Here is a 72,089-nt window from a genome sequence, read left to right on the forward strand (position 1 = left end):
GTGAGGGTTGAAATCGTAGGACGTAAGTCAACCATTCCCGTCCTACATCATAATTTGTTTATGTTTGTATTTGTTTGTTTTGATTTCATATTGACATATATAGTTTGCTTTAGTTGGATAATGGCACGAGTTTTGATAGGCGTGTATTGGTTTTTGATGCTTGGGTTGGTTTTGATAGGTTATTTGTGATTCTATGTGTCTTGTTTGTAATTACGGTATTCTTTCGCCACAAGTGAGGGTTATTAATAAAGTTGGGGGTTTTCGTTAAAAAAGAAAAAAAAAACCATGACAGATGGCGAATAATCCATAATTCACATTCCTAATATAAAATTTTTTACTATCCGATGAATAATTTATTTTGTGACATAATAACTGAAGTTATTTTTTAAAATATAATTTGATAATTATTAAACACTTAACAACCAATCATAAAATTATTTATAAATTTTTATTTTTCAAATCATTAATATAGGGACATTTGTTTTGATTATGAGAAAATTAAGTACTTAGATTTGAGTTTGAATGCGAGGATGCACTAAACTCAAAGTGCATACTGTAGTACAAAAGTTGGAAGTGTGATACTAAGTCTTAACCAACAGAATATATACTAATTGAATTAATGCCTAATAAATGATATATGATGATCAATGAACTTACACATTAGTTGTTATAAACGAAAACAAAATTTTAAATTTGTTAATGGACTTATTTTAATGCAGATAAAAGCAATTCAAATCATTCATCTCATTCAATGTATAAATGGACTCAAGCAAATTGAATTTTCAAGTTCCTAAGAAATGATCCCATTTTTTTCATCCCGTCTACGCCTAGAGAACAAAGATCTAAAGGATGGATATTTATTTTATTTTTATTTATTATATTTCTAATTTATTCCATTTGCTTTCAACACATCTTCTATTTAAATTTATTCTGTATACGTACTCGAAGCCTGTACCAGCAAATTCCATTTCAAAGTGAACTCCAAACAAGCAAACATGTGGATTAGGATTTAGGAACGAATACAAAGCAGCCGCATTTCAGCCTTATCCCTCTCTTTCTCTCTCTCTCTCTCTCTCTCTCTCTCTTTCGCTTGGAAGCAGCGCCGACTGCCGACGTCGGCGGAGAGGCGTGCCGCGTCTGCGAAGAGGTATGCCCCATCTGTCTTTTTTCTCATTTTCTCTCTGGTTTCTCTGGTTCTTTCCACGACCCCTCCCTCTCTCTCACGCGTATCTGCCAAATAGATGAGTGAATGTTAAAAGCGGGCGCTGGGCCGTGCTGCTGAAGCGCGGGCACCGGCGTTCGGCGAATGTGGCCTCGCACAGGTCGCTTTACTTTGGTTGAAACCTGGAGACTCAGACGGCCGTGATACATATATAAATGAAGCCAGTTATACTTCATGTTTTTTGGTTGAAATCTACTCTGTTTTTTAAAGTTAAATGCTGACTATATATTTCCCTGTTCTTCTCCTGATTCGGAAGTCGTTGTCATCTCGATAAAATAAATTGCAGCTGATTGTGCTCAACCGGAAATTCATAACTGTGAAATCTCTTTATTGTTGAGTTAAATTTTGTCAATTTTCTTGAATTTTAATTGCATTTGAAATTGTTTTGAAGTGATATAATTGCTCAGGTGTTTTCCTGGCTTATTAGTAATTGCAGTCTCTCAAGAAGCAGTCCATCTCTCTCTCTCTCTCTCTCTCTCTCTCTCTCTCTCTCTCAGAGGAAGCTTGTTCATCGTATCCACCGTTCAGGTATGGTATCCCTCTTTCCCTCTAAGCTTTTTAATACTTTGCTTAAGCGCCCCAACATATACTCTGTATACATGCATTTTATTTTTCCTTTTTTGTTCTGTATTTTCGATTTCACTTGCTCCGCACACGTGCATTTTCTTTGCTACTTTTTCAGTTTATATAGCATCATTATTATTCTTTATAAATCTGCTATTTGCTAATTCGACTTCCTGATTGACCGCTAGGAGAACAGTAATCTGTTTTTTTTTTGTTTTTAATTTGGTTTGTTAATATCCTACTTAGCTATTTTGTGCCATAGAATATTGTTTTATTTATTTTTAATCTGATTTGCTTAGATGTGTCTTATTTTGCCACGGGCCCCAATTTCTAGCCTTGAAAAATGTCTTGGACTTGCTGCTATTGCCCAGCTTCATCTTCTTTTGATTCTGTTGGTTAAACCAAAAAAAAAATGTTAATGATACTGGCCCCCATTTATTTTGTTCAAGGGATAAGTTTCAAGTTTGATCCAAGTTTCTTAAGGTGAAATTTACGTTCACTTTTAATCTTCATTATGGAATATTGATATTCCAATGTATGGCCTTCAGATTGATGGGATACCACTGGCCATTTATATCTATAAGACTAGGGACCTTAATTAATTATGCATGGGAAACTTAAAAGATTTCTTCTCATTGAAGAAGCCTATTTTTTTTTGGTTAAAATTTTAAAGAAAGCAGAATAATTTATAAGCTCAAAAGGGGAGTACAATCAGAAAAAGAGAGTTAAAAGAATTTTCAAAGCCTTTAACATCTTTACATTTGGCTTTGATGTCAGTAAGAATAGTTTGTACAATAGAATCAGTCTTGAAAGGAGTTTGCTCGAGTATCATGGAATTTTGGGCCCTCTAAACTTGATATGCAGCAGCCCTCAGAGAACTTTTCTTAGTGGCTGAAGAATTCCTGCCAACGTAGAAAATCTGGAGACTTCATCATCCTGACTGGTGTGTGATCTTGGAATGTGGAGAGCAGTAGATGCAGTTGCATAAACTAGTTTAGTAAGGGAACAGGTAAACAGAAGATGATTTGTGTCTTCAAGGACAGTTTCGCAAAATCTACAAATAGAGCTGGAACTTTTCCCCCTTGCTGGTCCCAAGCAGATTTGAAAGAGAAGCTGCCAGATGATGCTAGACTCCACTAGACAGAATCTTCTATAGTTTTGTTTGGGAGGAAGTCCAAACTAGCCTTGAAAGCAAGGAATTAGGAGAAATCCTTTTGGGCTAGGTCCAGCATTGCCCCTGGATCATATCAGCAACTCTAGCACTAGAAGGGAGGCCCATCTCAACTGGAATGTGATTTCTGAAATGGGTAATCAGTAGGGTGTGTGGATGCCGGTCATTCTATAGTCCAATAGAGCCTTATAAAAATTTGGATAGCGATTAATTTTATCACCCTATAATATACATACGTTATATATATGTATATATAGTGGGCCAAATAAAGTTTCCATCAGGAGACGTGTCTAACATTCACCCACTTTGCCCACATGACGCAAGGCATTGATATATAAAATCTAAAAAAATTATATTGACCATAAAAGAACAATATCCAAACCATCTAGTCAGAAAAGCCTCCTTCTTAGTTGGAAAATATCAATGCATGAATCATGGTGGTCATTTTCTTTAGTAAAATACCTCATTTTGTTTACAGTGTATGGCATTCTCTTGGAAAGTACTCAATGAGGTAAAATTATTATTTTATGAATGAATTTCTAACAACTATTCATGATCCCTCTTAATAACCCTAATGGATACACAATTTATGACAAAGCTTATGTGCACAAATGTCATAAACTTATAAATAAATAGGCTCATATGCTCCACCTGAGAAAGCAAAAATTACTCATTTAAGGAGCTGATATTTCCCATATGCTCCACCATGACCTCTATGAAGTGTAGCTAGCAGCCTGCAAAAAGCTTTAGTGATATGGTCTGCAAGCATGAACTTAGTCTTTATGTCTCAATAGCTCGTCATTGTTCTTGACTCTCTCTCTCTAACAGCAAGATGCTTAATGTCAATGTGTTCACTTTGTTGTCACTCATAATTTTTACAAAAGAAAATTACAGCTATAGTATCACAATGAAAGTTTACTCATATATGAAATCAGCAATCTTCAATTCTGTGATAAAATTTTGTGGCAATAGTTCCTGTGATGTAGTTTTGTTGTGTTCAATGAACTTTGCTTCCATAGTTGAAGATGCAACTATCACTTGCTTAACACTTTTCCAAGATATGGCACCTCTAGAAACAAGAAAAATAAATCTTCTAGTGGACTTTGTAGCATTAAAATATTGAGCAATATATGAATCTAAATAACTAACCACAGAACGTTGGTAAGATGAAAATCCTTGGTGCCTTGAAAATACTGCTACATTCTTAGCTTCTTTCAAGTGTTCTAGTGTTGGCTTACTTTGATATCTAGCCAGCATTCCTACTGCAAACCCAATGTCACAACTGAAATGCATACACTGAACTGCCAATTATAGAAGCGTAGGATGTGTTTTTCCTATGATCTTTGAAAGTGTTTGCTGGCAACTTATTGAGACTAAATTTGTCACTTTCTATTTATGGGGCTGTTGTAGATGAATAAGAACTCATTCTGAACTTTGAAAAATCTTTTCAGTGTAAGCTTCTTGAGATAGTCCCAATGTCCTTTGGGACTATCTCTGTCTATGATGTAAGAGGCTTCACCCATATTATCCATTTCAAAGTTTGAGGAAGAAAATCTTTTGTATCATGCAGCAATCCCTGGCTGCAAGTGAAATATCATCGACATATAGTACTATGAAAATGTATTTGCTACCACTGATTTGGCAGTATATAGATTGATCAACCTTGTTCTTCATAAAGCCATATGAAGTAATTTTGGAACTGTAAGTGCCGGTGAGAAGCCTGTTAGCTATATATGGTTTTTTTAAGCCGACAATTGAATGATTATCTTGATAAAAAAAATCTTGAGGCTGGACTATATACACCTATTCCAGAGGATCACTATTCCAAAAAGATGCTTCCACATCCATTAGATGCAACCCTAATCAAAATTAACCATCAAAGCATGATCACTCTAAAAAAACCCTTTTTAAATAGTGGAGAAGATGTCATGGCGATTGATGCATTCTCTTCATGTGAATTATTTGGCTGCCTGTATAGCCTTATATGGTTTGAATTTACTAGATGAGTTTCCTTTGGCCTTATAAACCCATACTACCCAGAGGTTCCTTTTGGTCACTCAATAAGATCCCAAACTTGGTTCTTAGCCATCAACTCCATCTCTTCCTTCATGGCAGCATACTACTATATGGAATGTTGTCATTCATGGCGTGTGAAAACAAATTAAAAACATCCTTAAGTCTGACGCATAGTCTTAGAAAAAGCGTGGCGGGCCACGTAAGGGTAATGTAACAGTTGTAGTTGTTTTGGGTGTCATATAATGCGTAATGGATGCTACATCTGTTAATTTATTTATGGCATTAGCAAACTTGTTAAAACTTATAGATAGGCATGTTTTAACTCCAAAATCTCACACACTAATGTCTTGAATGATGTTTAACCAACATTTTTAATCAAAGTAGATATATCATATGGCAAGTATGATGAATGTTAAGTTGGTTAGTTTGCCACTAAATGGAGATTTTCCTTGTTACTATTACAGTGTTACTAATCACTATTTTATTGATTATAAATATAATTTAATCTAAGAAATAATTAAATAATGAAACATAAAAATGGATCAATTTTTCATAGCATAATAATCATATAAAAGCATAAACATCTAATAAGTGTTAAGTGGCATGGAGCAAAGACTAGAGATTGCTTCGATTTCAAATTAAGTTTTAATATATATATTTTTGGTAATAGAAGGATAAATATGTGTGTTACAAATATAATTTATATCAACAACAAAAACTTAAACTTATGATTTTTGTTCTCCTACATAATAGATGATTTGCTCATGTTCTATGAATTTAAGTTTAATTCTCGACTAATTGAAGTATGACGAATATAGTTTACAAATCTGTTTCAATTAAAAGCTTGACATGTTTTTAAAAGTACAAAATTACCGTAAGAAATTGTTAAAGCAATTCACAAGAAGTTTGGGGGCATAAAGCAGTGTTAGATAGTAATGGCATGTAGTGAACCATAACTGCCATTACAAAACTGTAATGGATTGTATTGGATGATATCGTTTCTATGAATGCAAATTAAGGACACCTATGTGATATCATCCCTTAGTGGTTTCGGAAGGTGCCAATATTGTTACATGACAGTAACGCTGTAATGCTGATTTTTGAATCTATACTCTGACGTCAATGTCTGTTTTTGGCATACAACATAATCATAAAAAAAGGGCAGTTTCTTTATTCTTGTTGATTTTCTTAATTCTATTTCTTCCTTTAGAAAATTTTGTGAAGTGGACTTGATGTTGCCATGTTCCTCATAGGCTGATTATGTGTGAATTGGTTGCTCTTGAATGACGTTGATTACCTTGGACAACTAATTCTTTAATTGATGTCTCAACAAACACCCGTTCTTCCTTAAGAAACAACATTGTGAGGAAGATTACTCCCACTCACCTCAAAATCCTCAAGAAACTTAGGGCTTGTTTGGTGCTGCCATAAATAACTATGGAATTGGAAACTAGAAATGATAATTGAAGACTAGAAAAAGAAAGTAAAAATTGAAAACTAGTAACATTTAATATTTTCAAAACTAAAACAAATTGAAGGCTGAGTGAAGTAATTTATATTTTTGCCCTTGAATCTAATAACAATTAAAAAATGAGAAAAAGAATAGAAATCTAAACTATGTAAATTTAAAAAGTATTTAAAGAACAACTAGAAATTAATTGTTTTTTATTTAATTACTGTGTTTTTTATATCACTTTTTAGTGCTCCAAGAAATTGGAAGATGGTAAAAATGATTATTTTGATTGACTTTTATTAATTTTTCAAGTTTTTATAAATTTTATGGACATTCCTATTTTGAACATATTTAAAGTCACATGGTTATTTATTTTAATTTTTATTAAAAATTATTATATTGAACGAATCATTTAATCTGTGAAAGTCAATTGTGGATATTAAAGGATTGTAGCGACAACATGCAAAAACAACTGAAAACCATAAAATTTGGTTTTCAATTTAAACTGATTATAGAAACAAGAAAGAGCATGTTCCTCATTGTATAAAAATGAAAATAGAAAATAGAAAATAGAATACTGGAATGATACCAAACAGTTTTTAGCATTTTTGGCTTTAACAATTCTAGGCATATGTGAGAGACAGTAAACTTCTATCCCTTACCCACTGTTTTGTTTGCAGAATCAGGGCTGGAACTGGATTGTACTTCTGACCGTGATTTTCATGTTTGGTTTGCGTAAATGATGGTGGAATTGCATTCCTTGGAATGCTGATTTTCCATTCGGATGGTGATTCCTCCTCTTCCCATTAGGAATTGCAATTCCATTCCTGCCTCTTTTTTTTGAAAGACAAATCCTCGTTAAATAATAAATTCTAAAAATATACATGTTGACCATTTTTCAGCCGTACCACAGAATGATGAAAATAACATATTATTATTATTATTATTATTATTATTATTATCAGAATATTTTATTATAAAAATAATAAAAAAATAATAATGCGACAAAATTGATAAGAATAATAATGGCTGTTAAAATAATACTACTATTATAATAACAACAGCTCTAATAAAAATATTAATTAGTATTATATAATAACAGTAAAAAATAATAATGACAGCAACAATATATTTATCCTAAAGACAGTAAAAAATAACAACATGACTACAATAATAATAAAATAACTATTATTATAATTGTAAGAATGATACTTATAACAACAACAATGCTATCTAAAAGAAAAAAAATTATAACAGCAGCAACAACAAACCAAGCCTCAAGTCTCACCAGGTGAGGTCGATTACATGAATCATTTTCTACTAATTTACATTATTGTTGATAATTTCTTCCGACAATGTAAGAGCTATTAAATCATTAGTCACCATCTCATTCCAAGTTATTTTAGGTTTACCCTTTGCTTTTATACTACCACTAACAATAACTAGCTCACTTTTTCTCATTGGTAATTATCAAAGTTATGGCAAAAAAAAAAGAAAAAAGAAAAATAGTAATTAGATTAATAATATAAGAGCAATAGTGGTTTGTTATTATTATTCTTATTATTGTTTACTGAAAATGACATGAAAATCCAAACAAAAAAATTTATTTATTATAAAAAATGAAAAAATATATTCTGATCCAAAAATGCAAAAAACTATAATAAAAATTAATGTTGAATTGAAGTCATATTAAATTTTTTTTTTTTAAAATTAAACAATTTTATATTAGGGGTGTTTATTGAAAAATGACATTTTCATTCCATTATGGCCACTAGAGCGAAATTTAAAGACAAGAGACTTTGTGACCCTATAATTGGCAGATTTGAAAGGAAGTTGGTAGGATGGAAAAGGAATTAATTGTCAAAAGGGGGCAGACTCATGCCCCCTGAGAGCACTGTTTCCAATCTTCCAGTCTACTTTATGTCTCTTTTACCCATGCCCAGTGCTGTAGCCAAAAGATTCGAAAGCATACAAGGAAGATTCTTTTGGGGGAATATGGGCAAGGGCTTTAAATATCATCTTGTTAGATGGGGGGTTGTCAAAGAACCCATGCAAAAGGTAGGTTTAGGCCACAGATCTCTTCTCACCTTCAGTAAGGCTCTCTTGTGGAAGTGGCTTAGGAGATTCATGATTGAGAAGGAGCATCTCTGGAGAGAAGTCATTGCCAATAAATACAGCTTCCATCACAATGGCTGGATTTCAAAAGAGGTGAACGAACCCCACAGCACAGGAGTCTGAAGATACATCAGGAGAGTATAGAGTAACTTCCGTTCCATTTTTTCCAGTTGTGAAATGGGGTTTGGCATGACATCAACTGTGGTGAATCCCAGCTCAGTACCAAATACCCCTCTATCTTTAGGCTAGCTTGCAAAAAAGACGCCCTTATTAGCCAGCACTTGAAGTTTTCTAGTCAGGGGATGATTTGGTATATTCCTTTGATCAGGAAATTAGGAATGCTTTTGATTGGGAGATGGATATTCTGACAATTCTTCCATTACCTTTATAAAATTCAGTCTTAGAACACCTCCAATAAGCCAAAGTGTCCTTTAACAAAGATGGTATTTTCAGTCACTTCTTACTTCAAAGTCCTAGCTCCCTGGTGGTTTGCAGCTTTTAATTTCCCTTGGGTTCTCAACTAGAAAACAATAGCTCCTTCAAAGGTCTCCTTTTTCATATGGGAGGCAACTCTTGGCAAGATCCTTACCTGATTGTATGATCATAAAATCGATCGTATTGAAATAAACCAATGTATAAGTGATACTAAATATGATCTAAAACTATATTATATCAAGGACTTGATTAATAATTATGCCAATTGATTAGTTATCTTAGTACTGAGTAACATGAACTTGAGGGTGACTCTGATACCAAATTTAAATATAGTCAATATGCAGCTGAGTACATACTATCCTCCAACCATTGTTGCTCAATGGATAAGCTTCAAGATTGATCCAAGTTTTGCAATCAGCGAAGTAGCATTCTTTTTTAATCTTCTGTATAGAACAGTGATATTCTAATCTATGCGGTTTCCTTGTGACCTTCCAATTTTCCAATTGATGGGATATCGTGTGCCTTTTATATCTGGAAGGTTAGCGACCCTAATTAATCATGTGGAGAAATCTTTAAAGACGTTCTCTTGTTAAAGAAGTAACACATTACATACATTCCACTTGAGACTTGCAGGAATTCGAATACCAATTGATTTATGACCCAATAAATATACACACACTCATGAATTTACTTGTGTTACATTGGGGCACATTAATTCTCCTTTGGGAGAACTATCTGACAAAATAGTGCTGTAGGAATTAGGATTTGAATAATTTTTTGGGCTGTTGATTTGATTACAAATATTCATTACTGTGAGTTGGTCTCTTGACTTGAGCAACTATAGTAGTTGCTTAGTTTGTTAGTCTACTATGCTATCTTCAATTGTGTTAATATGTGTGTATGGGATTACAATGTGTTAGTATTTTGCTTCTAATTTGAAGTAAATTGGTTTGTGATGAAATGGTAAGGAAAATTTATGGCCCATGGGCTAGGCTTGAAGGGTGATCCAGTCAAGGTTTGATCTGCACGTTGCTCAAAGACAAATGAAAAATGACTGCTTATTTTAGAGCCACTTGTTATGTGACATTGCTTCTTCGGCCTGAACCGAGAAATCCCTTAGATATGATGCAAAATGGATCTTGTTCTATTGTTGATCTGAGATTTCTCTATGAAAAATATGAATCGGAGTTTGAAGAAGGAGCCCTCGACCCACAACAGATAGAGGAGGATTTATTGACTAGAAAAAATTCTGAAAACAAAAGCTTGAAACTGAAACTGAAACTGAAATTTGGAAGCCAGAACCCATTTGGTAATGTTCCTAAAACTGAAAACAAGAACTGAAAAGACCTGTTTTATTGTCTGCTCTTTAATTTCCTGGATCAAACAACTGAGCGTAGTTTAAATGATTTGAGATTCCAATAAAACAAGATTCAAGTATAAATTGTCATGAAATAGAATATTGTTCTCATATATTCTATAAAGGTCAATATATGTTGTATTTACATTGAAATCATGTTTTGCATTACATATAGTCTAGTATAAATTCTAAAATTCCGAAGTGGCAGCTGGTTCTTCAATTGCATTAGGTCATTTGTACTTGACATCATATCAATAACATCATTTTGAATTATAGAATCTTCCATCTTTGGAATTTAAATAATTATATTTCCGCAATATAAATACTTAAGAAAACAAATGTCAATAATTATCAACAAATATCAATGTATAAATCCTAAGAGAAAACATTCAGAGTTAAAAAACAAATGTCAATAATTCTCAACAAATATCAATGCATAAATCCTAAGAGAAAACATTCAGATTTATTATAAAAGCATTAGCTTCATTATTTTCAGATTAATAAAATAAAATAAATACCTGTAATTCTCCACATATATCAATACATAATAACTTCTTAAGGAAGAAAACATTTAGATTTATTTTAATAGAACTAGGTCTATAAAAGCAGACTTAGGTTCTATGATATTAATGAAAAAATCTGGATTATGCTTTGGTGTAATTTTTGAATGGGCTGAACCAAGTCCCACCCCATTTGCCAGCTCAATTGTCCCATGTCTGTCGCTATGGTAGCATCACAGTATGACCCCCAGCACCTGCTCGAGCTTGTGCAGTGGCTTGCCAACTGCACCCACCTTTTTCATGGGTGGGTCTGCTGCCTTACAGAGAGAGTTCTTTGAGGAAGTTAAGGGCAGGGGTCTGCTGCCTTACTGGAAAAAAGTTCTTTGAGGAAGTTTAGGACAAAGCTTTGCTGGTGAGTTAGTGCTCACAATTTCAGGTTCTTATCCTGTGGTGGATGCTTTTTTGAGCTGTTGTGGGTAGAACTCATGATAGAGAGCATATTGCAGGTGCTTATGATGGGATGCCTTTTTTTGTTTTTGTTTGTGCAGAGCAGAATGATGGATGACTTTGTTTTCACAGTGCAGAGCATGACCTGGAGTATGGGCTTGGGAGTGGGGGACTAGGATGGAGGTTAATCATGATGTGAAGTGACAGGAGATTGAAGCTTTGGTTGGGGAGATGATGGAGGGGGAGGGAGGGAAGAGGGTGAGGAAGAGGTCATGCATTCTTGAGTGCAGAGGTTGCCTAAGTGTTTCATTCTGCCTTCTAGAGGCAAAACAGGGATTTGACAAAATGGACTCACTGTTCACTTGTTGGTTTATGTGGCCTGTCAGCAGATATGCAATTGCAGGATTTTTTTTTGTTGAAATTTTAGGGAGTTAAATGCCAAGGATTGTAGTTTGGGGTGCAATGTGCAATTTAGTGAAAGCTGAGGGGCTAGTGTTTAATTTAGCCTTTTATATAAGTGTAATTAATATGTATTGCATATTATTGGATAACAAGTTCAATAACATAGAGAGGCATCATTTTATGTATTTTCCTGATTTCTTGGCACATGGAAAACGTTATCTATGTGAACAACAAGAATTCTGGATAACCACTGCTCTATCCTGGTGCAGAAATTGCACTGCATTTATGATTAATACAAAAGGGGCTTGAGTAAATGAAATGTTTGTTATACTTTAGCATGTTAATTATATATTATTGTGTGTTATATGTATGTGTATGTGTCTGTATATATATTCTTTTAGACATATTTTATATGGTTAAATATTTGAGATAAAAAACTTGAATCATTGATTAAGCACCAAAAATTGATTGCTTGAATGGTAATGTTTTGGAATTGTCATATTAAGATATTTTGTAAGTTTGAGATACTATTTATGCTCAAATATGGAGCTTTGATGATTTTGTCAAATATCTGCCTTTTTTACCAGACAGTATTGTCCTAGTAGACAGGTTTTTTTTTTTTTTGATAACAAGAGAAGAAATTTCATTTATAGATTAAGAATATACAAAAAGGAGAAGAATATATCTCCCAACTGTCAATCTGGGACAAGCTTGAAAGAAAATTCAGAAAACAGCATAAGAAAGAAAAAGAAACAAACAAACAAAAAAAGACACGGCTTGCATAATAAAGTCATCGGATATCACCAGTCTTGTTGAACATCTGAGAAGCTTACTCCTTTTAAATGCCCATAACCAACACACCACTGTCACAGGATGAACACTTCACACCTTGCGAAGGGCTGTGCGGCACTAGCTGAAGCACTCTTGCTTAACTAATTAGCTGCTGAAGGATACTGCAGTTTACCACAAGAACACATTCAAAGCAATGAATGAAAAGTAAGCTGAAGCAGTAAGCAATTCATGAAAGCAAATGAAAAGCATGTGGTAAACATTGAAGCAACATAATTCGTTAACAACACATGCGTAGGCAATGTGTGTTTAGTGAGGGAAGGAAGTAGGCTTAGCATGTTTACAAAATGCTATTGAGCTTTACAAGATTAATGAACACTCACATTCCCTTAAAGAGCTTTGTATCCTATTTTAGCTTTGGCACTAAGAAACATCAAAATGACCAAGGAGTCATACTCCCACTTTATATTAAGACATGAACATACTCGAAGCATAAACCTGTACTGCTATTTACATGATGGTAATTGACCCCATGCACACAAGACAAGCAGTCACAGGCAAGCATAATGCACCGAACAAGCTTGGCTCTTGACATTTGATGCTAGGTAATGAATCTTTTCCCAACTAGCAAACAACTTTTTCTGCCCTAAAAAAATACGTGAATTATGTTCCAACCATAACCTCCACAACAATGCAAAAGAAAAAAAAGACTAGTGTGTTTCCGTAATGCATCCTTGTCACTTTTTCCTTCCAAAATCATGAATGAAATAGCTAAAAAGCCCTCCAGAAAATTTGGGCAAACCCAGCTCTCTGCCAATAATCCAAATAAATTCTTCCACAATCTCTAGGAAAAATTACAAGGCGGAAAAATATGAGATGCTGTTGCTGAATTATTATAACAAAGCACACAAACATATAGAGAGAGTGCCTTTAATGATCTCCTAATCTGCAACAAGTTGTTGGTATTGATTCTATTAAGAAAGATCAAAAGCCTTGATTTTTGGGGAGAACTTTGGCCTTTAAAATAGTAATACAGGAGGAGACGAAACATTATAATGGGTCGATAGCTCGGAAAATGATTTTCATAAATACACCCTCGAGGATCCAAGGACCAAGAACGAGAATCCACTCACAAAGAAGTGTTACATTTATTCAACAAAATCAACAAGGAGGGCAACTCATCCATCTCCTTATAATTAAGAGATATTTGAAAATGAAAATCCCAAGAAGCCAAAGAATTGCTTGAATCAACAACAGAATAAGAAATAATGCTATTTTGCCTTGACCTCAAACGTAAGAGACGAGGGCAAGAGGTGGACAAAATTACATTTCCCAACCAAAGAGCTTTTCAAAAATGAACAAGAGAACCCTTTCCCACCAAAAATATGATATGGGGAATGAAAAGGGGACAATTTTTAGAGATAGATCTCCGTGGGCTCTTTGAAGAACATCTAAAATCCAATTGGTATCCCACCCATTTCTCATTTAGCCCAAACTTGCTTCTAATGACTCTATGCCAAGGGGAAGAATCCTCTAGGGCAACTGTCAAAGCCATTTAGCTAAGAAAGTAGTATTTTTAGACACCAATTTTCCAATACCCAACCCCCCCTCCAAGGGACTTGGGCTCGGTCCGTCGCTGAGGGCGCTTTTACAAACTACAATTCGAACAACATGGCTGTCTGATTCTCAAGTTGGGCTTTTCCCAGTTCACTCGCCATTACTAAAGGAATCCTTGTAAGTTTCTTTTCTTGTGCTTATTTATATGCTTAAACTCAACGGGTAGCCCCACTTGATCCGGGGACACGATAGAGGTATTGTTTATTAGAAAAGTGCTAAAGTGTCAAGAGAGATCCCTATGTCGACACAACTCAAATGACGGAGCATGACACAATGGATAGGTCTAACAACCACTAATTGCCATACAATGTGTCGTCTAGAACTTATATTTTCAACCAACCGCCCACAACTAAGTGCGTGGGAGGTCACCCCTCAGTATCCCACTCCTAACAATATTTTATGGGAGAGGGTTTGGGGTGACCCATCATGTGACACCCAGGTTGACGTGCCCTCGACTGAATGGCTTCGGGCACAGCTTGCATTCAAAGACTCGGCGATTCATGGGATTCTGCAATGGACACCAAGTATCGCATTTTGTTGCATTCTTTATCGATGCGAAAGCCGAGATATCCATTGTCGAGAGTCGTTATGGTTCAAAATCAAACACATCCCATTGCATGCTGCAGACAAGGCAACAGGAGAATGTTCTTTCATTTCAATTCCTTGGCGTAGGTTGTGCCAGGGTTATTGTGAGACTCATTGAAATGAGCATGCACACAAACATGATTTCGCACTCAATACAAGAATGGGGAGCACATGTGTTGCAATGTTTAAACCGACGAAGGTGGGGTGAGCACATGACAATCACCATTATGTAAATAATATGTTTGTGGGTCATTCTTTAACAAGTTTTGACAATGATCCTTCTGTTGTGCCGGACACCCCACTTATGCCAAATACCAATACTACAACTATTGCTATTGAATATAAAAGAAAATTAAAGCAATGCAGAAACTAATAATAAAGCAATAAAAGGAAGAAGATAAGAAATTTACGAGGTTCGGTATAGAATTACTTACGTCCTCGGGCGCCGATGATCAATCCACTACTTCTTGACAAAGTACAACTTGGAGGTGTGTTTTACAAATGAAAAGTTGAGCTCTTTATATAGCTTCAACTTCAAGTCTAAAAAACACTTCTCTCCAATGTGGGACAAATAATATAAAAAATTCAAAACAACCTTTTATACTAAGGTGTAAGTATTCTACCAATGTGGGACAACAAAACAACAAATCTCCACCTTGACGATAAATTCAACAAAATTTTCAATCACCAACATTTTCTAGAGTTCCACATCATCGGCGCCTTCCAAAAATACTCAGATTTGCAGGATATTGATCAAGTTCAAACAATGTTTGAACTTGATTGTTGTCACAATCTTGGTCAACATATCTGCGGGATTTTCAGTTGTAGCAATCTTCTGAAGAAGTATCTTGCCTCCATCAATAATATCCCGCATAAAATGAAACCGAACATCGATGTGTTTCATTTGTGCATGGTAGACTTGGTTCTTTGCCAAGTGAATAGCACTCTAGCTATCACAGAATATAACCATGTGTTTTTGAACAACTCCCAAATTTTCAAGTAAACCCTGCAACCAAATAGCTTCCTTAACAGTCTCTGAAGCTACCATGTACTCTGCTTCTGTTGTAGACAAAGTAATGGTAGACTGTAAGGTAGACCTCCAACTCACTGGACCATTAGCAAATGTAAAAATATATCTAGTAGTTGATCGATGTTTATCCAAATCACCTGCAAAATCCGAATCCACATATCTAAAAACACGTTGATCAATAGTATTATTTTTCTCAAATACTATACCAATATCAATCGTATTCATAATATATCTCAAAATCCATTTCACAGCTTGCCAATGTCCTTTACCCGGATCATGCATATACTTGCTCACCATACTAACAACTTGTGAAATATCAGGTCTAGTACAAACCATTGCATACATCAGACTACCAACAGTACTTGCATAAGGAACCTGTGACATATACTTACGTTCCTCATCTGATTTAGGAGATAAAGTAGCACTAAGTTTGAAATGAGGAGCAAGAGGAGTGCTTACTGGTTTTGACTGCTCAGACATGCCAAAACAACTGTACTACCTTCTTCAAATACTGCTTCTGAGACAAACTAACTCTTCCTTTCATTCTATCTCTGCGAATCTCCATGCCAAGTATCTTCTTTGCTTCACCAAGATCTTTCATCTCAAACTCTTGATTTAACTGACTTTTCAACTTGTTGATTTATTCCCTATTCTTTGAAGCTATCAACATATCATCAACATACAAGAGTAAATATATAAAAGATCTATTTTGTAGTCTGCGAAAATAAACACAATGATCATGTTTATTTCTTATGTACTTCTGACCCATCATAAACTGATGAAATCGTTTGTACCACTGTTTTGGAGACTGTTTTAAACCATACAATGATTTGCCCAGTTTACATACCCAATTTTCTTTTCCAGCAACTTGAAATCCACCTGGCTGAGTCATATAGATTTCCTTTTCCTAATCACCATATAAAAATGCAGTTTTTACATCGAGTTGAACTAGTTCAAGATCAAATTGTGCTACCAAAGCCAACAAAATTCGAATGGAAGAATGTTTAACAACTGGAGAAAATACCTCATTATAATCAATGCCTTCCTTCTGTGCGTAGCCCTTAGCTACCAATCTAGCTTTGAAGCGAACATTATTTGCATTTGGAAATCCTTCTTTCTTTACATAAACCCATTTACAACCAATTGCTTTCTTACCCTTAGGTAGCTGGGCTAGCTCCCAAGTCTGATTCTGATGAAGAGACTGCATTTCTTCATCCATTGCTTTTTTCCACTTGTCTGATTCAGAGTTCCTCATTGCTTCTTTGGAAGTGTAAGGAACATTATCATCCACAACTAGAAGTGCATAGGCCACCATATCAGTATACCGAGTAGGTTTTCGAATTTCTCGTCTTGGCCTTTGAGAAACAATTGATTCTTATTGTTGTGAAGATTCTCGAATTGAAATCTCCTCTTCTTGTACACTATTCCCCACCGTAACTGGAGAGTTAACTTGTGTAGTTTCATTTCTCACTGGGTTTCCCAAAATTGTCTCAACCTCCACCTGCTGTTGAGTACCACTGGTCTTCTCTTCAACTCGTGACTCCTTATGTATTGTTTTCTTCATCATCGCAAGTTCATCAAAAGTTACATTTCTACTTAAAATCATTTTTTTCGTCTTTAGACACCAAAGACGGTATCCTTCCTGCACTTATCCCCAAGAATATTGCTTTCTTGGCTCTTGGGTCCAACTTAGATTCTTTGACATGATAATAAGCCATAGTACCAAATACATGTAAAGAATCATAATCACTAGCCGCCTTTCCAAACCATACCTCATAAGGTGTTTTTCCTCCTATTGCAGATGATGGTAGACGATTGATGAGATGACACGCATATTTAACAGTCTCAGCCCAAAACCTTTTGTCTAACCCAGCATTAGACAACATACATCGAACTTTCTCCAGCAAAGTCCAATTCATATGCTCTGTCACCCCATTCTGCTGTGGTGTATTTCGAACTGTGAAGTGTCGAGCAATACCTTCATCCTGACATACCTTCATAAACGGGTCACTTGTGTATTCACCACCATTATCTGATTTGAGCCGTTTAATCTTTTTGCCAGTTTGAGTTTCAACTAATTTTTTCCACTTAAGGAAAATATCACACACTACGTTTTTATGCTTCATAGAATACACCCAAACTCTTCTAGAAAAATCATCAACAAAAGTGACAAAATAATGCATACCACCCAACGAAGCCGTTTTTGTGGGTTCCCATACATCTGTATGGATGTAGTCTAAAATACCTTCAGTCTGGTGGATTGCTATGCCAAATTTCACTCTAGTTTGTTTTCTCACAATGCAATGCTCACAAAATTCAAGTTTGCACACCTTTGCACCTTTTAACAAACCTCGCTTAACTAATTGTTGCAAAGATTTTTCTCCTGCATGTGCTAATCGCATATGCCATAACTTGGTTGTATCTGAACCTGCATCTTTCTTAGAAACAACAGCTGTTGAACCAATAACTGTACTACCTTGTAAATAATACAAGTTATTTTTCCTTATTCCTTTCATCACCACCAGGGCATCTGATTTAATCTTTAAGGTTCCATCTTTCAAAGTGATAGTGAACCCTTTAGATTCTAAGGCACCCAATGAAATCAGATTCTACTTTAGGCTTGAAACATACCTAACATCAGTCAAGGTCTTAATAGTTCCATCTTGACATTTCAACTGTATTGATCCTATTCCAGTTGTTTTACAAGTATTATCATTTCCCATAAAAACAACCCCACCATTTAATTCTTCAAAATTAGAAAATCATTCCCTATTGGGACACATGTGATAGGAATAACCAGAATCTAAAATCCACTCACCAAAATAATGTGGCGAAGATATTCCAACAAGAGAAAAATCTGACTCACTTCCATCATCATTGGCTATATTGGCATTAGAATGTGCTTTGCCCTTATTCTTCTGCTGTAATTTAGGGCAATCTTTCTTCCAATGCCCTCTCTCACGACAAAAGGTGCATTCATCTTTAGCAGGTCTCCCACGAGATTTACTCCTCCCCTGAGATTTACTCTTCCTTCCAGGCATATGACTCTGAGAATGTTCCCTTATTGTTAGTGCTTCTGCTGTTTCCTTATGGACCCTCTGATCCTTCTTTCTGCATTCAGTACTAATCAATGCAGTACAAACAGCATCATAAGTAACTTTATCTTTCCCATACAATAAAGTGGTGGTTAAATGTTCATACTCATCAGGGAGAGAATTCAGTAATAATATGGCTTTATCCTCATTTTCACCTTTTCATCCAAATTTAACAAATCGACCAAAATTTTATTGAAAGCATTTATGTGGTCATTAATCGAAATACCTGGTTGATATTGGAAGAGAAACAATTTCTTTTTCAAATAGGGCCGATTTTCTAGACTCTTGGTCATAAATGTATCTTCTAATGTCTTCCACAATTTCTTTGCAGATGTCTCCCTCATAACACAATATTTTTGATTTTTGGCGAGACACAGACGAATCGTACCACATGCCTAACGATTGATCTTTTCCCAATCTCTGTCAACGATATCTACCGGTTTATCATCCAAAGCAATATCTAGTTCTTGTTGATATAAGATGTCGATCACCTCACATTGCCACATACCAAAATTATTGGTACCATCAAATTTCTCCACCTCAAACCGAGCATTAGCTATCGTCTTCGATGATGATGTTGAAGCCGAAGGGGTTGGAGTTCGTGTGGACAGAGTTTCTTCTACTGCTGCACTAGTTTCTGCCATCTTCTATATATTCAATAGCAACCAACAAAGTAAAAGGCCTAGGATGAATAGTACGTACCAACTGTGTCTACTGTGTTTTATCCTATGAAATTCCACTTTGACCAGGCCGACCTCCAGGGAGCGACTGAGCCGCAATGGTCTCTGAGCACTCGCTTAGACAAGGTCTTTTTTAGGCATCAAACGTGAAATCAAGGATCCTAACAGAGGAACACCTCCATATCAACACTATTCAACCAAGCTCTGATACCAATTGTTGTGTTGGGCACCCCACTTATGCCAAACACCAATACTACAACTATTGCTATTGAATATAAAAGAAAATTAAAGCAATGCAGAAATTAATAATAAAGCAATAAAAGGAAGAAGACAAGAAATTTACGAGGTTCGGTATAGAATTACCTACGTCCTCGGGCGCCGATGATCAATCCACTACTTCTTGATAAAGTACAACTTGGAGGTGTGTTTTACAAATGAAAAGTTGAGCTCTTTATATAGCTTCAACCTTAAGTCTAAAAAACACTTCTCTCCAATGTGGGACAAATAATATAAAAAATTCAAAACAACATTTTATACTAAGGTGTAAGTATTCTACCAATGTGGGACAACAAAACAACACCTTCCACAGGTTCACCTACAGAAACCTTGTTACGAGTCTTACCACTTCTCCTATCTCTAAATGATAAGGTTCCGTGGACTTCTTGTGACATTACCGGCAGTGAACCATCCATGTTGCCGCAATCCGAACACTTCATCGGACCATTAAATCGGTAGGAGCGATGGGTGGTGTGTATAAATGGCGAGGGCGTAGTCAACGTGAGTTGACTCGTGCTTATTAGGAATTCCTTGTTAAAGACTAACAATTACAATGATCTATCTCCATTATAATGAAATTTCAAAGATTACTTGGGCCCATCGGCCAAGGCTATAAACTCGTTGAATACATCAGTGCAGTGCACGTGCGGCCCAGAATATCTAAGGGCATCACAAACCTATTATTGCTTCAAAATTTCGTGGCCTAATTGGCCATAGATCCTTTAAGAAGTTGGCCGTGAAGGGTCACCTCCATATAACTAGTTAGTAGGCTGAGGTCTTGTTCGTTAACGGAATTAACTAGAAAAATTGCTCCACCAACTAAGAATAACCATGCACCACAACTCATTAAAAAAATAAAAGAGCTCTCAATCTGTCAATCTTTACTATGTTTGGACCTTGTAAGTTTCCCTATATTGAGTCAAATTAAGCTGCAGGCCTCACTCCTGGTGGTACCGTTCCATCAATTCCTTTATGTTTCAACTTGCGACCATACTTCTCCTAGTGATTCAAAAACTTTGATTTCTCATAAGGTGCCAGTGGAGTCCTATAAGCAACATCCGTTGATTTTTGGTTGACATTGTTTATGGTTGAGACTAGAACGGTATTTGATCATCTTTGAGCCCCCCCCCCCCCCAAAAAATCTTTTGTTCTTGATTAATGAAAACATTCTTGGCAAATGCTTTTGTAGTTGATTGTGCAAACAATTGCCTTATTTTAATGTGACTATTGAAAGTGACTCGCGAATTGTAGTTGATTGACTTCGGAAAGGTAGATGTACTTTGTGGTATCTTTGAGATTTTTGAGAGGGGCTCGTGGTGGACCTAGAAGTGAACGTCATGGTGACACATCAATATAGGGAAGACAATAGAGCCTTCTCTATATTGCTGATTTTCTTGTTAAAGAAGAAGAAATGGGAAACAATATAATTTACGAAGAACAACACTCTCTACCACATTATCTGAAAGGTATTCTTCGGATGGATAGGTGGGGTCTCACTTCTGTTCGTCGTTAGTTTCAACTCTCGAGTTTTGTTTGGTGATTTTTGATTTGTTTGTGGTTGTTTTTGTGTCTCTATCTTCTTTGTTAGATTTGGTTAGTTTTGTTGTCCTGATTTGGTTGGTTGCTGGTGTTGTTTCTGGGAAGGTTTTATTTTATTTTTCTATAATATCCCTTTTGCTTATCTTGTAACCACGGTATTCCTCCGCCAAAAGTGAGGGTTTATTAATAAATAAATGGAGGTGCCGTCCTCTTTTAGTAAAAAAAAAAAAAAAAAAAAAAAATGCTTTTGCAGTTGTTCGCCTTTCATAAATCCAAGAATTTTATCTTTAGTTATGAAATACGAATGCCCTTGATTGTCCTATTAATCATTACTCCGATCCCGAAGGCCAATAGAATAGGAATAAAATCTTATGATGTTATCCTATGCTAATGTATCCAGAGCGTAGACTTACTTTGAGCACTCCAATTTCTTCAAAGTAACGACATCGGAGGGACAAACCGGCCAATTAAGGCCAGGAGCGCATCTTTGGTAAAAGGGACGGGATGATCGGTGCACACCAAAAGGCGGACTGGTTGACCCAACCGAAGGTCCAACAATGAGTTTTTTAATTGGAACAACTTAAATATATGCTATTGGAGTTGGAATTACCGCGGCTGCTGGCATCAGGCTCGCTTTCCAATAGATCCTAGTTAAGGGATTTAGATTTTATTCATTCTAATTTACTAGACTCATAGCGGCCGGTATTATTATTTATTGCCATTGCCTCCCCATGTCAGGATTGGGTTATTTGCGTGTTTGTTGTCTTCCTTGGATGTGGTATCTGTTTCTTAGGCTCCCTCTTCGAAGTCGAACCCTAATTCTCTGTCACCCGTCACCACCATAGTAGGCCACTATCTTGCCATCGAAAGTTGATAGGGCAGAAATTTGAATGATGCGTCGCCGACACCAAGGCCGTGCGATTTGTCGAGTTATCATGAATCATTAGAATAACAGGCAAAGTTTGCGTCGACCTTTTATCTAATAAATGTATCCCTTCTAGAAGTCGAGGTTTGTTGCACGTATTAGCTCTAGAATTACTACGGTTATCTAAGTAGCAAATACCGTCAAACAAACTATAATTGATTTAATGAGTTATGCGCAATTTCACAGTTTGAATTAGTTCATACTTACACAGACATGACTTTATCTTTGAGACAAGCATATGACAACTGGCAGGATCAACCAGGTAGCATTCCTTATTGATACCGACACCGTATGAGCCTAAAAGGCAATCAAAGCAAATGTCGTCATCATGTATTTACATCAAGTGATAAGCACTTGGTTAAGGGCACATTGGAGTGTAAACCCCATCCCTGCACAAGGTCCTATATCCGAGAGCTCGAGCAATAGAACCCGAACAAACCATGAGCATAAGACACACAAGTGAGGCATATGCATGGATTGCAGAGGTTGCTTTTAGGTTCACCGTGCACCCCTAAGAAGAGGCGTATAGCTAAATTGGAGGCATCAATTGATATTTTCTTCAACATCAATTGATAATTCCTTCAATTTAGGTAGGCAAAACAAGAATCGATATTTTGCCCAAGCAAGCAATTCACTTGAAGCAACAATGAAAAGGAATGCATGAGTATAGTTCTTAGCACAAGCAAAGAGCCAACAAACCCACACAAACCAATAGCCACTCACACATCATCATGTACACTTAACCACAAACCGACAAAATGCAATGCAATTCACTAGGAAAAAAGCCTTGCAAACAAACACACATTGAGTAGGATTGTAGAAGCACTGCTAGGTGTGACAGCAACATAACCAACAACTCCCGGAGAACATGCTTCAAGAATGAAAATATAGGTAATGCATGTAAACACAAATATGTTATTGCATTAGCTTTAAACAAAAGCAATCAACAGCCATTGTCAACAACATGGGCATCAATGGCTATTGTAGACCCAATACAGTAGTATAATTGTATAAACATCCACTCAATTGGGTGTGGTAGAGATAACAACATGGGCATCAATGGCTATTGTAGACCCAATACAGTAGTATAATTGTATAAACATCCACTCAATTGGGTGTGGTAGAGATAACAAAGGAAATGGGAATACTCTACAATTTTGACCTACACACAACATCACTACTCAACAAGTGATCCCTATTTTCCCCTACCCCGGGCCATAAGAAATCTCCCATAATTTTCTCAATATTACTAGCAATCTGTAGTGGAATCTTCAAGATAGATGAGTAATACCACAGTTACTAGATAGACGAGCCTTGATAATAGTGATTCTACCTCCAAGAGTGAAAAGAGCGTCCTTCCAACCACCTAGACACTTTGCCACCCTTTCCATTAATGAATTTCACAAATTCACAAATATGGGACCTCCCCCCCTCCAAAAGGGAACCCTAGATATGACAAAGGCCAATCTAACAAACCACAGCCCACAACAAAGTACCACTCCGTAGCTTGCTTAAGCAGGAGCATAAATAGCAGCTAAACTACTCTTTCCCATGTTAATTTTAAGCCCAAAAACCACCCTCTCAAAAATATCGAGAAGACCCAAAATACTCCTAAAAGAAGGACCATTTAAAAAGAAAATGGTGTCAGCAAACTGAACTGCCCCATCCACCATCCCACTCAAAACATTAGCCACTGAAAAAACAAAAAGGGGAGAGTGGGTTACCTTGTCTAATACCCATTGAGGCACTAAAATAGGACTTTGGTTGCCATTTATTGTAACAAAAAATAATACATTTGACATGCAACTCCTCATCCATTGACGCCATCTCTCATCAAACCCCTTCTTCACATGGAAACTCCAGCTAACTTTGTTATATGCTTTCTTAAGATCCAATTTGAAAATGAAACCCTTCTTCTTTCTCCTCCGAATATCCTCTATCTTGTTTGCTACCAAAATAACATCCTCTATCTATTTACCCTCCATAACTGCACTTTGAGCTCTAGAAATGGTCCTAACAAGCAATGCACTCAACCTATTAGCTTATACTTTTGTGATATTCTTATACACACACAAGAAAGAAGACTTACAGGTTTGCAATCTACAATATTGATAGATCTACTCTTCTTTGGCTCCAAAGTAATGAATGTAGTGTTAATACTCTTGCTCAAAATCCCAACCCCTTTAAATTCATTAAATACTTTAAACAAATCTCCCTTAATCACTTCCAAACAATATTGGAAGAGGGCCATATTAAACCATTTAGCTCCAGAGCCTTTTTTCCCTTAGCTCCTCCTTTCCTCCTCAAAAGGTCTCTCCAACCAAGACATCCCATCTCTAGGGATGGGATTCAACTCTAATCCCTCAATCATCAGTCTATAGGCATCCTCCTTAGAATATAGGTTAGAACTCTCCGAGGCAATCTGACAAGGATTAGGTATAGTCTCTCCCCTTCCCACATCCAATTCCTAATGAAAATCTTCCTCATTTCCCATTTACTAGCCTATGGAAGAATCTAAAAGTACAGTTGCCATATTTAACCCATTTTACTTAGTTTTTATCTCCATCTTCTCACTTAAAAATAAAATCTTCCAACTCATTCTTCAAAATGACTCTTTTCACATCCTACTCTATGAGGGATTAACATCCTCTTCCTTTCTATCTAACAAATGCAACTCACCAAAATATTGGTCTTTCTTATCCTAATATCTTTACACACTTCCCTATTCTACTCCATCAACTTTTCCTTCAATTACTTCAATCTCCTTATAAACCTAAACCCTTTTCATCCACTCTCCACTTCCTCTACTCATGTGTTCCTCACCAACGACTGAAAGGTATCATGATCCAACTACGTATTTTCAAATCTAAAGGGATTAGGACCCCATGAAACCTTACTAGGTTGCAGAAAAGCTGGAAAATGATCAACGAAGGCCTAGGAAGGACAGTTTGAGAGAGAGAGAAATCGCCCTCGCACTCACTGCAGAACAAACTATCAAGACTAGTAGTGACTGCTGCAGCCCACCCACAGACCAAGCAAGAGTAGCTTTTACCAGGGGAGGCCTCTCAAACCACACTCCCTAAAATCCCAGACCTTTCAGCACTCTAGTTACCTAAAATTTGCAGGGTTTAGTGTCGAGAGATTAAAATCATAATCACTACTTGTTCACAGGGTTGAGTTGTTGATTTGGTAATTAGAATTTAATTTTTCCAAACACCTCACAATCTCTACACTTTCAATATCTTGTCATATTCTGCTTGTCTGTCTTTGAATTGGATCTTTCTACATTCTATTGAGACATATTTACTGATCTCTCTCTCTCTATGGCTGCTGGGCTTCCTGTTGAGTTTCTTAATTGTTTGCTTTTTCAAGCCATGACTGCTAACTATTTCTGATAATTGTGAACTCTTTCTATAGGGTGATGTTGCATGCAGTCAGTGCCACTAAAACAAGCATATCCTACCCAAGAAGCCCACAATTTCATCGAAAGCATTTAGTTCCAGCAAGGCTTCATGTAGCTGCTTCATTGCCTGCTGCAAATGGGGTTAAAGTGGAGTATACTCCCTGGCTAATTGTTGGGTTGGGAAACCCTGGAAACAAGTACCATGGAACTAGGCATAATGTAATCAAACACATTTGAAAATGCTGAATTTCAAATCTCATCTCATTTGTTTGCTTAATTTGCTTTGATTATTGTATTTGGATTCTTTTGTTATATGGAGAAATATGTGTGCGCGCGCATGTGTTTTTTCTTTGTTTTTTTTTTTTTGTTTTTTTGTTTTTTTTTTTTTTTTTTTTGTGGTGTTAATCATCATGTTAGTAATTTTGTGAGACTTTTTATTTATTTATTTTTTTAATTTTTTATCAGGTTGGTTTTGAAATGATCGATCAAATATCTCAAAAAGAAGGCATTCTTTTGAACACAATACAGTCCAAGGCCTTAATTGGCATAGGTGCATTTTAATTGTGTTTCATTACTCCATATCCTAATGGTTTTTATTGTTGTTTACTATGTTTTCCCCTTTTTAACCTTCACTTTGAGCTTGATATTTGTTTAGATTCTTTGTGTAATCAGTGCAGGTTCCATTGGAGAGATACCGGTTTTGTTGGTGAAACCTCAGGCTTACATGAATTTCAGTGGGGAATCGGTTTGTTGTCATCTTTCATTCAGCTATTATGTTCTTTGTTGTTGTTGCAAGAATGCTTTTATACCTGGGGAAATTGGAAATTTTTTTCCATAATTGGATGTTTATAGCTGGAAGAATTTGAAAATCTAGGGGACTTGATTGGTTCTTTGTCCATGTTACTGTTGGCAAGTTGCCTAATGTTGTGAAAGTGTTTTAAGTGTGGAAATCTATCATCATGGATAAGGACATTATAGTTTCATTGAACAGTGTGGCTGTAAAAAAAGAAAAAAAAAGGACGATACTGTAAAACTGGAGTCATTTCAAGCAACATTGGAGAAGCGAAGGGCTAGCTTAGTGGTAACTGGTAAGAGTAGTCCCAACCATGACTATGTAATGTAGAACAATAGGAGAGAACAGGGAAAGAGAGAGCAATAAGGGAGAGAGACAGAAGAGATGGAAGACAAGAAGAAAGAAGGAAGAAGGAAGAAGGAAGAAGGAAGAAAGAAGAAGGAAGAAGGAAGAAGAAGAAGAAGAAGAAAGAGGGAAGGGCTGTACAGCTACATAGAGGTAGAAGGAAGAGAAATCTAGTTTTTGAATTCAAATTGATCACTATCTTTTATATACAATTAACTAAAACACATATTACAAAGCAGTCCCAACATAACAATGTGTCTAATTGTGGAGGCAATGTTGTGTAAATCATGCCCTCCTTAGATCCTCAATATTGTGTGAGAGCTTTGTGCACTGGGTTTTGCATCTTTTAGCTCAACATAACATCAAATTACACAGCAGAAGGTCTAATTCATGTCTATTGTTCTAAATCTACACCATCATATTGTTCTAAGTAAGCCAAATAGGCTTCCTAAATGATGAAGGCAATCCTATGTCACACTTTCCTGGCTGAAGTGTACTTGATTTGGATAGTGGGACAACCATAGATTTACAAATTGGTGCATAACTTTATTGATGTCTTCCAAGAACATTATGTGGTGCTACCTCAAAGGTCCTTCAATTCACAGCTATATTAGATGATACGGTTTGTTATGGTATCATAACGTTGTTATACGCCGTTACATTATTAGAATGGTTGTGAATGACTAGAATAGGCTTTTGAATCCTTTTTTTTTTTTGCATTTTTTTTCGCTATTTTCCCTTCATCGAAACTTAGAACTCAATTTTAAGATGGTCTATTTTAGTTGGTAATATATATATATATTTAAAAATTCCTTTTTGGATTTATTCTTTTTGACATTTAATTGTATTTGTTTAATAACTAGCATTCAGATAAACCTAAGTTTTTCTCTCATTAAAATTACATATCTGCATGTTGTAAATTCTTTCATTTTGCGTCTTTTGTACAACGAATTTGGGACAGTACATGAGTTGGAGTGTGTAACGGCCATAGATTTAAAATTTGGTGCATAACTGCATTGATGCCTTCCAAGAACATTTCATGGTGCTATCTCAAAAGTCCTTCAATTCACAACTACATCAGACGATGTGGTTTGTTATGGTATCATTACATTGTTATAGGCCGTTACATTATTAGACAGATTGTGAATGACTAGAATAGGCTTTTGAGCCCTTTTTTTTGCGCTTAGAACTCAAATTTAAGATGGTTTATTTTAGTTGATAATTTAAAAAAAAAAAAAAAAATTCATTTTTGAATTTATTTTCTTTTCGGAATTTAGTTGGTATTTATTTAATAACTTGCATTCAGATAAACCTAAGTTTTTCTCTCATTAAAATAACATGTTTGCATCTTGTAAGTTCTTTCATTTTTTATGTCCTTCTTACACCTAATTTGGGACAAAAATATGCTCTATAATTCTATTGCTTTCCATTTTTGTTCTTGTTTGGTGTATGAACATTCTATATTTTATGTTTCTTTATATTTCTCATTTCATAGTTCAAACTCCAGTTATAATCAATAAAGTAGTGAAAAGTAGCAAAACATGCTTCTTGTCACCAATGACGACTAAAGCAATTGAAATCCAATGCTTGTAGCATATGTTGCATTTAAATAGATTAAAATTTAGTGAAACAAATCATATAAAGCATTAATATGTAGTATTCTAGGATCGAAACATGTGAGTCTATATGTTTCTTAACAAATTAGCTAATTCAAAAAAAGAATTTATGGATGTGGTGTTCTTGTTTGGTGTATGAACTTTCTATATTTTTTGTTTCTTTATATTTCTCATTTTATAGTTCAAACTTCAGTTATAATCAATAAAGTAGTGAAAAGTAGCAAATACATGCTTCTTGTCACCAATGGCGACAAAAGCAATTGAAATCCAATGCTTGTAGCATATGTTGCATTTAAATTGATTAAAATTTAGTAAAACAAATCATATAAAGCATTAATATGTAGTATTCTGGGATTGAAACATGTGAGTCTATATGTTTCTTAACAAGTTAGCTAATTCAAAAAAAGAATTTATGGATGCAGTGTTCGTTATCCATTACATAAAGTGTGCAATGTTTGTGACTGGTACAATGCAACCAGTCGCAAGACTCACAGCCATTGCCTTTACATAGATAGCTACTGTTATTTATTTATTTATTTAAAACAATGGTAACAACTTAGGAGCAATTGTGAAAAGCATCCTTAGTAAGCCATGTAGTATGCAAAGTAGGGACACCTCTTCATTGAACCACATACCGTGAAAAATTATCCTAAGCAGAACACACAAGTTTGCCATATGTGGTTGAGATAAGGGAGGAGCTTGAGGAATTACAGAATGAGCGCTAGATGACAAAGTAGTAGGTGGGGCTCAAAAGTGCCTCAATGAGCTGCCAAATCCTCGACTTTGAAAACTAGACTGATGAAGGGAGGAAAATCAAGGTTTCTTAAGCGGTGGATAAAGGGCCAATGGCATGGGCATGGAACTTCTTAAAAGAATTTCTGGCTTAGCTTTCAAGTCTAATGCAAACATGAGACTATCACCCGCATTAAATTCTTTAGCTCTATGATGTACGTAAACTGGAATTTTCTACATTACTCATGTTCTAACCTCAACGTGCAACTCATGCATGTGACGAACAAAATACTTGGCAGGCTCTAGACTATGGGCTTCTTGTGGTAAAGGAACAAAATCAATGGGTGCATGCGGTTTGTAACCAAATAAATACTCAAAAAAGACATTTATCTTTTGACCTATTCATGTAAGTGTTATAAGAAAACTTGTTAAAAGGTAGTACTAAGTCCCATTTGCCTTGCTTTTCTCCTACTACACATCTAAGTAGATCACCTAAACTAAGATTAAACAGTGATTGGCAACAAAGGTTGATGATTAAATGGGTTAAGGAGGGGGATTGCGACTCAAAGTTGTTTCATAGGCTGGCTAATGGGGGGCAAAGTAAAAGTTTTATTAAAGCGGGGGAATTAGATTCTAGTTGTGTTGTGAGAGATCAGAAGCAAATCAAGTAATTACATATTTTTATAGAGACATATCTATTAGGGACAGTCAGCGTAGATTGATGAAAGAGGGATTCCACAGGCAATTGTGGGATATAAAGCTCTTTGGTTAGAAAGGACTTTGATGTTGAGAAAGTTATAGGGATGGTGTTGGAGATGAATAAGGAAAGCACACCAGGACACGATGATTTTAGAATTGCCTTTTTTTTTTTTTCCAGGATAGTTGAGAGGTCATGCAAGAGGATATTGTAATTTTTTTAATCAGTTCCATTGTGATGGGATGGCAGGCAATTGTGTGAATTCTACCTTTATTGCCCTTATTCCTAAGAAGGAGCATTCTTGGAGGGTGAGAAGGCTACTAGCCCTTTGAAAAGTTTAACATAGGTTTTTTCAAAAAAGGCTCCGAGGGGTTTTAGGGGATGTGGCGAAGTTGGCTTAATCTGCTTTCATTAAAGAAAAGATTTAGATGCTGTTGGTAGCTAATGAGGTGGTTGAGGATGTGAAATTGGGTGTTTTTGAAGGAGGTGGTGGTGGTGGTGGTAGGAGTGCCATTCCTAAATTGGATTTTGAAAAACCCTATGACATGGTGATCTCGTGATGCTGTAGCAGCATCAAGTAATTACAGATGAGTGAGAATTTGGGAGAAATAGAGAGGAAAGGGGAAGAAAAATAAGAAGGAAGAAGGAAGAGGAAGGAGATACACTGCGGAGGAATGAAACCTTCACTTTCAATTCAATTTCATGAAAAATTACCTTTTACATGGCTTTTACACCCTAATTATACGAAAGACTAAATTAGAAGAAGTTACATGTAAACCCTTAAAGATACAAGAAATTACAAATGAACCCCTAAAACACACATAAACACAATACAAACCGACCCATTAATAAACATAACCTAATTAATTACTCTTAAATCTAATGGTCTGAAATCAAATAATTTCTTAATTCAGTTCTCCTTTATGAGCCTCGAATGAGGGTCTGTTCATTGCCTTGCTTCTTGTTTTACATTAGCTGGAGTTTTTTAGATAAGGTGTTGGGTAAGAAGGGTTTTGGATTAGTTTAGAGGAATTGGATAAAAGGTTGCTTTTCCTTCACTAATATGGCTGTAGTTGTGTGTGGACTGCCTACAGAGTGGTTTAAGGATTTCTAGTGTTTGAGGCAAGGGGATCCCCTTTCTCCTTTATTGTTTAACTTAAGTAGGTTGATTACTGTGCTCAGATCCTGGGGTAGCTAGAGGCTTAATAGTTGGCAGGGAGTAGGTGGAGGTGTCTCACCCTTAGTTTGCATTCACACCTTTTTTTTTTTTAATTTTTAATTTTTAATTTTTTTCCTTTTTTTGATAACAAAAAAAAAAAAAATAATTTATTGATAAGATAAGAATTTAGAAAAAGAAGAAAAAGACTTCTCCTGTCAAAATTCTGGAATAATCCAGAAAAAAGTAAACTAATAAAAAAAAAAAAAACTGAAAAAAAAAGCCAGAGCTAAGGATTCCTCCATTCTCGCTGAACCTCCAGAAAACTAACTCCCTTAAAGCAACCAAAGCCAATACAACAAAAAGAGGCCAGCTAATGAACCTTCTCCCGGACCAGCTGCCAATTCAATTTTCTCCCTGAAAAAATATGTGCATTATGCTCTTAACCATAGTCCCCACAATGCAAAAATACTGCATTTCCATAATGCAAGCCTCTCCTTTCTTCTACCAAACACCTCAAAAGAAATAGACGAAAATTCCTTCACCAATGCTGGGCAGACCCAAGATTCTCCCATCATGCCAAATAATTTATTCCAGATTCTTCAAGAATAATCAAAGTGTAAAAATAAATGAGGTGCCGTTTCAGAATTCAAATAACATAGCACACAAACATCTGGAGATAAGGCCTTCAAAGGTCTCTTGATCTTCAAGAGTTTATTATTATTGACTTATTAAGAACAATCAGCATGTCTCCAAGTGGGGTGGTTGAGGATAATGTTAAAAAATTCCATAATGTTGAAAAATTTTATAAAGTTCTTTGTTTGTTAAATTTTTTTAAGATTTCGGTATTGAAGATCAGCATGACTCCAAGTGGGGTGGTTGGTATTAATTTGGATCATGCCTGATGGAGTTACAGAGGGTTTCAATGCGTTAGTTAATTGTAACTCTGTGACTTGGCTTTTGTCTTAGTTTGGTCTTTCTTTAGGGCTTAGTAGGTAATCCTACTTCAGTTTCTTTTTGAGATTTGGCAGTAGAGAGAGTAAGTAGGGGATTGGTGGGTTGGAAAAGGGCATACTTGCCCTTAAATGGTCGTATAAGTCTCATTTCATCTCTTTCTAATATCTCAAGATATTTTCCATCCTTTTTTTAAGTTCCTGCAAGTGTAGTGGGTGTTTTGGAGAGGCCTATGAGACACTACGTATTGTGTGAATCTGGGGTTAGTAAGAGGAATTACCTTGTTAGTTCGGATGTGGTTAGAAGACCTAGGTCAGAAGGTTATTTGGGGCTTGGTAATGTGGTTTCTTAGAACATTTCTTCATTGGAAAATGGTTATGAAGGTTCCCTTTAGAGACTAATTCCCTATGCAGAAGGTTATTAGAAATAAATATGGTGTTCTTTGCAATGGATGAGATTCTAGACGGACTTGCATTGTTTCTCATGGCACCCCTGGAAGCTCGTTTCCTAGAGTGCTCATTTTTTCTTTCCTCTCACTCAGTTTGAAGCAGGTAATGGTAAGTAATTTGATTTTGGGAGGATCTTTGGGAGGGAAAGATTTTGTTAGAGTTTTTGGTGCCTTGTCTTTTTAGCTTATCATCCTTGGATTGCTCTAACCTATTTCAGTTTATTCTTTGGATGGGGCCTCTTTCTTGAGTGTTCCACTTCTTTGTGTGTCTTGATAAGAGATGTTGATGAGCTTATCTCTTTGCTGAGTGTTTTGGATTCTTTTGTTCCTTAGTCGAGGTGTGTCATGTGATTCTAGGGTTTAGGTAGGGGATTCTTGAGCTCTTTTTCTTTGAAATCTTTCTTTCATCATTTATTGATACCTTGAACCCCTTGTTCTTTTCCTTTGAATAATGTCATTTGTAAGGCTAAGGTTCTGTTTAAGCAGCAAGGCTTTCATTTGGACTTTTGACTCTTAGCAGGATTAATAAAAATGGCTTGTTACAAGTAAGGAGACCCTATAAGGCTGTCAGCTCTTATATTTTTATGATGGGCTTAGAATCTAACGAGATTAATGCACATCTTTTTCTACATTGTTGGGCGGTGAGACAACTTTGGTCTACCCTTTACTCTATTTTTGGTGAAACTTAGGTAGCTCCAAAAAATTTGGTTGAATTCTTGCTGGTGCGGTTTTGAGGTTTTGAGAAAAGTAAAAAGGGGTAGCATTATGGACTTGTGCAGCATATGCTATTCATTAAACTTTGCGTACTGAGAGAAATGTCAGGATTTTCAATGTTTTTATATATTTTTAAGTAAACCTCTAGCTGTTTCTAGTTGTAAAAAGGGGTAGCATTATGGACTTGTGCAGCATATGCTATTCCTTAAACTTTGCGAACTGAGAGAAATGTCAGGATTTTCAATGTTTTTGTATATTTTTAAGTAAACCTCTAGCTGTTTCTAGTTTCTTTACCTTGTCTTTAGTTGGATTTTGTCATATCTAATTGTTGACCTGTTTAAGATTGATATTGTCTATCTCTCACGTTTATTTGCTTTTCATTATTTTCTAGGTTGGACCACTTGCTGCATATTATCAAGTACCCTTGCGTCATATCTTGCTGGTACTCATACTTTTTGGCATAACTAGAAAATTTTGAGAACATGTTGGCATGGTTTTTTGCATGTTTTTAAGACATCATTGTGTAGGTTTATGATGAGATGAGCTTACCGAATGGTGTTTTGAGGCTTCAGCCCAAAGGAGGGCATGGTCATCATAATGGGTATGTTTCCCTAATAATTGCTTGAACAAAGTTTCTATGTACCTTGTTTGGTCGTATAGGTTTCTTGAATTTGTATTTATCATCAATTTCAATTTGTCATGTCTCTGTGTTCAGTTTGCTCCAATCTCTGTACTAGAAGGTGTCTTATTTTTCATTTTAATGTTGATTTTATTGGTGGACTACTAATTCATACATCCTTTTAACTCAAGCACAAAGTTATCTCTAAATAGAGATTTGAGTGTTTCGACCAGCCAGATGTCATGGATGTTATAGTGGAACTTCGTTGCATAAAATGTTGATTTGTATAATCAGGACTGGAATTTGAATTTGTTGTTCATTGGCATAATAAACAATCCAAGAGTAGGCTTGAGTTCGAGCCTGGTCTCAATATCTGAAGTAGGGATGAACTTGGTTGCTCCTCCCAACAATTGGTCATGCTATATAAATTTGATGATTCACGTTAAGCTTTTATCCCCCTGGTTTGATTAGGATGTTTATTGAAAATAGGTGAGCAACATTAAAAATGGTGTTTCGTAATAGAAAGGAATGTAGCTACTAACAAATAATGTCAGTTAAATTACAGGATTATACTCTTTGTTGACTATATTTTTAAGTTCTCAAAAGCTGAATAACTTTTAAATATGTTCATTTTGGGTGTTTGTTAGCTGGAAAGAGAAAAATAGAATGGAAATAATGATCTTCAAAGTCTAGTTCTGAAGCTGATGGAAATGGTTGAAAACAAACACAAGGCTTAGATAGGGGCTGTTTAGTATTCTAAATATCTTCCTTTTCTGTTTCTGTTTCTACTTTTCATTGCTATAAAGTGAAGAAACAGGTTATGAGAGTGTGTTTACATTGCTAGTTTTCTGTTTTTGATGTTGGTTTTGGCAAAAATTAAAACCAGGTTTTATAGTTTTCAATTGTTGTGGTAACCTATTACTGTAGTACATTAATATCTGAATTGGATTTTTGGAATTAAATTATTCATTCTATAGTAAATTTTTAATTAAAATTTGTTGGAAGGAAATATTTTATTTTAGTAATAAGTTGTGTGAGTGGGGTTATTTTTGTCCTTAAATCTTTTTATTCTTATTAATATATAAGAGGCAGGCCTGGAGCTCTACAAAAGGTTCCAGGAAAAACTGCAGATTGTTCTTTTTTCCTTCTTCTCATCCTCTCTTCATCTTTAATCGTGAGTTCTGTATTTTCTCTATGGTTCTTCAATTTATTTCAGATTTACAGCATGGTATCAGAGCAGTTTCTCTGAATGCCATTAATCTGACCTAGCACAGCCCTCTCTTCCTCTCCCTTTTTCTTTTCTCTACCTTGTCAACCTTTAAAGTAAGAGATTTTTTTTTCTGGTTTGAGAGTCATTTAAAGTTTTTTCTCTCCTCTTCTCATCCATAAGTCACTCTTGTGGGTGTTGTGTGGCTCATGGTAATATGCTCATGTAAAGACAGCACCCTACTGTTTCGTGCTGGCTGCTGTTGTTGCCTTGATGTTTTCTCTGACTGCTGGTCCAGTGATGATACTGTTATGATGTTCTAGCTGCTGTTTTCATGCCTGCCTATGCTTTAGCTGCTGTCTGGTGGTTTTGGAGTGTCCGCACGACTGTTTTAAGTGTCTGTGGTGCTTCATTGTCGTCTGCCCTGTTCTGTGCAGTCAAAAGTGTGGTCTTCTCTGCTCTGTGTGGTCAAAGCTCAACAGGATTGGTGAGAGACTATTAATGCCTATGATTCTTCCTAGGATATTGTAACTTTAGTTTTGTGGTTGCGGCTTCCTGCTTAAGTTTCTGGAACTTTTAAGATTTGGAGTACTGTTTTATGCCTGTGTGTGTCGCCTGATTTTGCAAGGTTGATGTGTTATTCATTCCCTATACTGGTTTTTTGATGGCCTCTACAGAGAGAGCTTCAGCTGATATTGTTAATGTACAGATCACAGCCATCAAACTGCTGGATCCTCCTGCTACCTGTTGTGGTCTCAGGCTGTGCGTGTGTATATTAATGCGAAAGGGAAGTTCATGTATTTGTTGCATTCTCCTCCATCTCCGGACTACAAGGATTATGAAGATTGGATGAAAGAGAATGACATATTGCTTGTGTGGTTGTGGAATAATATGGTGCCACGAGTTGCTGCGAGCATAATGTTTCATAGAACAGCCGAGGCCGTATGAGATGATCTTTGTGCAAGCTTATCACCAGATAAAAAAATCAAACTCTGTGTTTTTGACCTATATGAGAAGTTCTTCAAACATGACCAAGAAGGTAGGTCCATTAGTGAGTAGTATAGCACTTTGAAGGGTATGTGGGAGGAACTCAACATCTGTCAACCAGTTAGTTCTGACATTGAGATGATTAAGAGGCAAAGGGCAGGGTTTTTGGCTTCCAAGTGTATTTTTTTTTTTTTTCGGTGGAGTCTTCAATCCATTCGTGATCAAATTCTTGTCAGTGAATCCATACCACTCATGAATGAAGCATATGCTAGAATCCAACTTATTACCAAAGATGACTGTCAATCTTCTTCTCAAGCTTCTATTGATTCGAGTAGTGCTTTGGCTTCTTGGAATTTTCATTATAGGAGATCTATTAATGATAGGGAGTTGGATGAGGTGCCATCCTTGTTGAATTTGTTGAATAATTGTCTTATCTCTTTGGGAATGGATTATTGTTCTTGGTCAATAGAATCATACCAATAACTTATTGCAGATTATGAGACCATTAAGGGTGTTTTCTCTAGATGTTTGTGCTTTGTTATAATAATTTGGAAACAACATTTCATCTCTTTTTCCATTGTGATTGTTATATTACCACTTTATCTAAAAGCTTAAGTTGTTAGGTTGTGGGCCAACAATATATATCAAGCTGTAAGCAGAAGCTTTGAATCTTTTTTCATAAATTTGTTCATATGTACATCCCAATATATGATACGATTACCTATTCTAAGCAAGGAAACAGTTCCCTTACTGAATAATATCAAATCCCCCATATTTACCCACTTTCCTAATTTGCATATTATTTACAATAATACTTGGGATTGGGATTTTAACACAAGCTCTTAACACTCCCCCACATGTGCAGCCTGACATCATGTGGAGAGAAACGAATGATAAATAATTCCCATTACAGGGAATAAAATAATTTTTTAAACACCAAACAATAAACATGGGCAACAAGACTAGAACCCAGCACCTCCTGACAACCAGCCCTGATACTATGTTAGATTACAACTTCACCCTAAAAGTTTAAGCTGTTAGGTTGTGGACCAGCAATGCATATCAAGCTTTAACAGTGATTTTGCTTGGAGTGTGTGGAACAAGTTAGCTGGTGTTTTGGGAGAATGTTGGAACTGTTTAAAATTGGTGGAGCACTTTTTTGGCTATGCCAATTGTAGGTTTTGGAAGGAGAAAGGATAGGGTGTTTGTTATGGAAATGTGAGTTTTTTTTTTTTTTTGAATTATCTTTTTTCTATATTGTGGGGGTTATGGTTGGAATGTAACACACGTATCTTTTGAGGGAAGAAGTTGAACGGTATACTGTTTTGGGAAAAGTCTACATGGCATCGTTGTAGTGTGTTGGTTATGGGCATTTCAAAGAGTGAGCTTTTTGGATGTTTAGTAAGACTGGCGCAATCTGATGGCATGATTATGGGAGATGTGGTTTTTGCATCGAATTGAAGAGTTTTTTTTGTAGTAATATTCTTTCCCCAATTTTCCCCTTTATATATTTTAACTACTTAGAAGAAGGTTATAAGATGGTTTCCCCTCCTACACCCCCCCAAACACACACACGCGCGCGCGCGCACACACACACATACACACACACACACACCTAATTCTTCTTATTATACTTGTGCCTAACATGGTTTAATGAGTAATAGAAGTTTCAGCCTCACCTGTAAATTTATTATCAGTTTATTAAAATTCTTAATTTTTATTTAGTCTACTAGTTTTCTTGGCATGTGTTATTCAGTTTGGCCGAAAATCTTGTATAGCTGAAGAAAAACCTCATTAATGCGCTTAAAATGCAATGCTTTGTTGCAATATAATTATGTAAACAAAGAAAAAGAAAGTGTGCATGCATTGCGCATGTTAATAATTAATATTGGAGAAAGCCATTGCTTAGAGTTCCCCAATCAGTGCCTAAAGAGATTTTGTGTCAAAACTTGGATGTGCACTTTTGGTTTATTAGATCTATTGATTATCCCAAGAGCAAGAAGGGAACAAGTCGTTCAGCATCCACAATCATGCAGCTGCTGCCACGTTAACATAGAAACAAATGCATAATCCAATGGCCATAAACTATAAACCTTAAGCAATCCTACAAGGAAAGACTGTAAAAAGCAGAATGGTACACTTGAATCGAAGCTTTGTAAAGCTCTCATTTTTTTGTAAATATTTCACCTATTAATTATTTTATGGAGGCAAAGTATTAAAAATGAAATACTTTCTAATTCAATAGAAAGTGGCGGATGACAAATTACAACAATGTACCTGATCCATGAGTTAAAACTCTAATTTAATCCAAACTGAATGATTTGTAGCCATCTTCAATTAATGGTCAAGGAAAGCTGGAAGACAGTTGACACTTGAGCGGTCCTACCATGGACACATATCTTAAAGAAGATATAATTCAAGACTGTAATGATATATAATGGGATTGGGTAGTCTGCCTACCCAAATCCCATTTGCTTGTCAAGTATCTGTATTTTTATTTTTATTTTTTAATTTTTTAATTTTTTAATTTTTCTGTTTTAATTTTCATTCTTGTTTGCATGTTTTAGGTGTTAATGGTGGGGGGAATTTGGATTCTACCATTATTGTGATGAAGCTGCTTCTTTGGCCATCCTTTGTTTGTTCTCAGTGTCTGAAAACAATAGCTATCAGTTTCCAACTCAGTCTTTATTGTCCCAGCCAAAGATCTTTCCAAATACAAATCCCAGAGAACTCCTACCCACCACAGACTTAGTGTGAGGAATGAATAAAGGATAAATCTAAGAAATAGATCTCCACGGACTCTCCGAAGAACATCGAAATCTAATGTTGGTCTCCCTCCCATTCTCACCCAACCCAAACTTGCTTCTAGTGACTCTATGCCAAAGGGAAGAAACCTCTCGGGGAAAATGCAAGAGGCATTTAGCTAACAGAGCTCTATTTTCAGATACTAATTTTCCAAGACCCAACCTCTAATTTTGACCTACACACCACATTCGAGATCACCAATGGTCTCTATGACCCCAACTGCAGAACATAGGAAATCTCTCATGATTTTCTCAATCTTACTAGCAATCCTCGCAAGAATCTTAAAAATAGACAAGTAATACAACAGGAAGCTAGGCAGATAACCCTCGATAAGAGTGATTCTACTTCCAAGAGAGTTAAAGAGTAAAGAGCCCCCTTCCAACCATCTAAATGCTTCGCCAACCTTTCTACAATCAGATTTAAAAAATTCATAGATCCAAGATTTACCCCCTAAGGGACCCTTAGATATGTCAAAGGCTAATCTAACAAACCACAACCCACATCAAATGATCACTCCTTAGCATGCTCATTAGGCACATTAATAGCAGCTAATCTGCTTTTCCTCATGTTAATATTAAGCCCAGACATTCTTTCAAAAACATGAGGAATACCTGCAAATACACTTGAAAGAAAGGGTATGACTAAAAAGAAAATGATGCCATTGGCAAACTGAATATGAGAAACCACCACTCCCTCTCTCCATTACTGCCAGCCATTTAACCAAATGGATCCACTGCCATATCTACCATTCTATTCAAAACATCAGCCACTAAGACCAACAAAAAAAAAAAAAAAAAATGGGGGGGGGGGGGGGGGGGGGGGGGTGGAGCATTACCTTGTCTAAAGCCTCTCTAGGTATTAAAGCAAGGCCATCATTCACTATGGCTGAAAATACACATTAGGCATACGACCTCTTATCCACTGACACCATCTCTCACCAAATCTCTTCCTCATAAAGATTTTATAAGTATGAAACTCCAACTAACTTTGTTGTAAGCTTTCTCAAAGTCCAATTTTAAAATGAAGGCCTTTTTCTCCTTTGAATATCCTTAATCACTTCATTAGTCACCAAAATGGCATTCACTTTTTGTCTATCCACCACAAACACACTTTGAGCACTTGAAATGGTCTCATCAAGCATTGCAATCAGCCTAGAAGCTAGTTTAATAGGTCTAAAATGTGCTATCTTGATAGACCTACTCTTCTTAGGCACCAAAGTAATGAATGTGAGGTTAATACTCTTACTCGAGATCCTATTCCAATGAAATTCAAAAAATACTTTGAACAAGTCTCCCCTAGTCACCAAACAATTTTGAAAGAAAGCCATACCAAGCCATCAGATGCTAGAGCGTTATCATTCTCCATCCCAGAAACAACACTCCTCACTTCCTCCTCCTTGAAAGGTCTCTCCAACTAAGACATCTGATCTCCAAAAATTTAATCAGCGGTCTACAAACATCCTCAAATTGCAGGTTAGAATAGAAGTCGGTGATTTCAGAGGAAATTTGACTAGAGTCAGAAATTATCAACCCTCTTCCCACAATTCCTTAATCAGGTTTCCTCTCTAACTTCCCCATTTGCTAGCCTATGAGAAAAATAGAACTGCAATCACCGTCTTTGACCCACTTAAACTTGGTCTTTTCTATCTAGCTTCTTATTTCCTTACAAAGCCGCCTCTTCCAACTCATTATTCAAAGAAACCCTTTGGACCTCCTCACTTCAAGATATTAGCATCATCTTCCTTCCTATCCAATGAATCCAACTCACCTAAGAAGCTGGATTTTCTAAACCTAGTATCAACAAACACATCCTTATTACATTCTTTCAACTTCTCCTTCAATCTCTTCACTTTCCTCATAAATCTAAAACCTTCCTAACCTCTCCATATGCTCTTCCAAAGAACTCCTCACTAGCGGCTAAAACGTATCATGGTCCAACCACATATTTTCAAACCGATGGGGTCTTCTAATATCAAACCTAGGTCATCAAGGAGTTCTAGTGGGTCTTTGCAATCTCTTGCACCTTCCTGAAGCTAAATCAAGAGTTATCTCTCCTAGAAGCAATCCTCCCATTTGGCAAAGAATATAAGAAAGAATAGGATGAACAAGAAACGTAAGAATACCTATATTAGATTTAGAAGAGCTCGGATCCTCAATTGGAGTATCTATCTTTACATTATTATCCTTCCCAAGAGAAGAAGGTAATGCCAAAATTTTAATTGGGATGTTATTATTCTCAATGCCAGAAGACAAAGACCCCTCACCTTGCAGTTTCCGAAATCTAGTGTTGGCAGTTTAAGAATTTACTCCATTATATAATTGTACCATTAAGTTCATGTATATGATGCAGGGGGAGCATCAAGGTTCTACAACCATGAAGAAATTAGGAGAGAAAAGAAGGGAGGGTAAGGGAGGAGAGAGGAGATACGAGGGGGGGAACTAATGTTCAATCAAGAATTCAAATTCATCAACAACTGCCTACATCATGGCTTTGACACACTATTTATAAGAAAGCCTTTAAACATATGAAATTACACACATACCCCTAAAACTACATTACATTACAAACATATCCCTAGAATACACAATTACTACACACAAACCCCCACCATAAATAGTCCTGATACAAACAACTACACACATATTCTTACACTACTAAATAACTAAGCACATTTGGGTTTTGGACCTGATAAACCATTCACCCTATTCTTTGACATAGGCCTCCATCCAAATAGCCGCTTCTTGTCCTACATCAATTCCCTCCTTCTAAAAATAACTTGACTCTATCGAGTTGGGGTAAGTACCAAGGAGTCCATGACCATGAGTAGAGTCATCTCATTTCGTAAGAAAGGAACTAGCAGTACACTTCAACTTGGTGAGTGGAAGAATTTGTGATGGCATCGACTTATACTTCTTTTTGTCAATAGAGAGAATAAGAGTTCTCATATCCATCATGGTTCACCTTCCTGTCAAACCATCATGGTCAGCCCAAAAGAATGTGACAAATTTTGAGAGGAAGGATATCACATTGCATTGTCTCCATAATGGAACCAATCTTGAAGGTAAGCAGTGATTATGGACCTTTAAGTTGTTATTATTCACCCAAGCAATTTTGTATGGTTTGACATGAGGCTCAACTCCAAATTTGACTTCTTCGCAGCTTCCTCATAAACTACATTTGTGCAACTACTATGATCAATAACCAAAGTACAAAGTTGTTTTTGGCATATCACTTGAGTTTGAAGGATGTTGGTTTGGCTCCAATCCTTTGTCTCTTTAACCTTGTGGGAAGAAAGCATATGTCGAAGCGCTAAACAGGTTCTCAAATTGCCATCTTGAGTATCATCATCATCATCTTCTTCCTTTTATGCAACAGCCATGAATTGATTAGGACATTGTGCAGCTCAATGTTCAAAACCTTGACATTTAAAGCATTTGAGTGACGGTTGGCTCTTAGAAGTTGTTCTAGAATGCTCAAGAGTCTTCCAAGAGGAATTAGTCTGAACACCTTTACCCAATTGCTCAACTGTTTTCTGTCCTACCACTCCGCTAGTAATCTTTTCAAACCGAAGGGCAGATGTAGATCTAGGAGGATTGCATTGCATGTCCTCCTTAATCTGAGCGGCAACCTGTGCTGCATCCCCAACTGCGTTGAGAAGACATGCAGCAAGTTTGGAGGCAATAGCTGGCTTCAACCCTTTTCTGCACAAAGCTATCATAACGTCCCTTTTCCATTCTATATTGGGACGAGTAGCCAAATGATAGAATCTACTTGTGTACTCCATCACTGTCTTTTCTTCTTGCTTCAAATCAAAGAGTTAGAGATGAACACGCTGCTGATAATTGGGACGCACAAATTGCTCCTGCATGGCCCACTTCATCTCATCCCACGTTGTAGTCTCACCAAATCTCCTTCTTCTAAAGATTTCCCTTTGTTTAATCCACCAAATTCGAGCAGTTCCCTTCAATTTTTATTCAGTAAAGTACAACTTTCTAGCTTCATTTATGCCATGCCATCTGAAATAGTACTCCAAAGAATACACCCAATCATCAAATTCATCAGAACAACCCTCACCATTAAAATTTGAGACTTGTAGTTTAATTCCCTTACTCAAATGACTATTTCAGCCTTCACACAACTCAAAAGCATGAGGGACGGCAGCTATTCCACCATCTTGTTTGGTAGGAATTCCATGGGCTTTTTGCCTAAGGCTGCAACTTTGGTTGTTAACCTATTCAAAGCACCAGTAATTGTCTCCAAAGCATTTTCCATATTTTGTACCCTAATGGATAACAACTCCACCTTTGAAGACAATTCAACATTAGTCACCATGATGCACTTACATGAAGCAAATCACAAACTTCACTTTCAATTATTTAAAAAAAATCTTCAAGTCACCTTGAATCTTGAGTATCATGCAAAAATGAAACAAATTCACTAGAAAAACTCACAAATAGCAGCAATAAAACCTGATTTTTGATGCTGGCAGTGACAATTTCTAGGGTTTCGTTCCAAATTATCTTGCTTTCTTACACAATTTCATATTAGGAGCCGAAATATCATGCTGCAAATCAAAATATCATGAGAAAACACCAATTTATCGTGGCTGGGAGCCAATTTCTCAAAAATATGGCAGGAGGGAAGTCCGGCAGAATCCCACTCACAGTAGTTGGTGGGCGGGGCCCGTGAGTTGCCAGCGACGACTTTCTGGCAATGATTTTTTAGTGAGTGGTAGATCAAAGGGCGGTGGTGGTGTGTCAAGAAAAACTCCAACAATGGTGGATTTTGAAGGGGCCGGCAGCTGGAGAACTTCAGGTGGACTGGTCGGTTGGTGATGAAATTTTGAGGGGAAAGGTTTTGGGGGGTTTTATTTTTGGTGGTATGGGTGGTATTGCAGGATGGTGGCTCGAAAGTGGTTTTTGAAGAAATAGGGACATGGCTGGAATTTTCTGAAAAGTTCTGAAACTGCAGAACTGCTTTCATTTTTTTTTTTGCTCAACTGAAATTTTAGAGAGGAAATAATGAGACGAGAGAGTAACAGGGATGAAGAGATTAATGGAGTGATTGGAGGTTGAAGAAGAAGAAAAAAATATGGAAGAAACAGAGAGATTGATTGTTGGACAGAGACTACTGCAAGTAGAGGAGACAACAATAGAATTTAGAAGTCATAGAGTTAAGAGAATTATGGGAGAGAATTAAGAGAAGAAGAAGAAGAAGAAGAGGAGAAGAGAATTAGACAAGAAGAAGAAGGCAGGTTGCTGCTGGGCAACAGGGAATTATGGACAGAATAGGAAATCAGAAACAGAGAAGAAAGAAGAAGATAAGGAAGAAGAGGAAGAGAAGAGGAGAAGAGGGAGAATGGGTGGATTGAAATGGAAGAATGGAGATCTTGGTTGGGCTCTAATACCAAATGATGCAGGGGAAGCATCAAGGTTCTGCAGCCATGAAGAAATAAGGAGAGAAGAGAGGAACGGAGGAGAGAGGAGATACAAGGGGGGAACTCACGTTCAATCAACAATTCAATTTCATCAATAAATGCCTACATCATGGCTCTTTCACACTATTTATAAAAAAGCCTCAAAACATATGAAATTACGCACACTCTTAAAACTGCATTACAATACAAACATACTCCTAGAATAGACAATTACTACAAACAAGCCCCAAACATAAATAATCCTAATACAAGAAACTACACACATATACTTAAACAACTAAATAACTAAGCACATTTGGGTTTCGGACCTAATAAACCATTCACCGTATTCTTTGACATAGGCCTCCTAATTGGGTCGAAAAGATTCACCCAAATAGCCGCTTCTCGTCCTACATCAGTATATGTGCTAAGATATGATCAAGGTCAAGTAGTCTACTTCCTAAACTTCCCAATTACTATCTGTTCTCATAGATGGACCTTTCACCACCATTTGTTTTGATTACCATCTATCAATTTGTCGGATCTTAGAATGTTGGATCCTGCAGACATTGTCAGAATCTTGTGACATTTGGATTGGGATCATTTTGTCTGAAACTGTTCCTCACACTTGGAATTATATTTTTAATGAGAACGGAACAGCATAATCCCTTCTTTCTTTTCTCAAATAAATTTTTGTATAAATTGTATTTTCCATTTTTAAAATTTTGTAGAGAGCCATGGGGTCCATAGATTTTGAACTTGCACATTATTAGCACATATGTATTTAGCCAAAACCATCTTATTCAATATCATAATTGGTTATTTTCATGTAAAGATTTTGAGATTCCAGTTGCTAGGGGTTCAGATACACGTAACAGGTCTTACAACCTAAACCATTCCTTATTAGTCATGCAGTCCTGTTACAGATGACTGACCTGAACCAAATAAGCCAACTTTACCTTTGTTCCAGATTACTGATCTAGTTTGTATTCATGATTTAGAATTTTCATTTTTACAGATATTAATAAGCATTTAATTGGTCATTTCTCATTGCAGAGTGAAGAGTGTGATGGACCATTTGGATGGTCGCCGTGAATTTCCTCGATTGTGTATAGGTTTGCTTCCTCATTTCCTTCCTCTTGATAATTTTAACATCTTAACTTCCAAGTGTGGGAACCTCAGCCTGGCTAACGTTTGGTCATAAAATTTATGACGAACTTAAGAAAGCTTCTCGCATTTCTAGGCATTGGAAATCCACCTGGGACTATGGACATGAAAGCTTTTCTTCTACAGAAATTCAGTTCAGAAGAGCGAAAGCAGGTACAAATTTACTGTACAAAGTTTCTTCAAAGTACCATACACACATTATTGAACAGAATTCTGATATTGGGCGAATCTGATCGGGGAATCATAGTTGATTTTGACCCGTCCCTTTTGAGCTTCATTGGTGGGGTTGTGCGTGAAATTCATGTTTGAAGTTTCTGTACGAAACTATGAATTGTGCTTCCATTGTTAGTATATCTGTATATGTGGTCATGCCATCTAGGACTCCTTGGGTTGAACTTCAGCAGGTCATAGGTTGCAACACTCGTTTTAAGATGGCTGCTTGGTAAAAATTATGCCTATGAAATTTGATGAGTACATGACTTGATTTGTAACTGGCTCTCTCTCTCTCTCTCTCTCTCTCTCTCTCTCTCTGTGCATTCATGTATGTGTGTGGGTGTGTAGATTTTGACCAATATTGCAGAAACATAAATTGTTATTTGCCGCAGGTGAATGGAGCATTGGAACAGGGAGCTGAGGCTGTGAGGACCTTGATGCTCAAGGGATTTGATAGCAGTATCAGTAGATTTAATCTGGGCCAAAAGTACAAGTATCACAAAGTTTGAATTTTTGCTACTTTAACCCCAAATTGATTCATCTTTTATGTATTATCATATCATAATTGTCTCTTCTCTTAGGAGGTGTGTAGAGATGATGTATGAAATATCCTATAACCTCCTCACTGTAATTGGTCACTGTACATTGCTTTGGAACGCGTGTTACTTTGTTTTATAACTATTAAGATTTGATTAAAAATGAATGACCTAACTTGAAGATAGGGCTTTCCCTCTATTTATAATACAAATTTAAATACATTCTAATGACAATACTAACCTTACTAACTCTCACTAATTAACATACAACACACTCAATAACAATAATACTAAAAGACATATAACCTCTAACACTTCCCCTCAAGCTGGAGCATAAATGTCATAAACTCCTAGCTTGTTACAAACTTACAAATGAATGTAACATGAGCACCTCCCAACGCTTTGGTGAACAAGTCAGCAAGATGCATGTTCAACTTCACATAAGCGGTTGTAATGAGCTTCTGCACAAGTTTCTCTTGTACAAAGTGACAATCAATTTCAATGTGCTTTGTTTGCTCATGAAAGACCGGGTTGGATAAGCTGAATATTCCAAGACTTCGTCTTTAATTGACATCATTTGGTTTTCCTTTAGTTTTGGTATATGTTTGATTTGTTTGGTTTTGATTCCATATAGGCATGTTTATATTAGTTTATTTGGATTATTGTATTTGATATTTTTTTATTGGTTTTGATGCTTGGGATGGTTTTTATAGTTTATATGTAAATCCCATGTGCCCTACTTGTTACCATGGTATTGCTCTGTCATAAGCGAGAGCTATCAATAAAATTAGGGCTCCGTTAAAAAATTAAAATAAATGAAAGATCGGGTTGGAGGCAATATGAAGAGTAGCTTGATTATCACACATCAACTTCATAGGCTAAGAATGCGGAAAATCCAATTCTTCTAACATGTTCTTCAACAAGACAAGTTCACAGGTAGTGTGAGTTATGTCTTTATATTTTGATTCAGCACTTGACCTTGCCACCACAATTTGTTTCTTACTTTTCCAAGAAACTAAATTACCTCCAAGCTACATTACCCAGTGGTGGATCTCTGATCGGAAGGCAATCCAGCGTAGTCTGCATCTGTATATCCATGTATATAAGTCTGACCCTAATCACGATATAAAATATCTCCCCTAGGTGCACTTTTGAGATATATCAAGATACGAACTATTGCGTCCCAATGACTTGTCCTTGGAGAATCTAGAAATTGACTCACAACACTTGTTGCAAAAGATATATCTGATCGTGTGAGATAATTCAAATTTCCAATAAGTCTCCGGTATGGTTTGGGATTAGGTAGCAAATCCCTAATATCTAGCATTAACTTGCTATTAGGATCCATGGGTGTATCAATTGATTTAGATCCCAACAAGCCAGTTTCATATAACATATCAAGAACATACTTCCTTTGTGACAATATAGTTCTGATTCGAGATCTAGATACTTCTATACCCAAGAAGTATTTCAATAGTCCCAAATCTTTGGTCTGAAACTTAGTCTGTAGAAAAAGTTTGAGACTCTGAATACCTTTATCATCATCAGCTATAATAACAATATCATTCACATAAACAATAAGAAGGATCCTACCTGATGAAGTATGACGATAAAACACGGAACGATCCACAACACATCGTCGAAGACCAAACTCAAGTACTACAACATTGAAACGACCAAAACATTGGGAGACTATTTTAAACCATATAAAGCATTCTGGAGCTGACACACTAAGCCTGACTCCCTTTGAGCAACAAACTCAGGTGGTTGCTCCATATAAACCGCCTTCTCAAGGTCACAATGCAAGAAGGCATTTACATCTAACTGATGCAAAGGCTAGAGACAAGAAGTAGCCAAGGAGATGAATAAACGTACTAATGTAAGTTTGGCAATCAAAGAAAAAGTATTAGAATAATCCAAACCATACACTTGATTGTATCCTTTAGCAACAAGATGGGTCTTTAGATAAGCCACGAAACCATTAGGGTTGACTTTCACAGTGTAAACCAACGATGACCAACCATAGACTTGTCAGGAGGAAGAAGTACCAAATCCCAAGTACCATTGTCATGTGTAGAATTATTAGATATCTGTTAGCCTTTATTAGAGGCTGATCTTTAGGAGATTTATAGCTAACAAATCAGTCGATTTGTTAGCTATTTTTGGTTCCACGATCCTAGGGGATTTGGGTGGCATGTTACCCGATTTTGTAGATAGTCTTCTTATTTTACTGCTTTCCATTTTAAATAGGTAATTAGATGAGAATTATCTATTTAAAGGGAATGTAATCTTTTTCATAAGTTAGTGGAATATTTAGTTTTCTTTTCCACATTTCAACATGGAATCAGAGTAGTGACAAACCTGGAAAGTTCAGCCCTTGCGGTTCAAGGAAATCCATATAATAGTAGTGTCAGTAGACCAAAGAAAAGGAGGCTGTGGTGTTACCATTGTCAACATCATGGTCACACCAAGGACACCTGCTAGAAAATCCACTGTAAACTCACTGATTGGAAATCTTCCCTCTTTGCCAACGATAGAGGACGAGGAAATTTCGTCTTGATAGATGAAAAACCAACACCCCCCGAGCCTAGTCTCTTTAACAAGGAGCAACTAGAATTATTGTAGAAAATGTTCAGCCAAGCTTCAGCAGCCCCTACTACTGTGGTTGGTGCCGGTTCTTTGGCACACAAAAGTAATTTTTTAAGTGCTCTTAATGTTAAAAAGGAGAAGCTAGGTCTATGGATTATAGACTCGGGAGCATTGGACCATATGACTGGAGATAGAAATTTTTTTTCTACTTATAGTCCTTGTTATGAAAATTTAACAGTCAGGATAGCAAATGGTTCACTCTCAAAGGTGGTTGGTGCAGGTTCTATTGAAATTTCAGATAACCTAACACTCAATTCAATTCTATTAGTGCCAAATTTGGATTGCAATTTACTGTCTATTAGTAAACTCACTTGGGATCTAGTTGTGTTACTAAATTTTTCACAAATATGTGTGAATTTCAGGTCTTGGATTTGGGGAAGATGATTGGTAGTGCTAAGATGTGTTCGGGGCTCTATTTTCTCGAGGTTAATGATCTTCAAGGAATAACTCACAAATTCGATTGTTTAGTGTCTAGAAGTCAAAGTTATTTTTCTATCATTCGTTCTAATAATGATAGTGCAATTGTTTTGTGGTACTATAGGTTAGGACATCCAAATTTCTTGTATCTTGAGAAATTCTTTCCTTCATTATTCAATAATAAAAATCCAAATGATTTTTAGCATGAGATGTGTCAATTTTCAAAACATTTTCGTAACTCTTATGCCAACCGACCCTACAAAGCATCCCAACCCTTTTCAATGATTCATAGTGATGTGTGGGGGCCATCTAGGATCAAGAATATTACTTGATCTCACTGGTTTATATCTTTTATAGATGATCGCACTAGACTTACCTGGATATTCCCCATGAAAGAAAAGTCAAAGGCATGTTAGATTTTAAAAAAATTTAACACCATGATCCAAACACAATTCCAAGCAAAAATACAAATTGTGAAAACTGATAATGCCAAAGAATATTTCAAATCCATTCTTGATGATTATCTCTTGAGGCAAGGTAAAATACACCAAAGTTCCAGTGTCGACATTCCTAAGCAAAATGGAATTTTCGAAAGAAAAAACTGGCACCGACTAGACGTTGCCCGCTCCCTCATGTTCTCTACACATGCATCGAAACACTTTTGGGGTGAAACCATTCTCATTGCAGCCTACCTCATAAATAGGATGCCCTCTCGCGTTCTCAAATTCCAAACTCCCTATCAAACTCTACTTTAGTCCTTTCCCAATACTCGACTCATCTCAACTATTCCCTTCAAAGTATTTGGGAGCTCAACTGTTGTTCATGTTTATAGTCAACACCGGGGTAAACTTGATCCTAGAGCCCTTAAGTACATTTTTCTCGGGTACTCTCCAAACCAAAAGGGTTATAAATGCTATTCACCAACTACTAAAAGATATTATCACTCCATTTTTTGAGTAACAACCATATTACCCCAAATCTGAAATTTAAGGGGAGATTAGATAGGAATTCCAACTTTGGGATATTGAAGAGTTATCTCACCATTCTTCTAATACTGGCCCTTCTCACCTATCACAAATTTCTGAATCTATTCAAACTACTGACTCCATTTCTCCTTCACATCCCTTCTTAGAATCTCCCATGAAACATCGGCATCTGGACACCATTCAACCAACAAAAAATGATGAGTTGATTACCTATTCATGCAGGAGAAGGAACCAAAAGGAGATAGAACAGCAAGTATCTCTTGAGCAAATCCAAGAGTCTGATCTAAGCCCTAGATCAATTCACTAGACAACTCTAATCCCAAGACTTCCCATAATGAGTTAACTAATGATGATAGTGATTGTCCTATTGCTTTGAGAAAAGGTGTGAGATCATGCATAAAACACCCAATATACACTTTTGTGTCTTATCAGTGGCTGTCATCGAATTTTAGATCTTTTGTTGCCAACCTCGATAAAATCCAGGTTCCTAACAACATACAAGAGGCTCTCGGAACACTTGAATGGAAGTCTGTTGTCTAGGAATAAATCAGTGCACTAGAAAAGAATGGGACATGGGAGATCATAGAATTACCAACTGGAAAATGTCCAGTAGGTTGCAATGGATATTCACTGTGAAATACAATGAAGATGGAAGTTGTTAACCGATTCAAAGCTCGGCTGGTAGCAAAAGGATTCACTCAATCATATGGAATTGGCTACGAGGAGACATTTGCCCATGTAGCCAAGTTAAATATAGTGTGGGTCCGCTTATCTTTGACAGCAAATTTAGACTAGCCTCTTCACCAACTAGATGTCAAGAATGCCTTCCTCAATGGAGACCTAGTTGAAGAAGTCTACATGGAAATTCCTCCTGGATTTGAGACGCAAGCTACGCACAACAAAGTTTGCAAAATCAGAAGATTTTATATGGGCTCAAGCAATCCCCAAGAGCCCGGTTCGAGAGATTCACAAAAGTAGTTAGGAGGTATGGCTATTCTTAATGTCTATTAGATCATACACTATTTGTTAAATACTCTCCTGAAGGAAAAATTTCTATCCTCATTGTATGTGTGGAAAGCATCATTCTAATAGGAGATTATGAGGAGGAAATAAGTAGTTTCAAAAGTCTTCTAGATAAATCAAGGACCTTGGGAATCTCAAATACTAGGCATGGAAGTGGCACGATCAAGGAAGGGAATCTTTGTCTCCCAAAGGAAATATGTTCTAGATCTTTTGAAAGAGACTAGGATGCTCATATGCAAGCCAACAGATACTCCTATGGATTCAACACTGCACCAGTGGATAAAGGCAAATGTCAAAGACTAGTTGGAAAACTTATATATTTGTCTCACACTCGACCTGATATTGACTTCTCCGTCAGTATGGTGAGTTAATTCATGAACAATCCCAATGAAGAACATATGGAGGTAGTTTGTAGAATTCTATGATATTTGAACCTAACACCAGGTAAAGGATTATTTTTTGAGAAGAATCAAAGAAGAGATATTGAAGTATTAAGTGATGCAGATTTGGGCAGGATCAATACATGATTAAAGGTCAACTTCTGGGTACTGCACATATGTGTAAGGAAACCTAGTTATATGGCAAAGTAAGAAGCAATTAGCTGTGTCAAGAAGCAGTGCTGAAGTTGAATTTAGGGCAATGGGATACGTCATCTATTAAGGAATATGGCTAAGAAGGCTTCTAAAGGAATTAAAGATTTCAGGTGAAGAACCCATGAAGATGTTTTGTGACAATCAGTCAGCCATCAACATTGCAAAGAACCCAATGCATCATGATAGAACAAAACATGTGGAGATTGATCGACATTTCATAAAAGAAAAAATAAAGGAATAATCAAGATGGTGTATGTGCTTACATGTCTCCAAACAACTGATATCCTTACCAAGGCTCCGCCAAGAAAGAATTTTGATGATCTGAGTTCCAAGCTAGGCCTAATCAATATTTACAACCCAACTTGAGGGGGAGTGTAGAATTATAAGATATCTGTCAGCTTTTATTAGAGGCTAATCTTTTGGAGATTTACAGTTAACAAATCTGTTGGTTTGTTAGCTATTTTTGGTTCCATGATCCTAGGGAATTTGGGTAGCTTGTTGCCCGATTCTGTAGATCGTTTTTCCGATTTTACTGCTTTCCATTTTAAATAGGATATTCTATTTTCAGTAGGTTGTAAATATCCCTAGTAATTAGATGAGAATTATCATCTATTTAAAGGGATTGTAATATTTTTCACAAGGTAGTGGAATATTCAGTTTTCTTTTCCACATTTCAACATCATGTAAAGCATTCATCTCTTCAATCATAGCATCCCTCCACCCTGGATGGGCTAAAAGCTTCTGAAACAAATTTAGGAAGGGTTTATAATGACAGAGCAGTGACAAAACAATAATAGGAGGGTGATAAGGAGTCATAAGAAACATATTTGGAAATGGGGTGTTGAGTACATGTGTGTTTACCTTTCCAAACAGCAATAGGAGGATCAACTTCATGGGAAGTATAATCATCAGATGAGGAAACCAAAGGCGTGGTAGTAGAAGCTAGAGGGGATTCTCTTCCTTGGAGCTGCCGTCGTAAATACACTTGCAAATTAGGATGATCAAGGCAATGAGAAGAACTTGAACTACATGGAGACTCAGATGGTTGGTTGGGAAAGACAACAATGTAGAATCTAGAAGATTAGGTACAGGAAGAGACTCCTTGAGCTCAGAAGGCTCTTAGTGATTGGGTGTAGTAAGGTGTAGACTCAACGAAGGAAACATCGGTAGAAACAAAGAAGTGATGCAGCACATGACTATAACAACGATATCTCTTTTGAGTATACAAGTAGCCCAGAAAGACACATTTTATTGCATGAGGATCCAACTTATCCACCCCAGGAGTTAGTTGATGTACAAAAGACACAAATCCAAATGTACGAGAGGGAGAAAATAAAGATGAATTAGGAAAGAGAATAGAGTAGGGAATTTTACCACTAAGAATAGAGGATGACATTCAGTTGATCAAATAACAAGCATTGAGTACAACATCACTCCAAAACACTTTAGGTACATGCATTTGATAAAGTAAAGTGCAAGTGATTTCAAGATGTTTATCTTTCCGCTCGGCAACCCCATTTTGTTGAGTAGTGTGGGCATAGGATGATTGATGAACAATGCCAAAACAGAGTCATATAACTAGTGAATTGTGCACTAAAAAACTCTTTAGCATTATTCACTTTGAAGTATTGAAACTGGCAAATCAAATTGAGTCTTTATTTCAGAACAAAAGGTACAAAATAGATGAAATAACTCAGAACGATCTTTTATTAAATATAACCAAGTCATTCTTGAATAATCATCCACAAATGTTACATAGTACTAGAAACTCAACTAGGACACGACCCTACTAGGACCCCATACATTTGAATGAACTAACATAAATGGGCTTGCAACCTGTTTATTACCCGAGAAGTGAAAGAAACACGATGGTGCTTTCCCAAGTGACAAGACTCACAATCGAAACTAGACATAGAATTCAAACTAGGATCAAGACATTTTAACTTTTCCAATGAAGGATGACCCAAGCGACAATGAATTTGGAAAGGTGTGGTAGCAGTAGTGTAGGCAGTAGAAGGAAATAGCGACTCAAAGTGATAAGAGTCCACCAGCTTCACACCCTTCACCAATCGTATTTCTCGTCTTCAAATCTTGAATAACCACAGATGTAGGATGGAATGTCACTGAACAATTCATGGATTTAGTAATTTTGCTAACGGACATAAGATTGAAAAGAAATATGGTAATATATGAAACTCAAGGAAGGGAAATAGAAGAAGTGGGATTTATAGTCCCAATTCTCTTGACTACAGTAGTGGATCCATCAAAAAGAGTAAAACAAGGTAAATTTGCAAGATATTGAAAAGTGGAGAAAATGCTAGGTATACCTATGATATAATTAGTGACAGTGATGTTTTTGACCCAAGGACTAGGACGAGAAGTACTGGATGATAGGCATATTGTGTGCTTACCTATTTGGGCAAGAGATGTAATAGGAAGAGAAGCTTGTTGTGATGCTTGATACTGTTGGAACTTGGAGTACTCTTCCTCTGAAATAGAGACAGTATGTTGCCCCCCTAATCAACCTCAAAGATGAGGAGGTGGTGGTGGCTGCATTGGCTGCCCCCAAAGGTGTGAAATCAGTGGTGCCTTTATTGGTAGAAAAATGAAGGTTTGCCATGAAGATCCCAACACTGCTCAATACTATGATTATTCTGTCCACAATGAGTGCACTAGCAAGGAGTACCTCTGCCTCGTTCGTCTCTACCACTACAACTACTTGAATCACTACGATAACTTTTGCGGTTGTTTGGTAGAAAACTAGAATCACTCTGTGTAGCAAAGGCTTTCCTCTCAGAGCCAGATACAAGAGTATGAGAATGCATGTTGAAGGAAGCACGAAGGAAACGAGAATAAACATAAGCAAATGATGGCAGCTCGACACTACTGAGAATTTGGGACCAAACTGCCTCAAGCTTGCTAGAACACTAAGAACTGTCATCTACTCTCTTTGTATCTGCATCTAGTGAACGTCGGCAGCTATAGGTTGCTCAACATTAAGCTCCTCATGAATACGCTTCATCTCTCCAAAATAATCTGCAATGCTCCTATCTCCTTGTTGTAACTGAAAGTATTCCTGTGATAAATCATACATATGTGTAATGTTACTGGAGTAGAGAAGTTTGACATAATCCCAAATCTCTTTGCATGTATCTAGATGTATACACATTTGTTCAATCTTTGGCTCCATCAAATTCCATAAAAGGGAATCAAGGCATCATGTCTTTTCTCCTCTCAATCATAAGAATTAGATTGAAACAAGTGGTCAAATTTCCCTAATCCTGCCAAATAATCTGATTAGCTTTAGACCATTGAACATAGTTCTTTTTATCCAACTTTTGAGTTGTTATTTGTGGTAGTGATGCAGGAATATTTATTTATTTATTTATTTTTGGGATTCGTAGATTCCATCCCAACACTCATAAATCAGCAATCACACAAAAACAAGAAGAACAATCAAAACTAATCGGTACAATCACAAACTATGTGAAGCACCGATAAAACGATGGATGAGGTGAACAACTCACCAATGGATACATTGTTGTTTTTTGTCTCACATTGGTAGAATAGTTCCACATTAGTATAAAAGGTTGTTTTGAATTATTTATATTATTTGTCCCACATTGGAGAGAAGTGTTTTTTGGACTTGAGGTTGAAGCTATATAAAGAGCTCAACTCTTCATTTGTAAAACACACCTCAAAGTTGTACTTTGTCAAGAAGTAGTGGATTGATCATCGGCGCCCGAGGACGTAGGTAATTTTATACCGAACCTCGTAAATTTCTTGTCTTGTTTCTTTTATTGTTTTATTATTAGTTTTTGCATTACTTTAATTTCTTATATATTCAATAGCAATAATTTTAGTGTTGGTGTTTGGCACAAGTGGGGTGCCCGGCACAGCATACAACACTGCCACAACGCTCACAAATTAGCAACCACACCAAAAAGAAGAAACAATCAATAATCGGAACAATCACAAACCATGTGAAGCACCAACGCAACCATAGACAAGGTGAACAACTCATTGACGGATATACCACTGCCACAGACAGCCTCACTCCATACAAATGCTGTAACGACTCCAAAAAACTCACAAGAAAGCCTTCACAAACCCTAAACAAAAATTAACGGAATACTGTGAGTGCATCGTCGAAAAAGTTTGAATTTTGGGGCAAAAAACTGGCCTAACAAATTGATAATATAGTCTAAAGAAGGAATCAGATCATGGTAGAAGAAAAAAAAAGAAGAGAAAAAGGTGGCCAGAACTGCTTTCACATGCTGGCGCGTGGGGGCACGTGAGGTGCCCTCCGGCGATGGGGTTTTGTGGGGTGGGTCGTCCCCGGGGGGGTGTTGTGTGTCTGATTATGGGTATATGGTTGATTTTGTGATTTAATATGGGATGAAGATGGATTAGGGGAGAACAGCCGTGGGAATGGTGTTTTCCGGCGACAGCTGAGGGAAATAGGGTTTATATAGGATCATGCTTTGATACCATGTTAAGATTTGATTAAAAATGAATGACCTAACTTGAAGTTAGGTCTCTCCCTCTATTTATAATACAGATTTAAATGCATTATAATGATAATAATATCCTTTCTAACTCTCACTAATTAATATACTAACACACTCAATAATAATAATGCTAAAAGACATATTTAACCTCTAACAATAACGTTTAATTACTCCTTCAGATCACATGCTGTGCTTGTAACAATTTTTATTTGTCCTTACTAGTTTATTAAAAAAAGAGTAAAAAGGAAAAGGGAAAAAGAAAAGAAAAAGGAATATGTGACCCACAGTTAAAACAACACAATATACCTTGTTATTTTGAGGAGGGTTATTTCTTCCCATGTACCCATATTATTTATTTATTTATTTTTATGGGCAACTTGCTCAGAAATGAACTACTGGGGAACAACTGGATCCCTTTTTAGCAGTACTGTGTTATTAATATTGGAACTTTACAGGGATTATTACCAGAGGGAAGAGATAACACAACAACAACAACAAAATCAAGCCTTAATCCTTCTAAGTGGGATCGGCAATATGATTCATTTTCCGCCAATTTATATGATCACCAGAGGGAAGAGATACATGCGGCAAATTACCTTTTTCTTACAGGGATTAATATTGGATAATCTTTTACTGCCTCAGCTAAATAAATGGAAAAGCCTTTTTAGACTCTGATTTGTGTGCCACATTGACCACTGAAACTATCCTATTATCCAAGTAATGCAATATTCATTAGAAAAGAACATATACATTCCATAACTCATAACAGGTATATATATAAATTGTCCAAAATTTAAAATCCTCTGAACAAATATTAAGACTCTTAAAGACTCACCTCTCTCAAATGCTTTGGCAAACTTGGATCACCTAAGAGTGTAGGTTGTGTATCTGTTATTTTCCTTGTAGGTGAAAAGGACTGTTGGTATGTGCTGAATATTGTAATAATCTCGGCCCTGGCCTGGTTGCAATCCAAGCGCCAATTCTTCAGGCATATCAAAGAATGTCAGATTCGTCAGATTTTTCAGGTGTTGGATGCCTGAGGGCACCTCCTTCAGTTCTGGGGTAGGTCCTATTGTTAGCTCTTCAAGGAGGGGCATTGCTCCTTCGTCTATAATCACCTTCTGCAGTGCATTCAACTGCTGGAGTCGCAGCACTTTAAGTTTTTGGAAGCTGCCTTCACCAAATTTAAGTTGTTCTTCGTCATATGCGTCATGCAGCTCGAACTCCAGCAACTTTGGCAAATCTTGGAGGACTACCAGAAGATTTGGATCATCCCTTAGTCTCGACCAAGATAACCGTAGTTTAACTAGATTTTGAAGCTTGGGTATCCAGTTTGGCAGCTTCTTTAAAGGCCCTTTCAAGTAAACACGTTTTAGGGTCAAGGGAGGAGATGGTATAGCCTGGAGATCAAGGATCTCAGCTTCACTTTTTGACTGCAAACTCAAAGATTCAAGTTGGCGCATCTGTTGGATGGAGGCACAGAGAGCCCTGCAATGTGCACTCGATAGTTTTGTGAGACCCAACCTCCTCAACTGCTTCAATCTTACCAACTCTTCAATCAATGCAACTCCCTGATTTGCCTCCATAAAGCATAGCTTTTGCAAGTCCTTCAAACTTCCTATTCCTTCCCGTATGTTTACCCCTCTCAGAGAATTCAAACCATAATCTACCTCATAATCAAGGAAGTAGGCTAGGAGATGTCGCAGCTTCCTGAGCCTTGTAATCCCTCTTGGTAGCTTATATGTTGGAGTACCCTTCAGATTTAGAGTTTCTAATTTGTGCAGCTTGCTCGTAGACTTGGGAAGCAGCTTTATGTTTGTATTTTTCATGCTCAGATATGTCAAATGAAGCAGATCTCCAATATTTTCAGGTAGATAATCAAAAGGAGCATTTTCAAAATCTAGTACTTTCAAAAGCTTGAAATTTGCAAAGCACGCATCTGTAAAAGACTTGGGTAGTTTATCGACCACAAATAGTAGAACAGAACGAATCCTATAGTTACTAATGCTCTGCAGAACAGCGTCTGTGATGCTGAGAATTGATAAATGTCGAGATTTTTCATCCAAAGTCAAGTCATCCCCTGCCAATACTTGATAGAAGCTTAGCTCCTTGGACTTTGAAATGATAAATTCATGCATCAAATCATGAAGTCGGCAGCTTCTAGCTTTTCCTTCTAAACTTACCTCTGAAACTTGAACCAAGTTTCTATGTATGAGCTCCATTAGGTATTCTTCTGCAATCTCTTCCAGCGTTATACCCTTGTCCGCATGTACAAACCCCTCAGCAATCCACAGTCGAATTAGTTTATTACAGCTAATAGGATGATCTTCTGGAAATATGCCACAGTACAACAAACATGATTTGAGGTTGTAAGGCAGATCTTGGTAGCTTAGAGAGAGAATTCTTGGGATGATTTTAAGATGAGGATTTGTTATCAGTTGACGCCCAAGGCTGCGGTGCAATTTTTGCCACTCAAACAGAGTCTTGTCCTTGGTTGACAAAAGACCTCCTATTGCGACAATTGCAAGTGGCAGTCCTTCGCATCTTCCAACAATGTCAATAGACAGTGCTTCCAATTCTGGGGGACAAGCCCCCCTGGACTGGAATGCCTTCATGCAGAAAAGCTCCCAGGCCTTATCTTCTGGCAGAGACTGCAGTTCTCGAAGATGACCAAATGAAGATTCTTTGCAAAAGCGAGCAACCTCAGCATAACGAGTTGTGACTAATACCCTGCTTCCTTTGTCATTTTTGGGTAAAACATTTTGAAAGTATCTCCAAAAGTCTATTGCCCACACATCATCTAAAACAATCAAATACCTTTTTGGACGTAAATAGTCGCTCAACTCAGTAATAAGCAGCGTCCCTTCCATTCTGTCAATTCCTTCTGGAGGATTCTCCTTCCTTGCTCGGTATAATTGCTGTAATATGGTCCTCAGTAGCTCCTCCATGTTGTACGATTGAGAAACAGCAATCCAAGCACGGTAATGAAAATGTCCGGTCACTGAGTTAGCGTCGTAAACTTTCCTGGCAAGAGTGGACTTCCCAATTCCACCCATACCAACCACAGATATTGTGCTTCGTGTTGATTCACCCTCTACTAGCAATCCGATAATTTCTTTTCGAATAGAGTCAATACCCACTACTTCGTCTTCCTCAATAAAAGGTGAAGTCAGGCGAGAGTCATGCCTTCTTACACTCCTTGCTCCCCTGTTACTTGATCCTCCCTGTATTATGTAAGGATTGAAGATGAAAGTTTCTCCTCTACTCTTGATCCCCTGAATATTTTCTTTGATGTGCTTGATCTCATTGGCCATCTCATGATATGGTTTCAGTCTTACGATCCAGCCAATGAATGACTCATAGAGGATACCCATGGGTCCATGCCCACAAGTCTGGCGTGCGTTGTGAAGCGTGTATTCATCAATAACATCTTCTATATGATACGCTACTTCTCTTAGTTGTGTCAACCAAGCTTTCATGCTTTCGTTGGTCTCTTCTTTTTCTGACCTTGCATCTGCATCCTTTAGGAACGACTGAATGCTCCTCAATTCATCTTTGATACTGCCAACTTCCTTCCGGATACCCCTCAGCAGCGTTGCTTCTTGGAGCAATGCTTCAGCCAACCGATCAATAACGAAGTTCACCGCAGTCTCTGCCATTACTCTTCCCTTCCTCAGCTGGAAATGAATGTGTTTTGAGAACTCAACATTATCAGAGAGCTAGCTGGAATTCGACAGATTTGTATCACATCATTCACACCTCTTTGATCAAGCCACTTCTTTGTGATTCTTTAATTTTCCATCCATCTTGGGTTAGTTTTATGCTTTTCTTCAGGGCATGTAACAAACCTCTTTTGCGCGGGGTGAAAGCAATTCATTCATTCATTGCTTAACTATGATGCTAAGCCAAACCGGCTGGGTGGTAATGCTGTGTTTATGGGTTCTGTGTCTGTAGGAATATATTAAAAAGCACTCACGCATTTCTTCGCTTTGAAGCAAATGTAATTAATGCTTTTGAGCCAAGAATCTATTCTTTGTAGTTGAAGGAGCTAGAGAAGGGATGGAAGAGAGCCAGTTAGAGAGATAGACTAGTAAACTTGTATTCTAGGAAAAGCTTGAAACGACAGCAATGAACGAGAAGAAGTGGGGGAGAAAACAGAACAAAGCAAGGCATAGCATCATGGCATTCAATTCACATTCGACAAGTCATGACCCATATGAATATATTCCCCAGCTTATTTGCTATAACCCTTTGGCATGATTCCAGCACTAAAATCAGGGTATTTGAGAGCCATGATATCTTGAATGATTTGAGAGTGTAGGAAGAATGCCCGACTTACCGATGTTGAGTGTGTTATAGTGTCAAAAGATTGTGTTTACTAAAATATTTTTACCTTTTAAAGTGTTTTATACAAAAGAATATTCTTGTATTAATATACCTTAGTGCAATATATATATATATATATATATATATATATATATATATATATAGTTTTTTATAACAAATTAAAAATCATCGACGAAAAATATTTATATTCCTATCTTAAGGTATTTAACAAAAATATTATCCTTAGTTTTTAAATTAATTTATGCTGAATACAGGACGCATATTTCATTTAAATTCAACTCACCTCATCTGCTATTTTTCAATTTTTTTTTTCGTCGTTATAAAATTTCATTGGCAATTTACATGCATTCTATTAAATTAAATAATTAAAACAAATTAATGAATGGATATGTTTTACACCTGTAAATTTATACATAATAACATCCATGACTTAATCAAAATGCTCTGCATATGCCTATTGCTTAATACCTATTTTATCTTTGTAATACACACCTAGCATTTATATTCTCTTATACGTATGATTGTTTATCATATAAAAGCTTAATTGTAACTTAAGTTGTATCGTATTACTAAAAAATGGCTGGCCTGTATTATATAATTCCCATTTTTTTAATTTTAATTTTTTTTTTTATAATTCTAAGGAAAATAGGATCTAGACAATATATGCTAAAATGTAGGTAACTTAAATCATAATAAATTTGTTTGGAAAATGGATGGACCACAATAGATGATTATACAATGATAAAACAAAATAACAAAATGCTATGGTGAATAAAATAATTTTTAAAAAATTAGGTTCACAAAAAAAAAAAAAAAAAAAAAAAAAATTATTGTACAAAATTTCCACTTCATTGGGGGTTTGGAAAGTACAAGTAGTGTGGTAGTCTCACCTTCATGTTTAAAGAAATTGTTTATGTGATTTAGAACCCAAACAATTAGATACCAAGATGTTGAATTTAATTATAAAATTATTATTTGAAAAATAATCTCCATTGACACTTGCTACTATAAGTATCGTACTCTAATTAATAGAGAAAATTATATATGAGGATGCAGTCGAAAAAAAAAAATTGTTGTACAGAAGTTTGTGTATTAGTACCTAAAAAACCCAACATTTTGTCATGACATTACAATTTTAGGTCTTGGATTAGGATGTACTTTGATTCAATGTAAATTAGACAGAACTTAATTTAATTCTTATTATATTTAATCTAAATTTTCATAAATCCGAATTGGAACTCAAAGCTTCTAAATATGCTTGGTAAGTGCACCATGCATTTTTCTTATTCAAAAAATTTGTTTCTTTGACTTGTTTGCAACTTTAAGGCTTTAAGGGTGATTTTAATTCATAAATTTAATTTTGAAATTATATTGCTAATTTGTTTTAAGTCTACTGAAGCCCATTTTGACCGGGTTTCCTTAGCTCAACAAGTGCAAAAAGAGATTTGGTCCCCTTTTTGGTTTTTGTTGTATTTGAAGAGCCTCTTTAAGGCTCCCATTAGAGATTCAGAGGCCTTATCTTGATTAAGATTGGCCTTTTCATATTTTCTTTTAATTTTTTTATGTGGCCAAACACTTTCGCGCGGGGGGGGGGGGGGGGGGGGATAATGAAGTAAATCCTCCTTACTCCTAGGGGTAATCTTGGGAACACGTTTTAACACCTAGATTTGCTTATAAATAGGAGCTAGGGGTGGGGGTAGAGACACGAGGAAAAACAGGGGAAACAAGACATTAGCACAAATTGAGAGAGAGCTTTCCCTATGTGAGTGTGAGAGAGGCATGGGAGAAAAGAGAGAACACACAAAAAAAATATTGGAGAGAGGCTGGAAGGAAGAGAAAGAGTTGCACATTATCAAGGGAGGAGGAGAGAAAACATGTTAGGAGGGCCTTGGACAAGTCTGAAGCAGCTATCTTGCTCTTTGGATTCTATTGCAATTTGGAGGCTCGGTCTCCTAACCCTTTTATCATTCAGATTTTATCTCGTTCCAGATCGGTCTTTTGTATCATCTTCTAAGTTTTCCTCCGAGAATGCTATGGTAGTATGGAAAATGAGCAACATCTTTGTATATTTGTCTCATTAACCAATAGTTGCATGTTTGTTGGTGCACGCGAATGAATCAATTTGAATATGTTCAATCATTATTGTTTTGTTGAGATTAAGATACATATTTATGCTTCATGTTGGGATTTGAACACCATTAGCTTATTTTTATTTGGTGGGTATTTGGTTTTTCGACAAAAGCTCTTGGTTCTAGCTGGCCGAGAAGGTTGAGGTGACCTTGTTTGGCAACAACATAGTGACGGTGGCACAAAGGGTAGTAGTAGGTGGCTAGGGTTTCAATAAAACCCTAGCTATGTACGTGAAGAAGATGATAAAAAGTGCATGTTTACTAAAAACACCAACAAATCGGCCAGTCGATCTGCTGGTCCAGTTAACCACCTCCCCTTTTCACCTTAACCCGGTTGATCGGGTTAATGGAACAATAGACCAATTTGTCTTCTCCCTTTTCCCTTTTTTCTTGTCTAGTTTTTTTTTTTTTTTAATTTAAACTATATATATATATATATATATATAGTTTAATATATATATATATATATATATGTGTGTGTGTGTGTGTGTGTGTGTGTGTTATTGAGTTTGCTATGTTTATTGTTTTCTTTTTGTGGTGTATTTGGTTGTAGGAATTGTTGTGTGAATTAAGTTCCCTTGCTTTTATTACCTGCATGTTAACTGTGGTAGCTCCAACACTCTTTGATCCATGGCATTGCATGAATTTTATACCTAGACTCTCATATACTAGAATTAGTAGAGGGATGGTAGTGAAGACCTTTGTGAGGTGTTGTTCTCTGCATAAGTTTTATGAAGTCCCTCACCCAAATTGAACCCTTTTTGCTTAAAAGTCTTTAATGACTAAGGATCAATGACTTATCTAGCCAGCAATGACGATATTAAGGATAATCTAGAAGCCTGTAGAACTTAAAAATAGGATTGGAATCCTGCACTAGTGCCTTGATATCCATTTCACCTTAGCATAGAGCCTGTATAGATAAACCTATGAACCTTGCCACCATATTTAGTTAAAACACTGGGAGTCACATCATGTTTGTTAATTGTTGGGCCATTACGCTTTGAGGTCATGTCTCAACTTCACTAGATGACTGATGCAGAAGATTTAGTAGTGAACCTTACATTTTTAGTTTCATGAAGCAAGAGTAGTGTGATCCTCATAGGTCAAAAGCCCTAGCATGGACTATGAGTTCAATAACTCAAATGATGGTGTAACCTCATAAGAGCAATGGTTCCCTTTTGATTATTGTTGTAACGACTTGAAATTTCCATCCATTTTTTTTCCTTTTCTATATTAATACATGATTTTTGATACCTTGCATGAGCATAATTGACATCATCATGACCCGAAGTGGGACCGTGGAATCCTGTGCATATCATATAGCACTTAAGCAGTAGAAGTACGTACAAATCCAACATATACCAAAATACAATACCAGAGTCCCTTATACCTAGGTGTACACATACACACATATAAATAGGATTTCCTAAAAAGTTTCAAAACACTGTGGGCTCCACAGACTAGCTCAAAACTCACCCCAAAAACTACGTTGACCCTACACCAACTCTACCTTTGAGCTGGACCTACTCGCCTCTCTGGATTACCTAAAATGTGTAATAGTTTTGGGGCGAGACACCTCTCAGTAAGGAGAAACATGTTGTCACCAGTGTGTGGCATATGAGTTAGTTGACAACATATCATTGAATTAATACTATATACGATATACATCAAGAAAAACATCTGTATAATAACACATGCTTATATCATATAAAATATGAAAATTTATGAGTTATCTATTCAAAAGTACTTCTATCTATAATACATAATCTCTACTTTCTGTGTGTACTATACATAGCTATATATTTGTAAACTTCCCCCTGGATGACTATATGTCATGACTAATCCCCTCATGATTGGGTTGTGCGGTCCGAATGCGGGGCTAAATACTAGTTGCCCTTCCAGTGCTAGCCTAACTATATGCATATCTGGATGCCTATAGCACGAAAGGCCTACTCCACCTGGTTCGGACGCCAGAAGCTCACAACTTTACTCGTGGGCACAATCGGCTATACCTTACTCTATTTAAGACATATGGTTGCACTGTCTATATTGTAATGCAACGGTATCGTGCTCTATAAATTGCTATATTCCATTGGGGTTTGATACTGTATAATAAAATTTTATATAAATTTAACTGTTTTACCATGATTCTGTACTTCTGTATAACCATGATCTAGTATAAACTATATAGCCATGATGCTGTAATGATTATATATCTATATATTCTGTAATGCTGTAACTGTAGTTCTGTATTCTATATGTCATGGCTTTATATTCTGTATAATCTTTATTTCTGTATATCATAGTTCTATATTCTGTATATATAATTCTATAAAATTTTGTATAATCATGGTTCTATAAAACACTGTACAATCACTCTGTAAAATACTGTACAATCATGCTCTAAAATATACTATGTACTTATAATTCTATAAAATGCTCTATAAGCATGATTTTCAGAAATAATGTATAAGCATGATTGTGAGAAATACTATATAAGTATGATTTTGTAAAATACTGTATATCATATAATTGAATTTTTGTATAATTCTGTATAGTCGTAGCTCTGTATATAAAACTATATAAGCTATGTTTTATAATTCTGTAGGCTATATAATCATGTTTCTGTAAAATTGTATAACATATTCTATAAAATTTCAGTATTTTTCATGCCACACAATTCAATAAAACTCTATACATATGTTCTGTAAAATTGTATAATTTTCATGCTTTGATCAAATACTATATTATACTCATAAAATGTCTAATAAGGCTGCTATAACATGTATTCCTGTTACTTGGTTATCTAGCTCTACATACTTCTCATAATTTCACGCATGCAACATTTATAATTTTCAACTCCCTGAAATAACACCCATATAATTCCCAGTCAAACAACTGAATTTATCATAACAATTATCACATTCATATTTTTCCCAACTCCACATATCTAGCATTTTTAAACTATAATTTACCCGAACTCCTGGAAATATACCTACTAGGGTCCTCAACCCATATATGCAAGGTACCAAAAATACCCTAATCTTGAAAACACAATACCCTAGTTTTACTCCACAAAACACTAGGTTATTCCCATACAACACAGAATCTAAACTTAGATAAGCTTGGTAATATTGAAATTGTCCAAATAATCAACTTACCCTGATTTTGGGATGGTACGTAAGTTGGCCTAACCAACAATCTATTCCAGTAGCCTTGAAAAGAATCTTCCCAGGAGTAACGTGGCAGCTTTTGATTATTGAACCGGCGAAGAACGAAGTCAGAATCGTAGAGAGAAGGAGAAAGGGACGGTTTTAGAGAGAGAAGGGGTTTCCTGCATGAATTTCTCGCTGAAAAACTTGAATTAAGCATATTTATAAACCTGAATTCATCGATGAGACATGTCACCTTGTTGATGAGTCCATGAAGGGAGTTCGTTGACGAATTCATAACCCTTGTTGATGAACTTCAAGCTTTGCTTAACCCCTCTCGGTAAGTCTCGTCGATGAGCCCAAGAAGTATGCTCGTCAACGAGCGCCTTACGTTCGTCGACGAGACCTTATGAGTCCCTTTTTGAAATTTTCCTTTTCTTCTTTTTTCTTTTATTATTTAACTATTATAATTTTTTGGGTCTCTACATTCTCACCTCCTTATTAAATTTCATCCTTGAAATTTGCTATCTGTATTGAACATCATCCATTAAGGTAAACAAACTACTTATTTTATATTAATTACTCTCACTTACGGCGGAGGAATACCGTGGTTACATTCAAGGTTCTGGGAGATTACAATTATACCCATAAAGAAAAATTCTCCCAAAAGAAAAACACTACCTACTCTATAATCTAAAATACAACTATACATTCATCATTCTATACTGATTAAAATAAAACTGTCATTATTTGAACCATACTATCTATCATTGTATCCCACTAAACAAGTGTGGGTATTTCTGTCTAATTTCCTCCTCAAGCTCCCACGAAGTTTCCTCTATAGCATGATTTCTCCACAGGACTTTTACTAACTGAATTTTCTTGGTATGCAATTCTTGTTCCTTCCTATTTAGGATCTATACTGGTGCTTCCTTATATTCCAGTGAATCTCTAAGCTCTATTTCTGCATAATTAATCACGTGGGATGAGTCAGGGATGTATTTCCTCAGCATGGAAACATGAAATACATCGTGTATTCTAGACAGAGCTGGTGGTAGAGCTAGCCTGTAGGCAATTGACCCCACTCTCTTAAGTATCTCAAATGGGCCAATGTACCTAGAGCTCAGCTTACCCTTCTTCTCAAATCTCATAACTCCTTTTAGTGGAGCTACCTTAAAAAATACCCGATATCCCATGTCAAACTCTAATTCTCGGAGGCGAGTATCTGCGTAACTTTTTTGCCAACTCTGAGCTGCACTGATTCTGTCTTTAATAAGCTGAACTTTATCGTATTCCTATTGCACCAACTCTGGTCACAATACTCGCCTTTCTCCTACTTCATCCCATTATAATGGAGAATGACACCTCCTACCGTATAAACCCTTATACGGTGCCATTCCAATGTTGGCCTGATAGCTGTTATTGTACGCAAACTTGACCAGCGGTAAATACTGGGTCCAACTACCCCCGAAATCTAGCACGCATGCTCGAAGCATATCCTCAAGTATCTGAATCGTCCTCTCTGTTTGCCTATCTATTTGAAGATGAAAAGTGGTGCTGAATGCTAACTGTAACCCCATAGTCTTCTAAAAGTTCCTCCAAAATCATGAAGTAAATTGGGGGTCTCAGTCTGAGACTATAGATACTGGCACACCATGAGAGCGCACTATCTTCTAAATGTATAATTCTACTAGTCTGTCCATAGAATAGTTGACTTTGATAGGGATAAAATGAGAGTCTTCGTTAGCCGATCCATGACCACACATATAGCGTTTTGTCCCTACTATGCTGGCGGTAGCCCTGAAACGAAGTCCATGGAAACATGATCCCATTTCCACTCAAGGATGTAAAGTGGCTACATTTTCCCTGCCAGTTTTTGGTGCTTAGCCTTTATCTACTGACACGTCAAACACTGTTTCATGAATTCAACAATCTCTCTCTTCATGCCGCTCCACTAGAAGGATTCCTGTAGATCTAGATACATTTTCATGCTACGCGAATGTATGGTGTAAAGGGATCTATGAGCCTTTTCTAAAATCATCCTTTTGATCTCGGTATCTACAAGAACGCATAGTCTAGGACGGAACCTCAAAGCTTCGTCATCTGAGATATTGAACTCTTCCTCCTGTCCATCCTGTACTTTATCCATCAATTCTTCTAATTCTAAATCATTCCTCTAGGCAGCTTTAATTCTTTCTCACAAGGTAGGCTATGCCACTAGGTTGGGAATGAATGCCTGGTGATCACCCTCCATCAGCTCCATGCCTAACCTCTCCAAATCCATTCAGATAGGGTGCTGAATCTCCACTGCTGATAATACTGCTCCCATCGACTTTATGCTTAGTGCATCAGCTACCACATTTGCTTTCCTTGAGTGGTAGCTAATAGTACAATCATAATCTTTAATGAGTTCCAATCATATTATTTGCCTCATATTCAATTCTTTCTGAATAAAGAAATATATCAAACTTTTATGGTTCGTGAAAATTGCACATTTTCCTCCATAAAGATAGTGTCTCCAAATCTTAAGAGTATACACCATTGCAGCTAGCTCTAAATCATGCACAAGATAGTTCTTCTTATATTCTTTAAGTTGCCTACATGCATAAGCAATAACTTTCCCGTGTTGCGTCAACACGCACTTGAGCCCCCTTTAAGATGCATCACTGTAAATGACAAATCCATCCTCTCCAGATGGAATAGCCAACACCGGGGTAGTAACCAGCCTTTGTTTCAACTCCTGAAAACTCTGCTTACATTCATCAGACCATTCAAACCTCGCATTCTTTCTCGTGAGCAGTGTTAAAGGACTTGACAGTCTGGAAAACCCATCCACAAAGCGTCGGTAATACTCTGCCAATCCTAGAAAACTCCTGATATCTTGAACGTTTCTTGGCCTCGCCCAATCTACCACTGCTTCTATCTTGCCTGGATCAACTACTATACCATTCCCAAATATCACATGCCCTAGAAAAATGACCTGCCTCAGTCAGAATTCACATTTCTTGAATTTTGCGTACATTTTTCTTTCCCTTACTTGTAACACCAACCTTAGATGATGTTCATACTTCTTAAAACTCTTCAAATATACTAGTATATCATCTATAAAACCAAAACAAACTGGTCCAGATACTAAGGGAACACTCAATTCATCAGGTCCATAAACATTGCTGGTGCATTCGTCAGACCAAATGGGCTATTGAGAAACTCGTAATGCCCATAACGGGTCCTGAAAGCCATCTTTGGAATGTCCTCTGCTTTAACTCTCACCTGGTGATACCCTAACCGGAGATCAATCTTGGAGTAGACTTAAGTCCCCTGAAGTTGATCAAATAAATCATCGATTCTAGGAAGAAGATATTTATTCTTTATCGCCACTTTGTTTATTTCTCTATAATCAATGTACATCTTCATTGACCCATTTTTCTTCTTCACGAATAAAACTGGGGCTCCCCAAGGCGACATGCTAGGCCCGATAAAACCTTTTTCTAACTGCTCCTACAACTAATCTTTTAACTCTTTTAATTCTATTGGAGCCATTCTAAAAGGTGTTTCAGATATTGGTGCCATCCCTAGAAGCAAATTAATTGCAAATTCTATCTCTCGATTAGGTGGTAAGCCAGGTAACTCCTCTAGAAAAACATCTAAAAATTCTCTAACCACTGAAATATCAATAAGCTTTAATTCTCCCTCTGGCCTTCGCTTTACATAAGCTACGAATCCCTGACAACCGCCCTAAAGCAGCCTCCTCACCTATAAAGCCGACACTAACTGTGGTGGGGCGCACACACGTGATCCCATGAATATGAATTCTTGCTCTCTTGGGGGGTCTAAACATCCATTCTTTCTAATGACAGTCAATGCTGGAATGCTTAGCTGCCAACCAGTCAATACCCAATATTACGTTAAACCCCTACACGTCTAATACCACGAGATCAACTGGTAGTACTTTTTCCTGAATGGTCACTATAAAATTCTTAAATACCTTTCTACACCTCACTGTAGATCTAGTCGGCGTGGCAAAAGACAACTCTACATCTAATAGTTGTGCTTCAATCCTAGATAATTTAACATAACCCAATGATACAAATAAATGGGTGGCATCTGTGTAAAAAAAAATAACAACTTTATATGACAAAATGGTAAAAGTACCTGTCATGATGTCTACGATAGTCTTGGCATCTCTTGGCGTCAAAGCATAAACCCTCGTCGGGGCTACATTCCTCTGCTGGCCGCTACCCCTAGGTGCCTGATTATGTCTTTGAATCTGCCTAGGGGCTAGTGCTTTGTTCAGTGACCACTGACACTCGTGTGCTATGTGTCCAGGTCTTCAACAACTATAGAAGACATTACTCCCCAATCGACATGCTCCTGTATGCTTACTACCACAAGTGGAGCGAATAGGGTATGCCTGTTCACCCCAATACCCGTGATCTCCTCCCTCCTGTCTTTGAACTCTGTTAGATCTATCTCCCCTCCAACGGCCTCATCTAGAACTCATCTGAAATCCCAAAGATGCAGGCCTCTTTCTTTGACTCGAGGTCCCCACATCCCTCTAGCTCGATACTCTTGCATCTTTATGCTCGCTCTCCTCTGCCATAGTGGCCCTATCAACCAACTTAGAGAAATCTTGCAGCTTTAAAACCACCACTTGTTTATAAATATCCCATCTCAAGGCCCTCTCAAACATCCTAGCCTTTTTCACCTCATCTGGAACAATATAAGGGACGAAGTGTGACAGCTTAATAAACTTCGCTGTGTACTACTGGATTGTAAGATTCCCCTGAGTCAATCCTAGAAATTTTTACTACCTTCACCTCCCTGATGGTGGTGGGAAAATAATGATCAAAGAAGATTTCTTTAAATCGGCATCAGGTCATAGTACTGGTACCTGCCTCTGTTCCTCTAGTAACCTCATAGCGGTTCACCACCTCTCGGCCTTACCTGTAAGTTTATAGGAAGCATAAAGAACCCTCTATTCGTCGGTATAATGGAAGATCGTTAGCATTTTCTCAATCCCCTGCATCTAATTCTCAGCCACTGTAGGATTGACTCCCCCTGAAAATTCCGGAGGATTCATCTTCATCAACTTTTCAATAGTACAACCTCGCTTTGTCAATGGTCCTCCCTGTTCTCTAGAGCTACGTGCGATCTTAGCTATAACTTGCTAAGCCACACTACATAAGACTGTGTCTGAATCTCCATCACCAGCACCAGAGGGGCTTGCCCCATCATCCCCACTGGCATGAGCGTTACTCCCTCCAGGGTCCACCTGAAAAGGAAAATAAACATAGTCCGAGGAACCTATTCATATAACATAACTAACATATTCATCTACTTGAAATCTCATATCACCAATTAATCTATTGTTCTTACTCTCAATTTAAGATTCAATCTAGTAATTGAGAAACACAACTCGACCATAGTTTACTATGGCGTTCCTAAAATCGTCACCCCAGGAAAGGCACAAAAACCACAATGGTAATTCTACTTCCCATTCACTAAAAAACTCCCTAAATACTCATCTTAATTTCCCCAACATTGACTCACTAAATTCTTGATCCATTCCTATACTCTGGTATTGTTTTCGCTGCACTCTATAGTCTACATAACCTAACAACCTGGCTCTGATACCAAATTGTAACAACCTGAAATTTTCATCCATTTTTTTTCCTTTTCTATATTAATACATGATTTCTGATACCTTGCATAAGCATAACTGACATAATCACAACCCGAAGTCGGACCGTGGAATCCTGTGCATATCATATAACACCTAAGGAATAGAAGTACATACAAATCAAACATATACCAAAATACAATACCAAAGTACCATATACCTAGCTGTACACATACACACATATACATAGCATTTTCCAAAAAAGTCCCAAAACACTGTGGGCTCCACAGACCAGCCCAAAACTCACCCCAAAAACTATGTCGACTCTACACCAACTCTACCTCTGAGCCGACCCTACTCGCTTCTCTGGATTACCTGAAATGTTTAATAATTTTGGGGTGAAACACCTCTCAGTAAGGAGAAATATGTTATCACCAGTGTCTGACATATGAGTTAGTTGGTAACATATCATTTAATTAATAATGTATACGATATACATCAAGAAAAAAATATGTATAATAACACATGCTTATATCATATAGAATATGAAAATTTCTAAGTTATCTATTCAAAAGTACTTCTATCTATAATACATAATATCTACTTTCTGTGTGTACTATACATAGCTATATATAT

The 72,089-nt window shown here is 36.7% G+C and overlaps 2 protein-coding genes and 1 non-coding gene across 8 annotated transcripts; 1 reads left to right on the top strand and 2 right to left on the bottom strand.

Annotated features, from left to right (window-relative positions):
• The first annotated feature begins 944 nt into the window (after positions 1 to 944).
• LOC131160247 (chloroplastic group IIB intron splicing facilitator CRS2, chloroplastic) lies at positions 945 to 46,189 on the top strand. 6 transcript variants are annotated; one of them, XM_058115720.1, is made up of 10 exons: positions 945 to 1,147; positions 1,630 to 1,750; positions 25,636 to 25,840; positions 26,087 to 26,171; positions 26,299 to 26,366; positions 33,468 to 33,518; positions 33,604 to 33,677; positions 45,167 to 45,225; positions 45,354 to 45,430; positions 45,883 to 46,189. In XM_058115720.1, exons 3-10 carry the CDS (start codon positions 25,640 to 25,642, stop codon positions 45,997 to 45,999), a joined length of 732 nt encoding a protein of 243 aa, XP_057971703.1. In that variant the 5' UTR covers positions 945 to 1,147; positions 1,630 to 1,750; positions 25,636 to 25,639; the 3' UTR covers positions 46,000 to 46,189. The 6 variants fall into 6 exon arrangements, with proteins under 6 accessions (XP_057971703.1, XP_057971694.1, XP_057971685.1 ...); XM_058115711.1 differs by having other exon boundaries at positions 1,650 to 1,750; XM_058115736.1 differs by having other exon boundaries at positions 952 to 1,147; positions 1,614 to 1,750.
• Positions 12,344 to 60,106, bottom strand: LOC131160239 (disease resistance protein RPM1-like). The gene is made up of 2 exons (XM_058115681.1): positions 57,041 to 60,106; positions 12,344 to 12,635 (listed from the first exon to the last, which is right to left on the bottom strand). Exon 1 carries the CDS (start codon positions 59,862 to 59,864, stop codon positions 57,069 to 57,071), a length of 2,796 nt encoding a protein of 931 aa, XP_057971664.1. The 5' UTR covers positions 59,865 to 60,106; the 3' UTR covers positions 12,344 to 12,635; positions 57,041 to 57,068.
• Positions 14,518 to 14,673, bottom strand: LOC131147273 (5.8S ribosomal RNA). The gene has a single exon (XR_009134666.1). It is a non-coding gene; the product is annotated as a 5.8S ribosomal RNA (ribosomal RNA).
• Positions 60,107 to 72,089: the final 11,983 nt, after the last annotated feature.

Source organism: Malania oleifera, chromosome 1 (assembly GCF_029873635.1).
Source record: "Malania oleifera isolate guangnan ecotype guangnan chromosome 1, ASM2987363v1, whole genome shotgun sequence".
NCBI lineage: Eukaryota > Viridiplantae > Streptophyta > Magnoliopsida > Santalales > Ximeniaceae > Malania > Malania oleifera.

What these genes read in the sequence shown, in the direction of transcription:
- LOC131160239 (XM_058115681.1), bottom strand. Translation starts at nt 59,864, where the DNA reads ATGGCAGAGACTGCGGTGAACTTCGTTATTGATCGGTTGGCTGAAGCA.
- LOC131160247 (XM_058115702.1), top strand. Translation starts at nt 25,640, where the DNA reads ATGTTGCATGCAGTCAGTGCCACTAAAACAAGCATATCCTACCCAAGA. An exon ending in ACCATGGAACTAGGCATAAT is followed by an intron (nt 25,841 to 26,086) that starts GTAATCAAACAC and finishes ATTTTTTATCAG; the next exon opens with GTTGGTTTTGAAATGATCGA. An exon ending in ATTTCCTCGATTGTGTATAG is followed by an intron (nt 45,226 to 45,353) that starts GTTTGCTTCCTC and finishes TCGCATTTCTAG; the next exon opens with GCATTGGAAATCCACCTGGG.